Here is a 51827-nt window from a genome sequence, read left to right as displayed (position 1 = left end):
CAGTTTGCGAAAAATGAAAGAAGCCTCCTTTTACAGTTTGGAACGGGACATTTCATACACTGCACCGTCACACATGGCACCCTTGAAATTACAAGACTTAAAATTGATTCATGTTTCCATTTTATTTTGTATACTCTGTATACAAAATGAATTGGGCGTCATAGTGCAAGTGTGCAGATATTCCAGGGGTGTGGTGTCACACTGCACACTTAGCACTGTGACACCGCACCTCTGGGTCTGCATTCTTACACTCTTAGACCACAATTTCATTTTGTATTTTTATACAAAGTAAAACGGGTGTTTCTCATTTTGCATACTCTGAAATTACAAGACTAAACCGAAGTTTTAAAAATAAACTTTATTCTCATTTTGTAACATTATTTTTCTTCCTTTATTGCAATGAACTCAATGTACCAGACATCAACAAGAAGTCCATGAAGCAATTAGTGTAGCCACTTAAGATTTGATTCTTTTATTTTCTTATGCTTCAAGACTAAGATATAATAGTCCGTCAGAAATGCCAAAAATCGATAGTGCATGGAAATCTCAGTAGGGATTACCTACATGGAAATAGAACAAACGATTCCAACAGCAGCTCTACCTGAAAGTATTAAAAAGCAAAACTGGTTCGCAGTCATTTGCCTTTTTTTTAGATCATAAGACATGCATAAAGTTATATTGCATCGAGAAGAGAGGCAACCAATTCAAATCTATGAAGAGCTTTTAAGACGTCACTCCTCAAAAATCTAGAAGCATTACCAAGGATTAAGTCGTCTGCATTGTGTTGACCAATGTGAAGTGCGGGAGGGGAGCCCCCTACAGTGGCGTATCTAGGGGGCAAGGGGGGCACGTGCCCCGGGCGCCACTCCCCGGGGGCGCAAAAAAACGAAGAAGAAGAAAAAAAAAGGAAAAAAAACGAAGAAGAAGAAAAAAAAAAAGAAAAAAAAAGAGAAGAAGAAGAAGAAGAAGAAGAAAAAAAAAAAACTCGCCCGGAAAAGGGGGGGGGGGGGGCAGAAAACCAAATCAAACAAGACCAAAAAAAAAAAATGATGCCGCCGACAAAATGACAATGTTTATTGTGTTCACACAAGAATTCCATGTTCTGTAAGTAAGCTGAAGTACAAAAATTTTCGGCTCGCTCGATGCGCTCGCTCGCCAAAATTTATATAAAAAAGAAGGTAAGAACAAAGCGTGATGATGACATGGACAAAATGACAATGTCTATTGTGTTCACACATGTCACTTTATATTTAGCAGGCAAATGTTTCACGGAGCAGCGGCCGCCATTTCTTTCGTTCTGAAGCGATCGCCAATTGGATCAAAAGAAGGCGCCAACGGTTTCGAACATACGGGGGGGGGGGGGGGGGTTGGGGCGCAAAAAAAACCCCAAACAACCCAAAACAAACAAGATAAGAACAAAACGTAATGATGACGCGGATATATACAAATTTCGGCTCACTCGCTCGTACTAATTTAGAGTATTTTTTAAAGTCTTCAGTTTGGGTCGTCACTATATCTCGTAAGAATTGTAAGATTTAATAAGCAAAAAATGACAAGAATTTCATGTTTTGTAAGCTGAAATACAAAGTTTTTCGGCTCGCTCGCTGCGCTCGCTCGCGCCAAAATTCATCCCCAAAAAAGAGATAAGAACAAAACGTGATGATGACGCAGAAATATACAAATTTCGACTCACTCGCGCGTACTAATTTAGAGTATTTTTTAAAGTCCTCAGTTTGTTGGTATAAATCGTTATCGTCGTCACTATATCTTGATTAGAATAGTAAGATTTGATAAGCAAAAAAATGACAAGAATTCCATGTTTTGTTAGCTGAAATACAAAAATTTTCGGCTCGCTCGCTGCGCTCGCTCGCCAAAATTTATTAAAAAAAGAGATAAGAACAAATCGTGATGATGCCGCGGAAATATACACATTTCGGCTCACTCGCGCGTACTAATTTAGAGTAGTTTTTCTAAGTCCTCAGTTTGTTGGTATTAATCGTTATCTATAAGGCCGTCACTATAACTTTATTAGAATTGTAAAATTTGATAAGCAAAAAATGACAAGAATTCCATGTTTTGTTAGCTGAAATACAAAATTTTCGGCTCGCTCGCTGCGCTCTCTCGCCAAAATGTATAAAAAAAGAGTTAAGAACAAATCGTGATGATGCCGCGGAAATATACAAATTTCAGCTCACTCGCGCTTACTTATTTACAGTATTTTTAAAGTCCTCAGTTTGTTGGTATAAATCGTTATCGTCGTCACTATATCTTGATTAGAATTGTAAGATTTAATAAGCAAAAAGTGACAAGAATTCCATGTTTTGTTAGCTGAAATACAAAAATTTTCGGCTCGCTCGCTGCGCTCGCTCGCCAAAATTTATCAACATTCATTACATTTAAATCACCCTCCCCCTATAACCGTCGAATTCATATGGCTCCATGGTCAGTTCTGTGGGTGTCTGCGGGTGGATTAGTCTCGTTGGTTACATGCCACACAAGACAATTGGGTTCCCCGCATGCTTGGTCATAGACTGGATGATTAAGCTATAGATCTGCAAGAGACATAAAATGAATTTATCAAACAAACTTTCCCGCAATCTACATCTTATCAGAATCAGTTACCTTTTTACTTGTGTTTTTTTTTCCCCCATTTTTGTTCCATTTTCCAAATGAAAAAAATAAAGAAAATTGATGTCGGGGATACAGACGAAATTTTGGCACATGGCATGCAATAGTAAATACCTACATTTGTCCCAAATATCAAGTTTAAAAACCCAAAGGCAACAAGCGGCCAGCCATTAGTTGCCGCTCAAAACCATAGTCTGCTAAATGTTTTCCAGTTTACACAGTAGTTACTTGCAAAATACATATTTTACAAATGGTTACAGATTTTTGAGGTCAGTCTCGGCTGGTTACATGTCCCACTAGACGTTTTCACATCAGCCCGATGTTTCGAAATAGCGCGCTATTTTCTGACTTGGGAAATTAACCCGATCACGAAATAGCGCGCTATTTGATAATGTGAACACAAATTGGCGCCCTAATTGTATCGCTCTGATTAGGCGTTTTCACATCAGCCCGATAAAAATCCAAGCTCGAGATATCTTTTAATGTCCTAAGTCAGAAGAATAGCGCGCTATTTCGAAACATCGGGCTAATGTGAAAACGCCTATAGAGAACATTTCTCGAGTCCAACTCGGGCAATTTCTGAAAAATAGCGGGATAACATAGCGAACTAGCGCGCTATTGATCGCCTCAAGATATTAGCGCGATGCATCCCATCATGCCTAGCGTGTGTGACCCGAAAGCGTGCGCTCTGCTGGTATACCCTACACTGTTTGCGCATGCTCAGCTGTCGAATTACAATAGCTCGAAAAAAGATTTCGGGCGAATTTTCTTCGGGCTGATGTGAATAGGAAATGAAATAGCGCGCTAATGTGCGATCGCCAAAAATATCTCGAGCTTGGATTTTTATCGGGCTGATGTGAAAACGCCTACTGAGGCAATTGGGTGCTCAGCACGCTAGGGTCTGGGACGCGGAGACATAAAAATATCCCGTTATTACACTTTCCGCAATCTACACCTCGTTAACTATAACAAATCCGTGACCATTTTTACTTGCGGGTTTTTTTTTTTTTTTCACTTTATTTCAATGACATTAAAGGGCTTTTGAAGATACAAATGGAATTGGCATACAATAGCGAAATAAATTTCTAATTTTGTCCCAGATATCAACTTCAGAAGACCACTAAATGCGAGGAGTGTATATAGCCAATACAATAGTTACCACTTAAAACCATAGTCTGACAAAATAAATGTTGTCCAAAAAAGTTACTTGCGTAATTACACAAATGATCACAGAACCTGCACAACTTGAATGGGCATTCCAGTGCTGTTGAAAGTTAGGTCTGAAAAGGAGTAAAATCTTCGTGGCACAATAATTTTTTTTTTTTAAATTTTAGCTTACAAAACATGGAATTCTTGTCATTTTTGGTCATTAAACCTTATTCTAATCGAGATATATATAGTGACGGCCCTATATAAATAACGATTTATACCAACTTGTTAGAGTACATTTGCTGCAGCATTCAATTCTTTCTCGGAAAATGCCTCAAGGTGTTCTAATAGTTGACAATAAAGAGGATGGAAGATGTTTCATGAAATTCAGACATAAATTATGATAAGAAGGTAACGGATTTTCAAAATTTTGAATGATTTCTGAAAACAACCGCTATAGGCCAATGTCACTACGACATGTGCAGTAATGACACACACACACACACACACACACACACACACACACACACACACACGAAAGACATAACCTCTGCACTCCCACCACCATTCCATTTTGTGGTGGTCAACAACATTAAAAAAAATCGAGAAAGGGAATCGGGAAAAAAAATACAAACCATGAATATCAAAAGGTTTCATCCTTTTGATTCTCTACTCTACACAAGTACTCTTTGATATGTACTGAAGACTTAGCTCTAGAAGCAGAAAGTTTGACCCAGATGGTAGCTACAACACGCCATGTTAACCACCAACTTTGTGGAATGCTTCAGCAATTATTTAAACTCACGGCAGTCTTTCCTCTGATGACACAAGATAGAACTGGGCGCCCTCCGATCAAGATTATTATACTCACTCTAAACAAAAGAGGGAGTCGTTTATATCATCATCAAACCTGCATCAGCGCCAGAGAACTTATACAGCTGCAGCACATGAGCAGCTGCTACCATAATCTGACGCTCTCAAATCTTCATCGTGCAAAATTATATTTAGTGTTAAAAACAACAACAAACGATTGTAATACTAATTAAATAAAGACACATAAAAAGATGGATTTTCAGGAAATGCACCAAGGACCACTTATAGTACTTAAACATCTGTAACTGTGACTGCAGTAAGAATAAGTACTGACAATGAAAGGAATTCAAGTAATGAGGCTAGTAAAGGAAAAAAAACAACAACAACAACCAACCAGCCAACCAACCAACCGAACAAACAAACAAAAAGCAAACTAACAAAACAAAACATAACAGAACACAAAACAAAGCCCTCAAAACAGTAAAATTGAGCATTTGATTTTTGTTTTGTTTTATAATTGCGAGCTAGTTACTGCAGGGAGGTAAGTCTCACCTCCCTGGTTAGTGTCTTTTGCATGTGTGCATTGGGTTTTTTTTTTTTTGGTGCAGTTTTGATGCATATGAAGAGTTTGAATGCAAAAACTAACAAACACCATTTTTAAAGTTGTTTTTTTTTATTAGTCATTATATCCCCCCCCCCAAAAAAAAATGTATCTCTTCAATGATACTGCACTTGTTGCATAACAAGAAAAAGTTTTAAAAGAAATTATTACAAAGATCACGTTGAATTTGGATTATTTCTTTGTTTTTCAGCAGCTTCAATCTCAAACGCCTCAAGCCATTAAAAGTGGATAAAACACGGAAAGTATAGACTCCCAGGAGCAACTCCAGCTTACATGGTGACGCTGAATCAATCTCCCACCAGAATTGGAGGAAGGAATGGCTCGCAAGACTTGCACTCAAATCTCAGTTCCAGCTCCCCCCCCCCCCCCTGCCCACTGTATCAAAAAAGTTATTGGACAGACAAACAAGGTGCATGAGATGATATCAAAGTGAAGATTTGTTCGCAAAAACCGCAAGTCCATTTTTGAAGATTTTGAAGTACGGTCTCTGTCAAAAAGTACAAAATAATACCTTTTAAATGATATATTGGTCACTACATATAAAGGTACATTTTTGAAGTTATGGTCCAAAGAAGCAAAAAATTTCTTATCATTCTCTTTATTTATCCTGACCTTTAATCGCAAATATCTCCATTTGGCAAATATGGACTTATCGGTTTTTGCGAACAAACTCTTCAAGTGCATTTTGGGTGGTCTAGTGTAGTGCATATCGTTACACAGAGAGTCAATCTCACCTTAGTCGAATTCAAAAGAACCAGAGAAAATATGTAATTCAGAAAGATGATGATGATGATGAGGGTGTCTATTATTATCATTATTATTATTATTATTATTATTATTATTATTGTTATTATTATTATTATTATTATTATTATTATCATCATCATTATCATCTTTATCATTATTATTAGTATTACTACTACCACTACTACTACTACTACTACTTCTATTTAGATTATCATCATCACCATCATCATCAAAATCATCAATTATAATCATGAAATAAACTGATATTGAAATTGAAATAAAAAAATCAACATCATTATCATCATCATCATCATTATCATCAAAGTCATCACCATCGTAAAAATCATCAATCATAATCATGAAATAAACTGATTTTAAAATTGAAAAAAAAATTTTTTATCATCATCATCATCATCAAAATCATTGCCATGGTAATCATCATCACAATTATCATGATTCCAAGCACCCGACTCTGTAGTTAGATGGCACACAGTACAACTGAGAACAAAAAGATGCCAGATTGATGATTTTACATACTTTTATAGACACTGTTTGATACTTTATTTCCATTTCATTCTTCATAACCAAGAGCATAAACATCATAGATTTTGACCAGAATGGAAGTATGGAATAAGAATCAGACAATTTGTTCACCTTACAAATACATTTTTGTACACAAAGTCAACGCACATATCAAAGACACTTTGGGGAAGTTGACATGAGCAACATCAGAAATTTCAGCATCACCTTTAATACCCTCCTTACAGCGATAGAAAACTTAAGCAAGAAAATGAGGCAAGACAGAATAATTGGCACATGGAGAAGAAAACATGTGTTAATACCACCATATATCTGAAACAGATGACAAGAAATGTGTATCTAAATGGCACCCTTCATCGACAAGCTGAGATCAGCAAATCAGAACATACAAAGTGTATGTATTTACTGTCAAAACATTGAATGGAATTCATATATTTCAATTACGCCCATGTTGAATCGCCTGCATTGGCTTATCTGTAGCAAAAGTTACTGTGTATCAATCAATCGTCTTTTATGTCATAGAGTTGTAATCAATAAATCTTCTTATTTCTTTATTCTATGATTGCTCCATACACACCATTAAGAAAACTCTGCTTTACTGATAAGCTTTAACTTACTACAAAGTTGTAATACTATACCAGTTTCATCCACCTCTTCATATGGAGATATTTCCTTTGTTGTTCCAGTGCCTATTTTGTGGGATAGGTCGTCAGACAGACTTAGGGCTCACACAGACACGAAGCAATTTGTAAAATCTTTGAAAACTTGTCTTTTTCCTGATGTATAAGATGGATGTTACATAAAGTGCATACAGAATCTCTCAGATTATTATGTGCAATATGAATGTGAGTTACTAATATTACTATTATTATTATTATTATTATTATTATTATTATTATTATTATTATTATTATCATCATCATCATTATTATTATTATAACTATTAATCAGGGCAACACCCTCACACTGTTGTGTTGACGCTAGGCTGAGTCGTCTATATTAGTAAGTTTTTTTTTAATGTACTTGCATCTTTAACATCCACATGGCCATATCTTTTGCCATTATTAAACAGGAATAACATAATTTATTATCCAAACTGTTTTTTCCACTGAATTGATGTTCAGGAGTTCAGAGAATACAGCTGTGTAGGTAATCTGCATATTCAACGACAATTAGTTTCAATACATCTGTGACAATACGCACACAAAGCATAGAAGATCAGTAACATCAGTGTGAACTGCAACTCCTACTTTGTATACAGGCAATATCTTGGAGCCTAGGCTGAGGAATCTTTAGCACTGCTATTGCTTCTCTACACAGAGATGGCTGGAAATTGCATTTTACAATAGCAGGTAAAACAAAATCCACAAATTTTTTCACATGCTCGAGTTTTAGATCCTAGCAGAATCTTCATCATTTTGCCTCTGATGAAGATTCTGCTGGGATCGAAAGCTCAGGCCCATTTTGACTCCATTTTACTCCATTGGCTTGAAAGCTCAGGCCCCTTTTGACTCCATTGGCTTGCCACTACTGGATAAGCAGTTTTCAGCAACTTTTTTTTTTTTTTTTTTTTTTTTTTTTTTTTTTTTTTTGCTACATGCTAGAGTTTTCATAATTAGGCATCCTTCAAATTTTACCATGTTGGTCTGTTGACCATAGAATAAACATATCATTGATCTTTATGGCCAACAGAGGAAATCTAGGTATATGTATGCTGGGTCACTTGGCTGTTTAGTCCCTGGAACAGATAGCACCAGCTGTTACCTCCACTCTTATTTGGATTTTGTTTCGTAATTACAATCTCCATCAATAACATACAAGAAAGCCTTGATACATCTGCAACTGTTTCATGCAACAACAACAAAAAAAGAGAGCTAAAAACACACGCTTTGGTCACGATATCATTGCTTGCAATGTACAAAGTAGTCATTCCTTGGGAGAATACCAACACACTTATTGCGGCATACTCGTTCTACTACCAGAGTTATGCCTTTGTGTCTCAATTTTGACTTCTCTTGAGAGATCAAATTTAATGTTCTCGCATTACATGCAATGTACAAATAGTCATTCCTTGAGATATAAAGAATACCAACACACTTATTGCGACACACTCGTTCTACTACCGGAGTTATGCCTTTGTGTCTCAATTTTGACTTCTCTTGTTACATCAAATTTAATGTTCATGCATTGGGGAAATGTACCCGTTCTCCGCTCATGGTGCTCCAGATCTAGTGTACGTACATCGAGGCCAGTCGCATGGGCAACCAAGCGAGTACCCATAGCACATCTGCATAGCATCTCTCCATATCGCCCTTCCTATGCCCCCCCCCCCCCCCATACAACATGTCAGGCAATCCATGCAAGGATGAAATCATACACTTTTGCCTGGGATTTTCCCTAGCATTCTTCATAATTATATGCGTATTGTGATAGAAATCCTCATGGCTCTGATTAACATCTTTATGTGCCACGTTTGCACATCCGACTCAGTGGACGGCATGTCAACTTTGCATATTCTGCTCAAATGCACAAACCCGCCTAAACCGATCGATAAATTGCCAAATGCCGCAGTACAATGAAAGCGTTTCTCACAATTCCATTCTTGTCACATGTAGTGTGCGTTTAATGTGGTAAATGACCATAAAAGGGATGTTTCCTACTGGATTTGCCAGTAAATGTCTTCCCAAAGCATGACTACGTTGCAATCTCAAAATAATGTGGCACACAGGGAGTTTACACCATGTCACATATAAATATAAAGAGACCAGAGACTCCAACTCTCCCGTTTTCGACGGGAGATCTCCCGCCGAAAACCCATTTTTGCAGAATCTCCCGGTCTCCCGCTTAATACCTAATTTCTCCCGCCCTGGCTCTGTGTCTCCCGTTGGAAAGGATTTCTTACTTATTGCTATTATATGCTGAAAAAATAAGCTTTAGATAGCACCAGAGAGCATCTAGAACCCTAGGAACTTCGCGCTTCGCACACATCAATTTGGAGTCTCCCGTTTGCTAGGGGTCTCAGGCGGGAGAATCTCCAGATCAGAACGGGCTTCCCCACATGAGACCGACTCTCTGCCATCAACAGCTTATCATCTATAGCTGCATGTTCCATTGTCCCTCATTTTCCATCAATGCAGAGAAAGAGAATAAGTAAACTTGGTGTGCCCTCAAAAGCAAGCCGAAAAGGCAGATACGGATGGCTAAGGATGAGTCAAACTCCATAGATCTCTGCAAAATTGCTGAGTTGTTTGATCATACAAGAATAAATAGTGGATTCTAATAATGCTTTGCCCTCAATGATTCTTCCAATCGCAAAAGGCAGTCTTGATGATACTGCATGATGGCTTAAAGGGTATTTCAGTAACATGAACTGAAATTGATCACACATGCCAGCAGTTTGTTTTTTACCTTATTTGAAGTGAAAATGACACAATCTGATAAAAGCAGAAGAAAAAAAGGAAATTCCAAAGTAGTTGTACACACAACATTGACGTTAGAGATGACCTAACGCATCAAGTCAGGAAATGTGATGGTATTTACAGAATGCATGTATCGCTAAACTGATGATTATGACTAATGTAATCTTGAGTACCTGAACACAATCCAAGCAGAAACCGTCTCTCTCCCTTTTAAAAGTTTTCAAAGGACACAATCCATTAAGATGGAATCAAAGCTTCTTCTTTTTTTTAATATCCTTTATCAATTACGGGGAGAAATATCATGTACAACTGGCCTTTATTCATGTATCAAGCCTTTGGAAACAGCATATCATTGGAATGAATATAATTATAGTCAACAGGCGTTTTCACATCAGCCCGATAAGAATCCATGCTCGAGATATTTTTCGCGATTGCGAATTATCGCGCTATTTCATTTCTTATTCACATCAGCCCGAAGAGAATTAGTCCAAAATTTTTTCCAGCTAATTCGACAGCTGAGTATGTGCAAACAGCATCAGTAATGTGTGTGCCCTCTCAAAAATTCCTCATGATTTGTGTGCAGTTTGCCTTCATCGATCGGGTCACACACGCTAGGCATGATGGGATGCATCGCGCTAATTTCTCGAGTCGTTTTCACATTATCAAATAGCGCGCTACTATCTCACTATTTCAGAAATTTCCCGAGTTGGACTCGAGAAATTTTCTCAAACAGAGCGATACAATTAGCGTGCTAATTTGTGTTCACATTATCAAATACTTGAGTAGCGCGCTATTTCGTGATCGGGTTAATTTCCCAAGTCAGAAAATAGCGCGCTATTTCGAAACATCGGGCTGATGTGAAAATGCCTATTATGTGAATTTTGTTACAAAATTGCCACCTGTCCATGTCACCCCTTTTATGAGGACATGATTTTCTTGTTATTAGTCAACTGGTCCCCTTTCCCACCCCCTCAAATTCCATTCCCCTCCCCCACTCCTCCCTCCCCTCCATCCTTGCAATTTTTCACCTGTTTCTGGGATAAAAGTTCACCGATTTGAATTAGGGCAGCATGGATGTCTCCACGGTCCATGAAATCAATAATGATCATTTGGTACTTATTGCCTTTTGCCTGCTGTATCCTCAGGCCTTAGTTGGCGCTTCGCTAGACACAGCAGGCATAAATCTCACTGTAAAAGAGCTTGTAGTCTACAGCAACGTGTACAGTTGTAGCCTCTCATTTCCTACCCTTCAAATCAATACCACCTGTGTTCTGCAAACAATTGAACCTGCACTGCACAGCGATGGTACGTGTGAAATTTTATGAATGATGTTCGATAAAAGCATGCCACTATCTATATACATTGTATGTGCAAATATTCAAATACCCAAGCTGCATTTAAAACTGTAAATGATAAAAAAATATATAATCCATTTAATCAAAGCATTCAGTTTGCAGGCTGTGCAAGGTGCTATATTAATGGTGTCAGATTTTTCTGGAGACTAAAGACGAGAGGGCAGTAACTGACTCTAAAGTTAAAACGAGACAAAAAATTCTTGTATAACAGCCAAGCAAAGTAAAAGTGGTGTTTTATCATGGATTGAAATCAGTTGTGCGATCAATAGGTAACAATGATTACCGCATGCATATTCATTGCAAAAATAGATGACCATGGAACCCCATTGTGCGCTACTAATGTACATGACTGTGACACTTCTCAACTACTGGAGGTGGAGTAAGTGGTGCAGCCATGGTTCAGTGTTAACCCGTCGAGGACGGGCTGATTTTGCTACAACATGCATTTCCCATCTAGACACGAGCCCGAGTACACTCGGGACTTGTCTTCAGTGGGTTAAAGGAGTCAAGGATTCTGTATGGCAAAATATTTTTTTTGGATAAACTGGTATGGCATGCCATCATTTTAAATTGATTTATTCATTTGCTGTTGCTGTGGCTTTTGGTGAGAGAAAATAATTATCAGAAATTGAAAAATCTGCACAAAATTAATCCTTCCTCATTCATATAATACCAGCTTTTTTTTTTCAACACACTACTCTCCTTTCCTTTACAAGGACTCACTTGATCACAATTACTGACCTTGTAGCAACAAATTCCTTTACAATTCATTACCATACTTTCAGATTAAAAAAAAATTGTTACAAGATGACCAGTTATGTGACAAGATTGGTTGAATTAAAATCATTATGTTCTATTCCTTGACAGTTACAGCATAATAACTAAAACAGCACACACCAGGGGCCATGTCTGTGGGTACACAAATTCCAACAAGGAAAATAAATACCTTACAGCCATTTCTATTTTTTTCCTTATTATGTTATTGGCACTTCAAAGGCATGGTATCACAACAAATATGGTTTACATGTACATTTAGAGACTTACACAATTTGAAAACTGTATCATCAACAACAAAAATTTAGATGCATTCAATTGAAAGTGGTATACACACTGTCTAGACACCATCTGCACTTGATAAAAAAGAAAGAAATTAACCCTTGAACATACAATACATATAAAGTTTTTTTCTTTTTCTTTCAACCCACATGCATTCACTACCTCACTATCCATCTATAATAGATGTACTGAGTATAAAACTATACATTATACATATGTACACTTCAAGAAATCAACAAATTATCAGTATAACTGAAAGAAGTCCATATATTTTCTGGGTGCTGTTCGTTATTCCGAAGGTTCGTTAATCTGAAAATGAAATAGGGTTTGTTATTCCGAAGGTTCGTTGATCCGACAAAGAAATTAGGTCCGTAACTAACCTTCCGAATAATGAGCTTTGTTTCATTTTCGGATTAACGAGCCTTTGGAATAACGAACCTTATTTCATTTTCGGATCAACGAACCTTCGGAATAACGAATCTTCGGAATAACGAACTTTAGGAATAATGAACCTTCGGAATAACGAATCTTCGGAATATCGAACTGTAACCATATTTTCTACAGTGGACTTGTAGCAACTTGGCATAAAGAGTCATACTGTATACTGTATATACCATACATATATTTCCCGAGAAAGTGATTTTGAAATTTGAAATTGCAAGTCGTTTTTCATGAGTAGCTTTGATTCATGATGAAGAAACGTTAGTGATGTACTAAGAAATAAATCTTATTACTTTCAAGAGAAAAGAAAGTTTCTCTCATCATAGTGTTAATAGCATGCATTGCAATTCTGCAAAATTTTTGAGTGTTGTTAATTTTGAAAAATGTAAGTAGGTGTACAAACTTCACGAAAAAATAATAACTCTGCAAAATAATCTGGCGTATGGAGTATCAGCATTGCACACAGGACAATTCAAAAGTGGAAAAGGGTGTTTTTCCCCCACTCTGTCTCTATAACATACACACACAAACCCACAGACACAGAGACAGACAGACACACACACACAAACATTCTCACTTTCTTCTTCGCTCATTCTCTCTTTCATTCCCTGTCTCTTCTAAAAAAATGTTCCAGGAGGAGAAGGAAAAAATATAATTTTCCTGCTTGGAATTATTCAGAGCAGACACACCTCCTCAAAGGGAAACTTAAAGATAATGATTCGATATTAGAGATGGCAACACATGTACATTGTATGTTTTTGTCCCATGGACTCTGTAATGGCGAGTTTCTTTGCAATGATTGTCCTCGTATAGTGGCATTAACAGAGCAAGAACAAGAAACCTCAATGAACCTCAGAGATCATAGCTGCACTTCCAGCATTTTGAAAAGTTTAGTGGAAATGGCATGCATGGAATGTTGATTCTTAAACATTTGAAGATGAGAAGAAAATGATGAGACAATTCAACTAATCCATGTATTACTTTTGAGTGTTAGTAGCTTGACTGTGACTGCGCACTCACACACACACACACACACACACACACACACACACACACACAGACTGAAATAAGAAATCTTTATCACGAATATAAAAATAATATATGCATGCAGTATGCAGGGAGGCAATCTGAACTTTAGGTTGGGGAAATAAAGTTGAGAATGCTTTCTTTTTTACATGGCACTTCATAGTTCACATCCCCTTTTACTCTACTCTTTTGATCTTATTAAGTTATATCATTTCTAAGGCAAGCATTTTTCTAATTTTGAACAGTTTGGAAGGGAAAGGAATGCAGTAAACTACTGTTTCTCTACACTAAAGAAACATGGTCTATTTCTTATTTTGTGTAACGCTACAGTGAAATCCCTTGAAGGATGAGGATTGTCATCATGGCTATAAAAAAACGATTTGGAAAATGGATGTTCAGGCATGATGATTGAGAAAATGGGGATTAAACGAAACATGATTAGATGAAACGCAACCATAGAACCTTCAAGAACTGTACAGAATCGAACATCAGGTCAAGACTTTAATACAGTGGAACCTAGTTCTACTGACATCAGATATAACAAAACCTTCTTATAACAAGGTGAATTTGGAGGTCCCAACTCTTTATCTTATATATATCTTTATCTATTCTATTTCATTTTTTTGTGCCATGAGATTGTGAAGCAACTCGATGTAACAACCTTGGTAATCATCATCATTTTTAGGTCCTCGTCGTAATTTGGTTCCCCTCTACATCAAACAAGTGTGCCACACTGTAATTCCCTTGATTGGCGGAGGTGTGGCTTGCCAGGTCTCCTATACCTTCTGCCCACTGTTCACCTCTACTCTTAACGCAGTGTCAGCCTGCTCGTCTTGGGTATTATCCCCACCTTCCACGCTCACTTTCTCTCCCTCCGCCTGCTGCTCCTTTGGAGGGATGGGGGCGGCGACCTGGTTCCCTACCCCGCCCTCTTGCAGGGCGGGGCACATGTACGTGCCGATGCCAAAGGGGCGCATGTGGTACACCGCGTACTCCATCATGTAGAGACCGTTGGGGCTCACCTTGTGGAATGAGACGGGGTAGTCACGGCAACAGTCCTCCTGTCCCTGTAGGATGATGGCGTGACAAAAAGAGGAAACAACTTTGGGGTGAAGCAGAATATCAAACTCTACAGAAAATACAGTAAACATACAATGCACATCAGTGAGGGCATTTAATAAGAACTACCCACACAAGGTACCTTCAGAACAGTCTGCAGACAAGCCAGAGTTAAACATTGCAGTTAAAAAAAAATGGTATATTGTCCCATCTGTGTTTAAAAACAGATTAGTAAAGTTCTTCACTACTATGTAAGCACAACTTCCCTTCTTATCAAGGATAAAACATTACAATACAAGTAAATTAAAAATGATAATTGGCTGTTGAAACAATCTATTGTGACTCTTTTGAGGGGAATTCTGGAGCAGTTACAATTGAGTCTCCTAAGAAAGAGGAAAATGTTTTATGCACAACAAAGAAAATTTGATCTAAAATCAGATAGAGATTACGGCACTCATGAAATCAGGAAGCTTCCCTTATCCAAAAACAAAAGCAAAAAACACTTCTTGAAAAGTCAATAGGAATATCAAACGAGTGAGTTGATAATGTCATCACCTCACAACTTGCCTTATATAGTTTGTAAACAAAATCTTGAAATTTCTGATTTTTGTTGAATACATCCATTCTCAAACTGAAATACAAATATCTCTCTGATCATAATTTTGAAGTTATTCAGTTTTATTGTTTGTTTCACACTTTTGTGGCAGAAAGAGTGCATTTTCCTCAGTTTTTTTCCCCTACAGAATTCATGGAAAATTGGGAGGTGATAGCATTATCAGCTTATTCATTTGCAATATTCACATTAACTGTATGAGAACTGTTTTGCAGAAATTATCAAAACTTTACAATTTCATAACTGCCCTAAATTTCATCCAATATTGATCCAGTTTTCACTGTTGTGCTAAAAGAATTTTACTCTTTCTCATCAGAAAAACTTTTAACTGGTTTAGAATTCCCCTTCAAGAGTATTAATTTTCTTACTATGTAAGAGTCAGAAATATTTGTAGTCACTGACCAGGACACCACACAAGCAACACACACCATTTTTCCAGTGCTTCACAATATGTTTGTCATATCCTCACACCCAGAAAAATCAGATTAGTTTCTCTGTACACTTGAGATCAATATCAACATGTTTGCTTTTCTCTGCATTGCATGCGTTCAATCGTGCATATCACGAGAATCCAGAGCTCCTGTGTTTGCGAGCTCATTGGATTATAAATATGCAATGTTTGAATAACTGGCTCTGAATGTACAAGTCACTCATTGATTGGAACTACTTCTGTGCCAGGCTGCAAGTTTAGTATCACAGGTGGAACCCTGTAACACTGTAGTGAAGTTGCTTATAGTCACTTTTAATATCTCCAGTCACTTTACAGTGAGAGTCTAACCACTCTATGGTGTTTAATAATTCCTTGGAGCTAAGCTTCTTTTTTTCTCATGTTTTAAAGGCATAATTTACCATTTGCAGATGAAACAAAAACCCAACTTTAGTGCTTCAGAATAGTTTTGAAATGTGAGTTAGGGATAGAAACAACCAATGTTAAAATTTGAATCAGTATAATTAATGTTAAGTACTGTTAACTTTACAAAATGTGAACAATAGTTATAATAAAAATGTTTCTAGACTAGACCGTATGTAGTTATGGTTAATTGAGAAAAACAGTGATATCTCCTTATATTATAGGCTTTAATGTAAAATTTTTACATGGCAGGATGTTTTGTGATACAACTGATCAACACATACATCAAATGTGACATCTAAAACATTTTTAAATCACTGCTCCCACAGGTAAACTGTACCTTTAACCATAGGCAAATGAAGGTATTGAGGTAGCTCTTACGCCCCCCCCCCCCCCCCCCCCGGAAAAAACGTACAGTACAATCTTCATAGTTTGGTGTACACATACTATCGTGATACAGGTCAGACGTTGGATAACACAATGGTGCAGGGTGGTCCACAAGGGGTTTGAGCATGTTGCAAATGTTGCTGCAACATGCTCAAATTCTTGTGCAACATACTCAAAAGCCTGCAACATACTCAAAATCCAGCAACATCAGTCATGTAACATCCTCAAGAATTTAAAACATGCTCAAAATAACAATTCAATCAAACAAGTGAATTCATACTGTGCAAACCCAAAGAGACATCAAACTGTCATTGGTACTTTCAAAATTTGTGCACAAAACATGAGACAGAACATCAAACCATAAAGTGCATACAGCTCCATGATCGAATGCAAGCGTACAAATCAGTGTTGCTGGTGAAAACAAACATGTCCGTATTGTTACATTTTAAAACATGAGCACATAATTGATTGCAACAAATGTACCATACAATTAGTCAGATATTCACATGTTACATTACATTGTTTATTGACATATAATAAAAAATGTTAAAAAGAAACTCCTGAAAAAGTTGCTTCTTTAACAAACAGAGCCTTTGAAAAAAAAAAAGGAATTGGAAATGGAAGTCTTACCACTTTTTCAGGGTTAACTATGGAACGCCAGGACCAATCTACTGTTTTGTGAGCATTAAGGGGTAAATTTGGTTTGGCTTGAACCATCTGGAATTGGTTCACCCCTTGTCCATCGCGGGCATCTGTGCTGGCTTTGATCCCGACTTTCTTCAGACATGCCTCAAGTTCTTTATAATCCTCCTGGCCCCCGAAAAGACCATTGCAGTTTGGGAACACTGTCACTGCCTTCGAGAGCCCCAGCTTGCTCAGCGCGATCACCGACCCATGCGCGTCGTTCGTCTGAATGACATGTCCGGCGAAACCCGGCACTCCGGTGCGGTGCGCCAGGATCATGTAGCGGAAGTTCTCAAGGACCAAAAATGTATCGTGCTCCACTTTCACATACCAGTCATGGTTCGGATGGTGCTCAAGGGCATATGCAAGGACCCTCTTCGTACGTTCCCACGGACTCACATGTTTATCTGCCACCCCAATGTTTTTGACTTTATACAGCTCGTTGTCTACACTACTGAGCATAATGTAGTCGTTACAGTGCTTTGTCCATGACTGCGATGCTGCTTTACCATGCTGAGGTACACTGGATGTTCCAATTGGTATTACGCAAAAGACAGACATTAAAGATTTTAACATATCTGCATCATGTAGAGGGTCAAACGTCTGCCACTCAGAGATGGTTGCCAACTGTGAATCTTTCTGCAAGTCTGCTGCTGATTTGGCGGGCATGCCATCCAGACTATCAAATTTCAGGTAAAAACTTTTGCCCCCCACTGCATACTCCAGCAGCTTGCTGGCTGCAAGATTCTCCTTCTTACCGACTGTGGCATTGTTGCCATGGAAACGCAACAGTCCTCTTATGTTGTCCCTTCTATTTCCTTCCACGTGCTGCTGAGCGACTGATTGAATTCGTACGTCATGGAAGGTGGAATAGTCCTCGTACTTGCTGTAGACAATGCCAAACATCACCCCGGCAACAAGTCCTAGGGCCAGTGACATAATGTTTCTAATCTCCATGGTGATGGTTGATTGTCTGCTCTGTATGTCAAGCCAGAGTTCCTCCTCCTCTCCACTGAGTCATCCTGCATTTTGTGAGGAGAAAAAAAAAATTCAGTGGGACAGGTAACAAATTTGTCAGTTTATATTGTAGTTGCACAGTAAACATGGCATTTTTCATTATAAATGTGGAAATTTTTATGCACATACAGCAAACTGTGATAATGGTGCAAGGAGTTAAATAAATGTGAACATTTGGCTTGCTAGATTTTGTCATCATCAGTAGCTACATACACTACGTGTAAAGTGTAAGCTACCAAATTGAAAACATGTATGTATGTATAAAAGTCGAACTGAATTTCTAACATTTTGGTGTTGGAACAGCTGGATGAGGAGGCTACGAGAGGTTATGACGTATGAGAGGACAACAATACAAAGAAAATATAAAGAAAATTCCACAAAAATTCACTTTTCTAGCATTATGAAAGAGCACTTGACTAATCACTTTCAGAAAGCAATGGGGATAATTGCTACCCTTAACATATGTCAGTATCAAGTTGATGGAATTTGTAATTTTCATGAAAAATGAATTTTTGGGAAATTTTCTCTATTAATGTTTTCTTTATATTGTTGTCCACTCATACGTCATCACCTATAGCAGTCTCCTCATCCAGCGGTTCCAACACCAAAATTTTAAAAATTCATAACTTTTGCATCGATTGTCCGATTTTCCTCAAAACTTTCACTGATATGTTCTACTAGGTTATGTTGCTGCTTTCACTCTATCCACATTGCTCTTGGGGTTTATGTTCCCTTTAAAACCTCATAAATTCAATTCAATAAAACATTTACTATTGATATACTGGCAGAGATTTAGTCACACTAAAGTATATGTACATACTTGGACACAGAGAGAAATTAGGACACATAAATGTTTACTCAGAAACTGTAAAAATGTTCACACATTATCATTTGTTAATATTTGTACCCAATATTATGCTCGTTCATCCATCACAAGTGATATAGAATGTAAGTTAATAAGTCATGAAATGAATGCATGATATTCAAATTGATTTAAAAAAAAAAATCACAGCAGTGTCTCCAGTTGATGGTAAAGGCTCGATTTCCTTGAACAGTCATGGCATCTAGTCATTGTGCAAATCAAAAGTAAGTTTGACGCCACTTCACCTGGCCTGGCCATGACCCAGCTCATTTCAAGAAGGATCAAACCTGGATCTGAATATAGAGGCTCAGCCTGCATTCAGAATCATCCATAGGTGTCCATAGAATAGGTAAAAACACCTCTAACACGCTACAATTTAAAGTGCAGTAAAGTTACATAGCCTAGGGCCCTCTCTCTGCTGTGCAGTGGTCTAATGTGATCTAATCTACCGGTAGATCTAGATCCTACAAACATGACAAATCACACAGTTGTGCATGTGCACAAGAAGAAACCCTAAAAGAAGTGCATCATAGTTCAAAATTAATGTCAATCTCTGCCAAACCTAATTTTAATCAATTGCAATGCAAACAACCAAGTAAAAAATTGCCAATACTAGACTAGAAATCTAAAACTAAAAGACGAGACAGTTATCTATATAAAATGGGTGCACGGACTCCGACATCTAGACGCACGAGTGGGACTGATAAAACAGTACTCAGTAGGTAAACATAGACAACATGAACAGGGCCGGGACTACTATTCATCACTGTAAATGAAAACTATGTAAACAACTCAGTGGGCTCTGTGGAAGCCATCATCACATGTTACTTACAGTTGTACCACATTTCTGACCAGTCCCATGCAATAGCACTGCATTCCTGAAGGAGACACCCGGCCGTATTAAAACAGGCCATCCACGTATGCGTACACAAAGTGGCTGAAATGACGATTGAGTTTACGGTACGATCCTTGATCAATCAGCATATCATGCATACGCGTACGCAGGGAGGAGGTTTCGTCACATCTCACCTCCCTGAGCCACGGGGAACCAACTGTGGTGAAGAACCCGCCCCCTCCTCGCTAACCAGCTCTTCCCGACACCCCCCCCCCCCCCCCGGCCCGCCTCTCCCCACGGGCCGCGCACCTTCCCCCCTCCAAATTACTGTATCAAAGGGCCGAGTAGCTTCTTTTTTTTTTGGGGGGGGGGGTGGCGTGGGGGGGGGGGGTTTGTGGTCCCCTCCCTCACGTTCAGATGAGAAATGTATCTGGACGGAACATTGGGAAAAGTGTGTTGAGATTTTCTTCCCAATTTTTTTTCTCGCCTTTTTTTTTCTTTGCAGACTCCCCAAAGTAGGGGGAGGGGATCTCAGCACACCAATGCAGCACCCCGGTTCCGCTGACTTTCTTTATTTACATTGAGCGAAGGGAAGAGATTAATAACCAAGCATGGGTTTCTCAATTTCTCAACGCTATTGCAGATTGCGGTACATTGTTACCCGAAACAGTATAGGCAGCATGTACTGTGTATAGACCAATAGGAAACGTTAGATACACACTACACAAACAAAGCTTGCCCCTTGTAAGCATGTACAAGCATAGTCAAGATATGTGGCAGATTTCGACCAGCTGGGAAAAGAAAGAAGGAAACGAAAGTCAAGTTGTTCCTTTAGAAGTTAGTTTTGTTTGGCTTTGTTCTTCAATAAGTTCAAACCTAGGAGAAAATGTTTGCCTACAGATCATTGTGTACGCATCATGAACGGGGTTCTTGACTTCCACCAGACAATATTTCATTACTCAGTGACGACTCCGGGGGGGGGGGGGGGGGGGGGGGTGGGGGCTCGGGGTGCACCGGGGGCGCGTCCCCTCTTTATTTTTTATTTTTTGTTAAAACAAAAGAAACAAAAAGAAAAAAATGGAGGGGGGGGGGGCTCGTGCATCCCCCTCTAATTTTGTAAAGGCATGCACCCCCTCTTTACGGAATTCCTGCCATCTGCCCCTATTATTCCTCCTCGCCTTCAATGGTAATGAACCCACTAGATCAATATCAGAGCAGGTCTATAAAGTGACTTCTGCCGAAGCTCGATGGAAAGACTAGTGATCAAATCGAGGAGGTACGTTCTTGTTCACGCATCAAGCTGCTGCAATTCATTTGGAACAGTATGATTGAGTTAAAGGATGATGGCACAGTATATATATGAATAACGCATTTTTTCTTATTTCTTCCCCTTTTCCTCATCTTGTTTTTTTTTTCTGCCCTAGAGCGTTTCCTCTTCAATCACCTAATGTTCGTTTATCATTTATACTCTGTTTTGTTTATTTTTATTAGAAGGCTATAGCTATACAAATACTTCTTTTCTGGAATGAAGCACAACACTTTAGAGCACCCCCCCCCCCCAAAAAAAGACTAAAAAATTAAGATATATTATTATCTATTTGCTTCCCTCCTCATGTAATTAAAGTGCATTGTTATGCATGCTATAGAGAGATTTAAGATTTGTTTTGTTTCTTTTTTTGGGTTTTTTTTTTTTTTGGTTTTTTTAATTTATTCTGTTTTTTGTTTTGTTTTTGTTCATCTTACTTTATTTATTCTTTTTAAAGTGGATCCGGGAAGTGGATCGGCCAACATAACTATGATAGGCGCTTTGTGTCAGAAGTATAGGCCCTAAATGAAACTGTACCTCCCCAAGGAGGAATTAAAAAAAAAAAAGGTTACCGTTGACACACTGATCTGCTGATAAAAAGCCGACACTTGGTGATAATATTTCTGAAACAACCAGCAGCACGCATTCACACCACACATAGTGGCGCGGAAAAATACAGGGCAAATTGCAGGGAGGGTACCGGTGCTACACCCCCTTCCCCCTCCCACAGATGCATAGGCCTACAGCAGAGACTCCAACTCTCCCGTTTTCGACGGGAGATCTCCCGCCGAAGACCCATTTTTGCAAAATCTCCCGTTCTCCCGTTTGAGATTTAATTTCTCCCGCCCTGGCTCTTTGTCTCCCGTTGGAAAGGATTCCTTACTTATTTCTATCGTGTGTTGAAAAAATAAGCCTTAGATAGCACAAGAGAGCATCTAGAACCCTAGGAACTTCGCGCTTCGCACACATCAAGTTGGAGTCTCCCGTTTGCTAGGGGTTTCAGGCGGGAGAATCTCCAGATCTGAAGGTGCTTTGGGTTGGAGTCTCTGCTACAGTACACACTGGTAATCTGGTTCCACCATAAAACAGTAAAAATAAAAAAACTACAAACAGACAGACACATAGACAAAACGAGAAAACGTTCCACCGACCCTGTTACCACATCGTTTCTCAACATATTAATTATGTGCACTGCGCCTCTGATGAATGAATCGGGGTCGCTTTAAGTACTAGTACTCGAAATGCTCGTGGTCTCTACCCCCTCCTCCATGCGTTTTTTTTTTTTTTTTTTTTTTTTTTTTGAGCCGGAACAGCTCTGCCCTCCCCTTCAAAACACCCCACCCACCCCTTCACCCGCACATACAAGAATGTACACTGTAGTAATCGAGTGTGCATGATACAGCAGCAGATACAGTACAGGAGGCAGTGCCGGATACGTGCGTGATATATGCAGTGTGTGTAGACTGAACATCGCAACTACCGACACTGCTGTTCAATTACTGTATGTTACAAGAGAAAAACGGTGTAGATCAGACATGGATACACAGTGAGAAAAATCATGGCGAGTAGTCCTGCGAAACCTCGAGCCTTCATTTGGAATTTTTGCTTCGGTTTATTCTTCGGAGGGTGTATAACATACGTTCTCGTGAAGTTTTCTAGTGTGGATAGCTACATTCCGTCAATAAATCTCCAAAAGGAGAGATTTTCATCGTCTGATGGATTTCAGTTCCAGCAAGGCGAACATATTGTTGTGGATGATACGAACCGTGTGCTCGAGAGCGAGCGAAAACAATTTGAGCAGCACCACGAACACAATTTTCTTGGTATGTATGATGCTTTTGGTAGCATTTTATATAATCTTCTGTTCATAGGTATACGGTTGATTGTTCTAATTCATCAGATTTTGCCAGGGTTGTTGTTAAATCAATATACAACGCGACGGACGGGCTGGCTGATGTTAAAGAAGTCGACATACCGGTCATGTCCCATGCGTGTGATTTTGTGTGGTGTATTACTATTAGCAATAGTAGCATGACTATTACAGTATTACAGTACTATTACAGGCCTCGAAAACGTCGAAGCGAATGGCGAAGGAGAGTTCTTGATCGTATCACCGAACTCTTTTTTTTTTTTTTCGTGGCTCTGAATTTTGTACTTGGAGGATGAAATTTCGGCCAAAAGTATCACCTGTTATTCACAAAGTCCTGAAAATTACGAATTCAGTAAAATTACGAAATTATTCACTCCGATTTTCGTAAAAATAGGCTTCAAATATGGTCTAAAATTACCCCTCTCCAAAAAGTTGTCCTTTTTCGCGGTGAAAAATCGCATCATAATTCCGGACACGGTTTTTGTAATGGACGTCTTTCACATCTTGTCCTAGACAGAAAGATCCGTCTGTCCGGAGGACTCTTTTATATTTTTGTCATTAACGCTGTCCTGAAGCCAGACGCAGCCTCCGCGGAACATTCCCCGACGAACAGATACTGACCGATCTTTCGGTCAAATCTTGTCCTAGCACCACAATCACAATTCATACCCACATTTCCCCGAACACATTCCTACCAAGCGGACGACAAAGAAAAAAACGGCGAATGAGGTTCAAATTCCGTAAAAGAAGAAGAAGGAGAACTGCATCATAATCTGGCAATTTTTCATCTTCGAAGACACATTCTGAATTGTAACGTCAAACTGCTAATCTGAAGATAGTGTAAATGTGTTTACCGACAGTTCAGGGGTATTGCCTATGCCTACATGTATATTAAAATGTATGTTTAAAATAAATCTCTGTCCTGTGCCATTGAATTTTCTATTAAACTTCAGACATGTAGAAATAAAAAGTAACAATTGATGTGACCATCAAACAGCAGGGTTCGAAATTGGCGATGGTCCGCTGGCCATTGGCCACCCAAAATCGTGTCGGACTAGCTGAAAATCATAAAATTCTGAAGTAACTAGTCCGTCTGGCTAGCCAAAATATTGCTTCAGTGTCAAAATTGATTCTAAGTAGTCCGCCTGGCTAGTTAAAAGAAAAGTTAAGTGCGACCCCTGATTCAGTCAGCTAAAATTTCTTGAACCAGGTGCCCTGATAACTTTCTTCCCCCTTTTTCCCCGTATTAGGTCAAGATGCCATCTCCAAAATTCTGTACAACAAGGTGCGTGTGCTGTGCTGGGTAATGACTGGCCCTGCAAACATTGAAAAGAAGGCTGTCCACATCCACGCCACCTGGGGCAAGAGATGCAATAAAATCATCTTCATATCTTCAGAGTCATCTGACCTGGTCCCTGTAGTAAAGGTGAATACCCAAGAGGGAAGGAACTACTTATGGCAGAAAACTCGTTCGGCATTCCAGTACATCTACGACCACATACTGGATGAGTACGACTGGTTCTTGAAGGCCGACGATGACACCTTCGTCATAGTGGAGAATCTGCGGTACTTCTTGTCGGCGTACAGCATAGACACGCCCGTCTATTTCGGGCACAAGTTCAAGCCCTACGTCAAGCAGGGCTACATGAGTGGAGGGGGCGGCTACGTTGCCAGCAGAGCCGCCGTGAAGAAGCTTGTTGAGGTTGCCTTTAAGGATCCAAGGAAGTGCAAGTCCATCGACTACGTGGGTGGGGCAGAGGATGTCGAGATTGGGAAGTGCTTTGAGAATGCCCAGGTGCCTGCAGGAGATTCAAGAGATGCACTGGAGAGGAACCGATTCCATCCTTTCCAACCCGAGGCTCATCTCAACCCAGACGGCCTCCCTAAGAAATTTTGGTACTGGCAGTACTTATTCTACCCACCACATGAGGTAACAGAACCTTGATTTTTTTTTTTTTTCACTTGTATCATGCCTCCACCCTGAAAGATGCTGGAGACATTTTAATGTTTTTAGGTTGGATGATAAATATTACCATCTGTCTGCCTGAATTGTTATCCCAGCACCCCATGCCGGTGTTGGAAAGACCGCCTGCATGTTCCATAAATAGATTGCAAAAAAAAAAAGGAATACTGTTTGCACTATGAAATCCGGCCCGAGAATCATAAAAAGATAAGGTGTAGGTGAGTTTTCATGCAGAGGTTTCTTTTAATATTCTGATGTATTCTTTTAACTCTCCTTCTCCTTTGACTCCTGAGAAAGTTATAAAGGAGATTCAATTTGAAATATTTAAATCTTGAAAGTCATAGAATAATTTATCAAATCCTTTGATCAAATTCCTTACCATTAACAGCATTTAAATCTCATGAGATTTTCATTTTTATTTGTTTTTTTAGTTCTGAGATCCCATTTTGAACACACAAAAAAGTCTCTCCAGAGATATAAATTGTAGTTACAGCTTACTGCATAGGACTTGCCGAAGAGATACTAGATAAAGATTTATGATAGCTCTCATTTCACTATCACAACTTGTCTAGACATTCCATGTAATTTGCAGAGTACCTCCAATCAGTCACTGCTGATAGTGTTTTATGAGATCTCATAAAAAGTCAAAACTTAATCTTCAAGGTTACTGCTTGTTGTATGGCATAAAAACACAAGAAAATCCTTGGGATATATCTGAGAGCATTGAATCAGAAGAAGAAGCTGCAACCGTACTTAGGCTGAGAGAGGCAGACACTTACATTGTATTAAAAGCGTTACTCTAAACTTTAAAGGTGCATGGTCCCGGTGTTTAAGTCAAATGCGTACACGGGCGCACGGCGCAAGTTTCCTATAGAGACCTACACTATCAACTCCTCTTTAGTGCTTACGCTTTGGCCCACTTCCCCGAGTCCGAAGAAGTCCGATTCACTCGTGACACTGTAGTCAGTGGTCCAATCACAGTTCGGCTCATGATTCGGTTGAGGGGGATGACAGCTTTAGCAAACTTCTTTTGTGATGTCATAATAAGAAGCACAAATATGCACGTACCCTGGCGTTACTACAGACTGCACGTTGCGCAGAGAAGACAACGAAGGCAACGTTACTTAGCAACATCTACGCACTTTACTCTTGATGACAGCTCAACTACCGTAATCTTCGTATCAATGCTGACGGTGATCGGCAGTATCATCAACAGTGCCCTCTACACTACCGGGACTATGCACCTTTAAGTCGGATGTAATGAACTATTTAAAAGTTAAATCAAACTTGTTCAAGAAGTGGCTGAACTCACATCTAAACTCGCTCATGGAAAAACAAATTTATGAATTATTGTTAAAAGTTGCAATTAAGTGATATTTGTTGCAGCGACATGCTATCAAAGGCCATGATGTCATAGCCTATAGAAAGTAATGTCATCGCATCTAAAATGATGTCATAGCCCCTTGCAAATCTCTTTGATCACTGCCAAATTAAAAGTGCAACTCATAGAAAAATCTTTTGCAGCATATTTATAATTTTTACAGGACTTATTTAATTGCAATTAGCATTCTAGAAGTGCAGTGATTACTTTTTCTGTCTTGTTTTGTTCCATTTTTCTTCAGAAGAGGGTTGTTAACAACTGCCAAATTGATAAGACAACACATGTGATTGTCAGGATTTTTGTTTGTTTCTGTGTGTGTGTGTGTGTGTGTGTACAAACTAATGAGGCAAGTTGGCTTCTAAAAGTAAAAACAGAACAAATATTTCATACATGTACATAAGTACCTGTATACACACATACAGTACTAGTGTATGGATCATTCGGTAAATTTTATGATATCATAAAATAAACAGGGTTGTGAACTTTGAAAGTCCACATTCCTTTCCTTTGTAGTGAAATTTATGGCAATCTGTACTGTACAGGTGTATTTTTTATGGGGGGGGGGGGGGGGCAAGAAGTCATGAAGTTCAGGAATTTTGAATGTTTTGTGCACATACAATGTATCTTTGTCACATGGGCGGACTTAAATAATACTCAATCACACTCGTGCCATTCACTTTAATGTACAATTTAATAAACCATTTGTAGAATATTTACAAGACTGAAATCAAGGAGTTGTGACCAACATAAAATGCAAAATCAAAATTCTGAGTGAGATAAATTAAATTACAATACTCTTATATTCGACAACCATGTGAACGGGACCCTGTCTTGGTCCGGTTCCACCTGTACTTTTGGCTTGACACTTCTTCAGAATAATTATAACAGCTTCACTATTAATTCGTTATCCTTGACAATACACTATCTGCTATCAAGCGCAACACTATATGGTTCACACCACCGTAGTGCTGATCCTGAGATGACCAGCCTGCACGCACGACGGTTTACCGCGGTTATAACACTTGCCTTCAATTACACTGCTTCCGTTTACATCCGGGTTCTGTGTTAACCCGCAACTATCATGGAGTGTATAAATACCAACATTCGAATTATGTGCACATCATATTCATCCTTTTACCAATTTAACATGACCTTCACCTCTCTACTTCGGCGACACTTCCTCGTCATAACCAATCATATCAACAGGGTGTCATGCACCCGCCAGGTTCATCGCTCACCTGCGTTGTCCACAGAGTCACCTTAATTGTCAAACTATTCGCTTCCAGAACATAACTGATTCGTGGGTGGAGCGTCCTTGTATGCGAGGTTGCTGTTCCAGCTCCAAAGTCTCGCGAGGGACCCGCGTTCCGTATTCATTGGCGTCAAAAGTTCTCCCTAGCGAGGGGCGGGCACAGTCGCTCCGCTGCGAATGCGTCGGCCTGGGAGTAGATTCGACCTCGGCCTCGGCGCCATCTACAAAATTATTTAAATGCAACATATACCAATGGGGTGTGTTCTAACCACACACACAAAAACATTATCAGCTCAAAATCCTGACATCACAGTGAAAATTTGAGAACTGCATTATTATCCAATTAACATACAAAATTCACATAATGAAATGTTTCAAACATTGGAAATATAACAGTGCATAGCTTATCAAACATCACCGCATCGTTTTCAAAAACTGTACACCATTATAATATACTTTATCACTTATTCACGGGGTTCTCCGGGGCTATATGTGGTGCCCTGAAACACATTCACATCCTTTTACACGACAAAGCAGAAATCAAATCGCAATTTAACTTACCAATGACCGGTGTAATATAACCAAAATGCCTCTTCTTCTTGGCTACTGGAAGGCTGCAAAGGCTGTTGGAATACGCCTTCTGGCAGCAAACAAAATCTGAACTCGAATCAGCCAGTATACAGGCTGACGGTAAGGTGGACGGACGGCTCCTGGCCGCAAACGAAATTGGGCTTAGACACAAAATTATCTTGCCAACTGGCGCCTGGGTGTGGCAGGTTGGTTTTCTGCCATCACGGAGCTAAGTCAATGTTCTCTCGGTGAAATCAAAATGGTGTCTGCCACGAAAAGATCCAACTCTACTGTTAAATTGCTACTCGACTACGACACTCCTTTTCGAGGCATTTGGAATATTTGATACAACTAAAAGGACTTGAACGAAAACACCTATACCGCACTCTCCCGGAACTGGAGCTATTTCCTGTCTTTTCTTTCTACATTAATTGACATGCACAAATAAATGAACTCCTCTCGGTCATCGATGGCGCGACTTGTAAAACATTTACACCTGTCCTAGCACTTTCTCTCTCTCACTCTCGCTTTCTCTCTCGCTCACTCACTCGCACTTTTTGTCTCGTTATCCCTACCCGTAAACATGTTTGTCTAGTTGAATGACCGATAGGTGTTGTACATGAAACAACCTGGAAATGCATTTTCAATGTGACAATCTTGTATGATTTCTATGATTGCAACCACCATCACTATCAAACAGTGATAGTGGTTGCAATCATAGAAATCATTCAGTATGTAAATTAGATGATGTAATGATCTCACAAGTCTTTGATGAGCTTACCTTACATCAACAAACCTTCTTTCCCGAATAATGTTAACGTGCTGTGATACAAATCAGGTGAATATCACCTTCATGTACTTGTAAATATCATGCATTATGCACATAATGTATACTTATCAAAATAGTTGCTCAATTTTAATGCTGTACCATCTACTGTACCTGTAGTGCACATTGTGACCATGCAGGTCCTGAATTGTACCTGTACACACAACACATACAGCAGCTGTAAGGCTAAAGTCAGTATAAAAATCATTAGAATAATATTAGCTTACAACAAAGTTTGTATTATTTCAAAGCAAAGGAGACCTTTTTTTCTTTTCTTTTCTTTTCTTTTTTTGTTTCGTGCCAGATGGGACCATACTATTCATTTTTTTTTTCATTTTCTCTTTTGTCTCATAAATGGGACGCTATATGGACTCCCTTGCACCTGGTGTATTGCAGGTTTCTGCTTGCAGTTCTGCTATACAAACATTGATGAGAAATTGCCTCCGGAAAATGAAGGTGTAGCTGGCATGTTGATCAATACCCATTCAGCTGAGTGCCTTCTGTCAATCAATATACTCATGAAGAATGCTGGAATAAGGCCTGACTACATGTAAAAGTTTATAGCCTGAATGCAGAAGGTACAGTGTACCAGTTGTACATGTGCATGTGTATACATGTGAATTGTTCAATTGCTCTGGACAGTGCTCAACCGTTGCATTTTAATTGGTGAGAATCAAGGTTATTGTACTGTAAGTTCAATGAAACTCCACGCAGGGAATCTGGTTTCTTTTCACAGCATAATTTTGACCATGACCCCAGATTTTGCCAGTCTCCAAGTTAGATGGGAGTAAAACCGAAATGAAATAGCTGAGATAGCAATCCAAAAATGTAAAACAAAGTGGTCCTAATAAAAATTTGGACCCACAGTTATTAGGACCACTTTGTTTAGAACTTCTAAACCAATTTTATGAAAATTGGTTTTTCATGACAATTCGTGAGTGGTTAAAATTTGCAAATTACATGTATGTGGAGTACAGTACTGAACGGAGAATAATATGAATGCGTGTACGACGTATTCATGGGATCAGAGTTGATATTTTCATGTGTTGTTAAATTCATGAATAGCACCCCACTCACAAAATTCACAAAAGGAGGTGTCGCGGCTGAGTGGATAAGAACGCTCGTCTGTGAACAATATGAGTATGGTATGGTTTGTGGGTGTGGTTTGTGGGTGTGTAGAGCCCATGCAAAGCCCGACATGTTTGCCCTTCAGCAAGGCACTTTGTTCACATTGCTGCTCTCCACCAGAGGAGTATAAATGGGTACCCGGTAGAATGAGAGAGCTTATGTTGGTTGATAAGCATGTGCGCGCCTGTAAAATGGCTGTGACTTTGCTGGAATGCTCCCCAGGGAGTGGAGAGTGAGCACTGTCAGTGCTAGTTGGAAATAATGTATCCAGTGACCGGGTAATAATAGTCTGTCAAACGCATCAAGATGATTGATATACATGTACTTAACAAGTGTGAAATATGTTATGTAAAAAACCTGCTATTATTCTCATTAATTGTCAGTAAGTAGCTTCCAATTATTATGCATAAAGCTAAAATATAAATCCCCAACTTGACCCAGACTACAGTGTACGTACAGACTATACATACATGTATGGTGTACAAGATGTACATGTTTTCGGTACCATCCCTTTAACACACATGTACATGTAGAGCTCTATCAGTTTAACAGGCTATTTTCCTCAAACTTGGCTGATGTGTTCGACTGACATTGCAGCATTCACTCCAGCCACATGCAGTATGTGGGTTTTGTACCCTAAAAAAAAGGCAGAATACACTGGTGTGCTCCTGAAATTGTTGCTTTTTTGTTTCTTTTTATCATCTTGGTCTGATGTTATTAGCCTGTAGTATGGTTCCCATCGTATCATACTGGACTTCTTGTGCTGTGATTTTCAAAATTCAGAATTGATATGGAATCCTGCATTTAAACAAAAAACTTTCTTTCCCCAAATTCCCCCAGATTAAATTTGGGACACTGTATTTTGACATTTTTGTATGTCACTCTCAGGAAGCCTTGTTTAGAGACCAAACGTATGTCACAATAAAATTAAACAATTTCTAGGAGGATCGTGATAGTGTGGCATGCTAGATGAGATAGAAACATGTTTGCTCTTGCAAGGGTAAAATCACTTTTATAGCTAGGTGCAATCCTGCATACCGTGAAGTGTCTGCTTTCTGTGTCTTCCGTCTTTCCTGCAGGGTTATGAAGGTTGCTGCTCAGACTACTCTGTGACGTTTCATTACGTGCCGCCCGCTGCGCTTTACAACCTGGAGTACCTGGTCTACCATCTGCAGCCCTTCGGCATCGGAACGTTCCCATGTCCCACCGATCTCCCCCAGGACATACTCCGTGAGGCTCAGCAGCAGCAGGCGCAGCAATTGCAACTAGAAGTGCACAGGGGACATGCCGAAGGCACCCTCCACCATGAACTGCAGCAGGAAAGGCAGCAGGAGGGGGACGGAGGGCAGGCGAAGGAGGGCGGTGGAAATGGAGATGGTGATACGAGAGAGGGGAGGAATGCTGCTGATACGAGCAATAGGATCAGACGCAGTGTAGATGTTATGCCTGAGGAAGAGAGCAGGTGATTGGATAGATGTCTGCCACAATGTGGTAGATACATCGTACCTGGACTGCATACATTTTTATTCCCTTTAGAATCAAGTAGTAAAGAAGAGCTATGTCAAAGCTTAGTTTATGATGTATTCCAGAAAGTCTTGTAAGGTGTGGGAAGTGGCTATTCTTAATTAACAGGCAGTGTCACAAATGCAATATTGTAAAAACCCCAGACTTTGTCATCATGTGTTCAAAATTGTCGGGTTCAACTGCTGCAGATTTACAGCTGTTATTGCCAGTGTTAAATACAGAAGTATCCAGTGAAATGCCAAATTAACTGCCGTGCAAGAAACAGTAACTGTTTGTTTGCTTGTTTCATTTTGTCATGTTAATGTGTGCCGTTTTTTTTTTAAATAGTGCGTAAAGATTTTTTTATTTCACAAAGTTTTTTATTCTGGTAAGGTTGGATAATTCTGGTCAAAATGCATCGAAGAAATATAGCTGTACAATAAACTCTGTAATGCTCTATACTCTTGATAAGAAGTGTGAAAAAAAATATTTTTAGTAAAATAATTTTCCCTGGTTTAGTCTCCTTTTATCAATGGGTCTTGTAGCAACATGGGATTCAGTGCAAAAATCTGCTCTGTGTTAGTGCGCAGTGGGCTTAGTATTAAATTTGCATCCTCCAATAAAATTGATTACATACTACATGTGTGTTGGAGTAACAGCTACTCGATTCCTACATTGAAATGACCTCTGTTGTGTGCATGCCGCATGTGCAGCGAACATCTGTGCAGAGTCAATACCAATTTAGACGTTGCATTTGATTATTTATGAATCTAGTGCTGGTCTGTGGGACTTGGATGTGATGAGCAAAGCCACCTGTTGCCAGTGATGTACACATGACCAGCAAATGTTGGTATACACACTTTTGTAGACGTCACAGTCATCTCCAGCACTGGTGTATGCTTCATGAATCTCACTAGCAGTACATATTGTACTGTGGAAACTTGATAAAGATCTGATTTAACAAAATACATGTACCTGATATAATTATAACAAACTAATTTCTCAGGTCCTAGTGACTTTATGACTTTGTTTTGCATTGTTTATTGACTACCGATGTAACAAAATATATGATATAAAGTACAAATTGTCTTGGTCCCAAGGATTTCGTTATACTGAGTTTCCACTGTATCATTCAATAAAAATGCAAATTACCAGTCAGGGCTTGACATTAACTCTTTTCTTTGGTGGCCCATTTGGGCCTCTAAAATCTTTGAATTATGAAATTTGGTGGCCCCAAAAAGAAATGTGGTGGCCTGAAGTGAAAGGATATTAAAGACATCATCTTGAATACGGTAGTAGCTGCCCAATCGTGCCACCAAAAGATAACCTCTTTGGTGGTCCAACATAAAGTTTTGGTGGCCCTGCTAATGGCAAGCCCTGCCAATTTGATGCTTGCAGTGCAGTATTGTATGATATTGCTATTACAGTTTCACATATTGAGCGACACTGACTACAATAAGATTATCAATCTTTATGGTACATGTACATTGTATGTTGTACTGCACAGTCTGCATACTAAATGTTATAGTATGCCATATTGATGTATAGGGGTTAATGGTGTGCAAAGTTTATAGATATATGCATTCATATACCCCAATTCATGATATTTCAAGGCAATTTGCAGCAAACATTGTGTGAAAAATGTTGTCTTCTTTCTTCCTTCAAATGTGAGTTATTCCATGGAAGTGCAGATTTTTAAAAACAAAATGTTCTTCATTGCAATTTTGATAATATTATGCTTGTGTTACGCTGTTAATTGGTAAAGGGTGTGATGTTTGCCATCACAAATTATTATGATGCATTTGACTTTAGTGAAGTTTACAATCCATATTTTACAAATTTGTTTCATCTCAGAGCAAAAAAAAAAAAAAAAAGATCAGTGATTGTGTTGAATATGCCAGCATACATAATCTGGAGGTTGCTTGTATGAGTGTAGTCAGAACTCTACCTTGTATGTAACAGTATGCCATCAAATTAGCTTTTGTATCCAGCCAGCACATCCAATTTACGCCCCATAAGAACACTTCCCAAATGACAGGAAGTTTAACTTCTCCCTTTCAACGAGGAGTTCTGTGTCAGAAATTGATCCATACATAGCTAACAGAGCTGTATAGCATCAGAAGTCAAGATTTTTTTTTTTCTATTTCACACAACCCCCCTCCCCTCTCACCCTCCCCCCACCCAATCCTGGCAGGCAACCAGAGAAGGGGTGGGGTGGGGTGGGGGTATAGCCCGGTGAGGAAATTGTATTAGAGCTCATAGTTACTGGTTGTTGCATTGAAAATTAGTCTGTGCTGGCATTGTGAATAATGGTTGTTTGAGTGCCAGACACATAAGTGCCAGAAATCCCAAGTTCAAGCTACTGACTGTACTTGCCGTGCAAGCCTAAAAAATGCCCGCATGTATCATTTTTCGCAGACAACGTGGCATGTGTACGACTGTAAATTGATGTGGTCTATAGAAAAAGAGGCTGTTGTGATATCTTGCTTAATGAATGGCAATGACAATTCACATCATTTGTCTGGCACTATTTACCCTGTTAAAAAAAAAATAAAAACTTTAAAATAAAAAAAGTCAAAAACTAAAAAGTGGTTTTGTCAACAACGGTTGACATACATGTATGGTCACTGATAGAGATGTAAAAGACAATGAAAGAAAGAAAGGAGATATCTTCTTTATAAGAGTGCAACTTCTTGCATTTATTTTTAATCTCTGTGAAAGTTTAATCAATGTTTGCGTACTGAGCAACTTGTGCCAAGTCTTCATCTTTAATGCCATGTAAAGTTGGTGTATTGTTTTGACCAAGCAATTATATAATTAGAAGAAAGCATTGAGTTCCAGTTTGTATCTGTAGGCCTACTGATTTCCAGGGTATTAGCACACTGTTAAAATGAGCATTTACACTGTGTTTCATCATCTTTTCCATGAGGTCAAACACACATTTAATCATTGTGTATCATTGTTTTGCCATTTTGCAGCAAAGATTCATTCAAGTTTTGTTAATTATATTATTTTGAGAAATTCACTGACCCTTGTCTATGCATGTTGAAATTATTATCTGCATGGCTGAACTATCCAGGCTTTTATAGGCATAGATTTGCCACGACACTACACTTATATTACTGCTAACAAGAGTGTAACATGTTACATGAACATTTAATCTGTACACCCACCTCCCCCAATAAAGGTGACCCTTGAACTCTAGAAATGGATGATGGGTGGGGGGGGGGGGGGTCAAACACAGAGTAAAGGAAAAAAATCTTTAGGAGATATCATTGGTCTTCTTGAGCTGGTAGTGGAGGAAAATGGACAAGTGTGTGTATGCATGCTTCTCATTACTGTAGTTTTGTATCTCTGTGAATTTTTGATAACATTTTTAGTGTGGCATTTTGTGCTGTTATATGCACCTATTCTGAAGATATCAGGGGCTGTGTAGAATCGGGTAGTTCGTTGGTATTTCCTCTCAAAAGTTTGAATGGCAGTTAGTCATGTATACATATCATTGTTTTGTATTATACAAGGCCTAAAAAGAGTCTGGCTACTGTATGCGATTGGTTGATTCCTCATCACTTGACATACAAGCATGTAATTTCTGTTGATCAATTTTTTTTATTTATTATGCTTATGTGACCCATTTACATAATTTGTTCCACACATCGCCTAGCACAAGATATGTACTGGTTCTTTTGATTTGTGCTGTCAATCAGTAACAAGCATGCACTCACACTTGATATGCTGACAACTTCAAATGACTGGTTTACTCGTATAACTGTGCCATAGTACAATGAACAACCATTTGCCAGGGCCATTTTCCTTCCATGAAATATGGTTGTTATCCCTTTACTATAATATTGTGAATCAGTGTGGACCACATTCGTTAACATCTGAGGTGTATGTAAACAAATAATGTGTAGTCTGGAATTGTGCAATGGAACAAGATTTTTGCACACATGACCATTCACCTTTTGTAAACAAGACATGTGCTTTTTGCAAGGTTTGCATATGTGAATCTGAGGGAAAATGTTATTTGTGCATCAATGAACCTTGCAGTAAGCAATTATGAAGCTGTTCTCTTTTCTTTCTTTCTTTCCTTGATGGTATTGCCAAGAATACTGAATGCAAAGTAGCCGAATTGGTTACCTGCATGTTAAGAGAATACAATATTAGTATGCATGTCTGTTTATATAGATGTCTTCATGCTTTGTTTTATAATGTGTAAAGATATATACATTATGCTGTTTTACATATTTATATTTCATTCCTTGTGTGAGAGGAGTAGAAAGCATGTGTATACATCAGCCATCTATAAATGATATAAGGTTATTCCAGTAGTTCTTAGTGAAACAGAAATAACCCAGGTGTGCTGATTTTTTCCATGTATGCTGGTCAGAAGCTGTTAAAAGGGGCGGATCCAGGAATTCCCTAAAGAGGGGGCGGTTTTACAAAATTCAAGGGGGGGGGGCACGCACCCCTCCCCAATTTGTTTATTTTTATTTCTTTTGTTTTAACAAAAAAAATATAAAAAATAAAGGGGGTGCACCTGGTGTGCTCCCCCCTGGATCTGCCATCAAGTTGGTTAACAAGTTTTGTTGCTCGTACAAATGTACATTCTTAATGATATTATTACAGTGTGTCACAAGTGTTGATAGCTTGAATAAGCCACAAATGCAGCCCGTGAATACAACTCGTGCCTTTTGTCACTGTGAGAGTAAATATTTTTCTATTTATCGTGATATGAATTGTACATGTACGCAAATGTTTTGTCTTTTCGCCCTTTCCGATCATCTACTGTATAATTAAAGGCAGGCTGGAATAAGTGAGGAAAGAATTACTCACATTGTAAAGAATATGATTTGTTTTGGTTTTGTCTGTGATATACCTGTCGATGAGTTATACACTGTACTTATCCTTACCTTTATACCAATTTTTATACCTTTATACCATTTTCTGTCATAGGGGCTTCATGGGCATGAAGTACAACTGTTTGTTTGTTTGTTTGTTTGTTTCATTTTTCATCTGAGAAGATGGTTGGATAGCCCATATTCAGGTGCAATAGCTGGTCTTCCGTGGGGTCCAGTTGGATGTGAGGCCAGACAACTTCAACGGGTCATTTGAGATGAGTAAATGAAGTGGGATCTTTTCCGTGCGTGAGTTGTGACTCTCTCACACACAGAACCTCCATTTTATGTCCTATCCGAGGGACAGAGTGTTTTGCCTCTTACTAGAGGGGACGGTATGATTACACAGTATTGGTCAGTGAGACCAGGCTATCGCAGCGGGGACCTTAGGATCGTGAGGCAGACGCGCTACCGACTGAGCTAACTCACCGCCCTGTATTCTGCATTCCCCATGAAGTTTCATGTTTGAGTAATCATGCCAAGTTTAGTCACTTGGCAGCACAAAGGTTGCAACTTCACTTTTCTTGGCCCAAGCATACAGAAATAAGCACATGCAGCCTGGCACAAGCAAACATGTGAACACATTCTCACACATGTACCCAACTACACACACACACACACACACACACACACTTCTTTATGATATTCTTTATTTGAATTTCACTCTACATCAGGCTCATTTTCACAGTGAAATTAATCTGAACAAAGATAAGCAGCTGTATTCTTACTGGTGCTGCTGAATCATTCTTTTGTTTTAAACATACATTACAATGTATATACTATGCATATATACACAATTCTTACCATGTATACAAACTTGATATAAAATTCTGCATAAATCTCAGATAAAGCTGTCTGTATCAAACAAACACACACACACACACACACACACACAGATACCTAAAAGGTCATATGATGCTTTACAGACTTTAAAGTAATCAGTAATGTAGTAACAGCCGCCAGTGCTTGCTGCAGTATAAACACTGAGTGTTTGCCAAAGTATGTTTACAGTGTACTGCAACCTTGTTTTACACTGCCCTACGATAGTCAATATGTGAGATTGTTGCTATTGTAGCTCTCTTCTACATGATTTAAGACTGATAGAACCAACACCTGTGTGTGGGGCCCAGTAATGGTAATTAAGGCCGTATGGCTCTAACTTTTCGAGAGTCACTTTAGCCGTAATCATTGTGTAATTTCATTAGGTAATTGCATCTATGTCGACAGATACAGTCAAGGAAACCTTCAATGAGACAAAGTTGTGATCATTGTCCTATGATTCTTGAATCTGCATTGACTTCAAAAACGGATACAGAAGATGCTTCTGTGGAAGAATTGTTATTTCCCTCATCTTATGAAGGTACCAAAACAATATTTGAATTTTAGTGAGTTGAAAGATAGGCCTACATAAACCATACACTGAAGTTCTAATGTTTACTGGAGATAGTGAAAATCAGTAGACAAATTAACGTCTGATCATCAGCTTCAACTGCAGATATGTGTGTAGAAATGAAAAATCAAATTACAGTTGGTCATTTATCCGAAATTTGATAAATTGGTGATATCAAAGTCAGTTGTCGAAGAATGCATTGTTACTTAAATAGCATTTATGCATTATTACATATTTCACTTGTCGTTATTCTGTTGTAGGGAATGATATATAGAGCAGACTCTTTGATTGAAACGATATTTGCAGAGCTGCCAGGAATAAGGTTGTGGTTGTAGTGAGTGATTGTTGGCAGTCCTGTAATTGGTAAATTGAAATGATCATGATCAAATTCTGAAAATTCTCGTATGAAAAGAAATTGCCATCTCAAAATGCCTATGGAATTACAAAGATATCGGTCACCAATGAGAATTCTTTGGTGATGGTAATGATTGGGTACTCAGACTTTGAGCAGAAATATTTTCAAGGCTTCATAATCACATCAGCAGGTGACTTGTGCACAAATGAGCCATTAAACCTAGTAAGAAGGAAAAAAAAAAGAATACTCAGAAGGGAAGAGCTAGTGTTGGTCCTGTTCTTGTACAACTACATTGAGTTCCTCTGTTCTTTGGAGAAAGGAAATATAGTAATACCATGCTTCCTCCATTTTCCCTCCTCTGTTATTCTCCTATATTTTTTTTTCCTCCTTGGTGTTCTTTCTTTTCTAAAGGCCGAGCTATAATAGGGGGAACTAAAAACAGAATCAAGTCTTCCACCTGGCTGCAATAATTGAATCTAGTCTGGAGACGAGCTGAGTCCCTTTACCAACCTGCCAAAGGCGCCACATTTGGCATGCATACATAGGCCTACTCCAACTAACATGCTTGCTAAAACCTCAAGTAGGACTTACAGTCTCTGAGCGAAGTGTTTGTTCTCTTACACCTATGTATTACCTATATCTTGGCCAGTTCTATCGTCAATATTATTACACATCAATTATGTGGCACCTGGACCCAGGCCCATCGCATTATAAAGTGAAATTGGGAATTAACTTCTGGCTTGGGACAAAATACCAACCTCAACTTTGTGGGATCCACTGATGTAAAGCACTACCACCCTCCCCCAGCACAAAGGGGGGGGGGGGGGGGGGGGGGGGGGGGACTTGTGCATAATGATAATCTATGGAAGCAGCTTCCTTTCAGGAACATACATGTACATGTACCATTACACTTCCACTCAGCAAACGGGTGAATGAGAAAACAGACAATGATATTAAAGGGGTGATATAGTTTGGTTGAGATGAGAATTCACATTTTAACTCTTTGTGAGATAATAGAAATCACTTATATGAAATATTAGAGCATACAATTCTAACATGAATGAAAAGATTCTTTAGAAAATCGGTTTTGAAATGGCTGAGATATCATAAAAACAAAGAGTGTAAGAGATCCTTAAAAGGCGAGATCCACATCTCATTATAGGATCACTTTGTTTTACTTTGAGGTATCTTGGCCATTTTGAAACCGTTTTTTTATATAATAAACTTTTAATTCCTCTTAGAATTGTATGTTCTCTGATATATTATGTAAGTGGTTTCTGACTATCTCTCAGAGTTAATACCTGAATTCCCCATCTCAACCAAAACTGTAACACCCCTTTAAAGCAAGTCAGAACAGACCAACACAAAACTCACCCCCCCCCCCCCCTCGTTATTCCTTTGTGGATATACGCGAATCGTCAACGTTGCGAGGCACGTTTCAAAATTGATATTTTATGTATCTCGATATTTTCCCCCAGAACCATATAAGTGACAAGTTATATGCCATTAACCTTGTCATACTACAAATACAATGTCAGTAGTAGGAATCCAATGCACATGCTTTAGTTGGATGCTATATTGCGCAAGTCTTAGCCTATAGCTTGCTGGTCATCAGGCAAACTTTTTGTTTCACTGCAGGTCTGCATCTATTTTGAATATGTTTATAGTTATTTGGTCTTTTTGTGGGGGGGGGGGGGGGAATGCCTCGATTATGAGATTAGCAAAGAGATGTGTGAAAATTATCAGCTTATTTTTTCAACACTTCAAGCGTCAACATTTTTAATCTATACCTAACATGACAGGTAATATTGATGTAAAAGTTATGCGCTTTCCAATCTTTTCTTCCATGAATTTAAGGATTGATTAAAAAAAGATACATGACTGAGGCATTCTGCCTTTGATATGTTCATAACATGAGATTTATTACATTGTATTCTATCGGCATTTTAAGAAATTTACGATTTCAACTATTTATTTTGTTCCCGAAGTTATCCATTCAAGTAATACACACACACACACACACACACACAAACACAAGCGAGGTCACCTTAAAAAAAAGAAGGTCGCGCATTATGTGAAATGTATCATTATAGTGACCCTACATCACAAAACCAACAAAAAGTCGCCAGACATGGAGTTTTAGTTTAGGACAGATTATGAAAGGGCAGACTTTCAGCTTTAAAAATAAAATGGTGTATAACTCAATTCAAATGGACTCTCCTAACCTATCTAAATATTGGAAAGAAAGTACACACTCTGGAAAAGCGTACTAAAAAAGAGCCTCCGATGAAAAGGGTATATTCAAGTGCTTAATTTCACCGAGCCGTGCTCTGGTCTCGGCGATGAATGGGATAAAAACAGGATGAAAAACTTCATAGCAACAAGAATTAAGGGCTTATCAGATTAAGCTGAAATTGAGCATGCTCTATCAACACATTCTGTTCATGCGGACTATGATACCAACTTTCAAAGCAGTAGCACCATCATTGCAAAAGTTATAGGGTTGAAAGTGAAGAGTACATATAACGAGTTTTGGAAGGAATGAAAAGGGGACCCCAAGACACATCTAAGCTCACGATTACACACACACACACACACACACACACACACACACACACACAAATATTCTAGAAAAACTGTTATAACACACATTTTTTTGTCCATTCCTTTTATGATTCCAAACTTTAGGATGATATATATATAAAATTTAGAAGAAGAATTGCTTTTTCAGCAATACGAAAAACTCAAGATTGACTATTAGTTACCTGACCCGTTTCACCTATTTTGAATCCTCGCACAAAATCAGTGCGTGTTACTTTTTGTTGATTTTGTGATGCACAGTCCCATGCAGTGCAAGGTCACATACAGAGATAATTGGATATAGTAATCGATAAAAGTAGATGATAACGATAAAAAGGGGGGATTACGTCCCACCCCTATAATAGGCATCCCACTCAATGCTCAATGTATAGCGCACGTCCACATGGAAATACATGTAATTTCAATTGCGGCGTGTGCATACATAACTTATATAAACATTAGATTATGTACGAGCGGTTCCAACAGGTTGCCAGCTACACGGAGAAGTGCTCGGTAAACATGGTTTTTGTTGGCTAGCACATCAATAACGACTGAGGTGACGGGGAAAATGTCATCCAGTTCCAGTGAGTCAACCCACGTGTAAAAAGTAAATATCACTGATGATATTTCTCTTGGAAAATATATCAATTACATACGACTGCTCCCCCTCCCCCCCCCCCCCCCCCGTCTCCTCTTGATATTGGATAGAAATATTATGGACCTGGCGCTCCATGGTTGTCAAGGACTATTAGTATATCTCAAGACTACCACTATCACCACTGATATTACAATTTCAGATGTTGCCATTGATCATTGAAGGTACTGTTTGCCATTGGAAGCAGTGATCTAAAAACAAAAATAAATGTTCGAGATAGCACATATTTTGATGCATGTTTGAAGTCAGTTGTGTCGCAAAACATCCCACCATATAATAAAAAATCGCATTCAAGCCTGAAATATAAGGATATATCCCTCTTTCCCCTCAATAATACATAACTTATAGACGGTTTATTCCAGAAGCAATATTTTATTATAACTGTTATTTACATTTTATAGATTTAACAATATTTATTATACTGATTAACATTTTTGCATTGGTTGTTTCTTTCCCTAACTCACATTTTAGAAGTATTTTGAAGCACTAAAGCTGCCATTATTCATCCGCAAATGGTAAATGATGCCTTTAAGTTCAATCGAAATGTCTGGTCAACAATGTCTGACCGCAAGGACCGTGTACATTTTTTCCTGTCTTTGATATAAGTGTTGTGTATTCATACAGTTCGTGTGTACTATGTTGTATGTTGTATGGTGTGAGTGCATGCGAGTGCATGCATGCATAATGATGCCCATAATGTGTTTGTATAATGTATACATGTGTGTTGTGCTTTTTACGTTGTTAGCTCTCATAAACGGCTTCAGTCGGGGATGTAGTTTCGCTCCATATAATATTTCACATCGGGCATAATAATGCCCAAATCGAAGTATTGAAAGTAAATAAAAAGCGTCCTCTTAAGGCCTTAATAGGGGTACCTTAGGGGTAAAAGCACCTGCCCGTTCTGCATTATTATTTATGACCTATTATGTACTAGAGGTGAATAGTTTTCACACCGTTCAAATGAGGATAATTTTAGCTTATTATTTTTTTTTTTTGTAAACACGTATCGTCGATTGTTGTTCATGCACTTGCGCACGACACGAAGCCTTTTATATCACTTACCAAACTGAAGCTTTTCAATTTCGATTTCAATTGGTCAATTTATGAGGATTTTTTTTAGAGACTTGAATTTGCACGGTCACTTTGATCAAATTTTCATATTCGAAGCATCTTACGAGAATGTGTATGTGTGTGTGTGTGTGTGTGTGTCCGTGATGTGTGCCTATTTCACTGCAAGCGTTTACTCTGTAACCATCTTAAGTAGATTAAAAAAAAAATATGAGAATATGCTGCCAATATTGTAATTTAAGTATAATTGACATGATTGACTTCATCACAAATACCAGCATGCATCAGAAAACATTGCGAGCTACAAATCTTGTCGCATTTATGTTTATCATCATTCATTGTTAATTGGCGTTGTAATGCTATGATTGTATCAATATCATCATGTTACCACTGATTTTAAGATTAGCTACAATGTTTATTGTCTGTAATTCATAATAGATTATCATACCCATCATCAAATTAAAAAAAAAATGTAATAACAATGCCATGCTATCTTAGACAGTGTTAGAACGTTATACGTCAGTGTACGTTGTACATTATTAAATCATTGAAGTTGCTCTAATTCACAATGCATATAGATGATGATGACATAACACGTTGCTCCTTGGACAATGTTGGACGATGAAGGAAACGCATCGCGATCTTTATGTCCAGTCTCTTTGGACCGTCTCAGTCAACCGAGATAAATAATTCATAGCTTGCCGAGAGAGTGCGCCATTTATTCTTCATTCTGACGTTACCCCCCCCCCCCCCCCCCCCCAACCACCTCTCTCTCTCTCTCTCTCTCTCTCTCTTCACCACCTTCCCAAATAATAAAGATCGCGTCGACAGCCTGCTGTTGATATTGTCTTGCCTTTTAAACATTCGCCTTGTACGTGTAGATGGTAAGATTAATCTATAAATTGACACTTTTTTTTCTTTCTTTTTAAGGTTAAGTTGCGTCATAGTATCAAAACAGGGCAAAACATAAAAAGGGGGCTGCGGGTCATTAGTTCATGGCACCCTGGCAACCCCTCCTTAGACAACCCCCCCCCCCCCCCAAAAAAAAAAAAAAAAAAAAAAAAAAAAAAAACCACAACAACAACCCAACAACAACAAAAACAAACAAAAACAACACGTAGGAATGAAGACGGTCTTTGGGCAATTTGATGCCTTGACTTTTTTCTCCGATTTTTTTTTCTTACAGGTGACCCTCCCAAAAGTGTGTTTGTGTGTTTGTGTGCGTATGCGTGTGTGTGTGTGTGGGGGGGGGGGGGGGGGGGGGGGACTGCAGCCCCAGTCACTCCCACCGGTTCCGTGGCCCCTGATCATGATCAGATCCGCCTGAGGATGTAATTAAAGCGCAATTTAATGGCTCGTGCACGATACTCGTTTACAATAACACTCCTTCATCGATTAACGTGTAAACAAATTAATGTGCCGACGACCCATCCATCTTATCGATCGCTATCATGCACATGACTCAGTTTACATTCCTCTTTTCTCCTCAGAATAACATCACTAATCATATAAATGGTTAATGGTAAATCGATGAATGTCTGTGTATACTCGGTACAGATGGCTTGAAGAGTAATCATTGCTCAAAATATACACATTAGCGAGAACACCTGTTATCGATTGGAAAGGATGTACAGAATTTATTTGGTTTTCATGTATCTTTGATTAAACAGAAATATAATCTATGAATAGATATTTGCCAATTTCAAAGGTTGGTACGTACAAGAAGTATTCCAAACTACGTAGTCGTTAGGTGGGGGTCATCCCATGAGCCCGACACCCACGAGACATTTAAAAAAAGGTCCATGAGTCATACAGCCCACAATTCACACAGCCCATGGTCTCGACACTGCGCAAACAGGGCCCGCGAGCTTAGACACAAGGCAAATAAGACCTACTCTGGAGCTAGACACTGGGCAAATAAGGCTCATGAATTCGACACTAGGAAATAGGCCTAAGGCCCATGAATTCGACACTAGGAAATAGGCCTAAGGCCCATGAATTCGACACTAGGAAATAGGCCTAAGGCCCATGAATTCGACACTAGGAAATAGGCCTAAGGCCCATGAATTCGACACTAGGAAATAGGCCTAAGGCCCATGAATTCGACACTAGGAAATAGGCCTAAGGCCCATGAATTCGACACTAGGAAATAGGCCTAAGGCCCATGAATTCGACACTAGGAAATAGGCCTAAGGCCCATGAATTCGACACTAGGAAATAGGCCTAAGGCCCATGAATACGACACTAGGACATAGGCCTAAGCCCATGAGTCCGACACTAGGCAAAAAAAAAAAAAAAAAAAAAAAAGGTCCACGAGATCGACACTGCGTACATGAAGTGATGTAATGTCGGCTTGCCCAGAAAGGTATGACAGGCCCTTCAGCATGATCACAACCTATTCCGGGTGAGTCGCTGGGATTTCCCGCAGAGGTTCACGCAGAACACCAGGAGGAGGCTCGTAGCGGCCGCACCTCGCAAGCAACTCCCACGCAGGTAACACGAAGTTGTAACGCTGACCAGTGTACTTCGCAGCGTCCGTATTTCAGTTATATATAGTTCACCTGTGATTAAAACGTAAAGTAGAACGTAAGTAGCATGTGCCCAGCAGAAATAACCTAGACGCACTTGATACTCCCCCAAATCCTTGACCGCCCGCAATAGATAATGTTATAGGCCTATCATCCCTGCTGGAAAATCCCGACACACAAAAAGCCCGCTTAACTTGCCCGTAAAGGTGTGACTGGGCCTTTACCGAAATTGAAATAATTATGATCTGACATAGTCAGCAACCAAAGTTTAGGGAATTCATTTTTTTCTTTTTCTTTTTTATTGTTACCTTATCAGTTGGTTATTGAGCGTTTACAATTGGTTATTCCTAAGGTTCAATACGTGGGAATACATGGGTTAAAACCATTTGCCTCCGCAATACTTTAGAAAAAACAAACAAACAAAAAACAAACAAACAAACAAAAAACAACCCTGAAATGGCACCAGAAAATGTGGTTAAGCTTTTTTTGTTTCTTTGCTTTTATTTTTTGTTTTGTTTTAATTTGTTTTGTTTATCTTTGCTTGTCAGCTAATGAAACCCGGAAGTGGCACCAGAAATATAAACTGCCCCCCCCCCCCACACACACACAGACACACTTTAAACAAACGCAGCTCATCATTATCAATACGTCTATTCGAGATTATGCCGACAGGCCATGTAAGAATAAGAATCCACACATAAGCCTTACATCAAAATTAAATCCATACATACATAGGGCTGCTGGACTAACAATCAAGAATGCGATTATATATCATTTTCACAAATTAATCAATCTAACTGAAAGACGACTGAATGACTACAGTATAACGAAACTGGAAAGGCGTAGAATCCTTGAAGGAATAAGATCAACCACTGTCACAAACAAAACATGTCTAGCGCCCGCTGGTGATCGTAAGCAGTGACAATCCGGCCCGAACGCAAGCTGCGGAAATTCTTCGATTGTCATGGTTGAATGTAAACAATAATGGCTGCTTCAGGAACACGAAATCCAAAAGAATTAAAAGAGATGATTTCGGCCAGCAAGCAGGTAAGTAGGGAAATAATTGTGATGTACGCATTACACAGTGCAAAATCTTGCTCCTTTTTTAATTTTTTTTAAATAACTAGTTCTACATGATTCTATTCGTTCTTGTAGTTGCATATTTGCCCCTAGCTAGTCCCATATATGCTATTCTGCGCTGGACTGTCATTGTCGGTGAGGCCATGCGGCGCGGTGTTAACATTGCATTTCTCTTCTTCTTCCCAGTAAGTGCAGTCCACCATCTTATGTATTTTCGCACTGTTTGGCGGGTCTGGTGTGGTCTGGATCTGGATCTGGATGAATACGCTGAAAAACTCTGGATAGAGTATCACTCAGCACTGTGGTGTGTGATGTGCAGCTAATCACAACGGAGGTGACGCTGGAGCGCTTCTTTGAATGTGTCAAATTTATGAATCTGCTTTATGTTACTCGGCAGATTATTCCAATCCTTCGCTGTTCTATGGAAGAAGGAGTTGGCGAGAGCAGTTGAGGAACCGTGTAAAGTAGAGTAATTGTCCGGATGATAACTTCGGGTTGTCATACCTCTCGGAGCTTGAGCAGGACTGATATAATCCTCGAGATTTAGATCAATATTGCTGTGCTTTATTTTATGAAATGTTGATAGCCTTAAAAGCTTGCGTCGTTCTGGGAGTGGATGAAGTTTGAGATCCTTTATCATTCCGGAGACGGAAGATTGCCACTTGTAATCATTACAGATGAATCTGGCTGCTCTATTTCAGTTCGGGAAACCCACTCACAAGGGGGGCCCCTCCTTATAAGTAACCCGTCCCCCTTATAAGTAACCCCGTCCCCCTTATAAGTAACCCCCGGGGCACCCCTTATAAGGAGTCTCCACGCTTTTTTGCAATGCAACGCGAAAATGAAAGGACTGCGGCGACTGAGTACCGTACTCAGTCGCCACGTCTGCACTCAAGCATTGCCGCGCCGCCGCGCCTGGCGACACTCACGCCAGTAATCGCTCGCATTTCAGCATTCGCATGGGTCGTTTGACATCGCATATAAATCCATGATTTTAGATATGATGCCTCAAACCGATTTTGCTCAAATTTCGTGAGTAACTAGGAAACTTGTGAAGCTTTATGGACATAATCAAGCGAATTGCCGCAGTCCTTTCATTTTCGCGTTGCATTGCAAAAAAGCGTGGAGACTCCTTATAAGGGGTGCCCCGGGGGTTACTTATAAGGGGGATGGGGTTACTTATAAGGGGGACGGGTTACTTATAAGGAGGGGCCCCCCTTGTGAGTGGGTTTCCCGAACTGATTTTGTACTGCTTGAATCTTGGAGATGTTACGTTGAGTGAAGGGGTCCCATACTGTACAGCAATACTCCAAGTGGGGACGCACTAGGCTCTTGTATGCTTGTAATTTAACATTTCTCGGTGCATTATGTAGATTACGACGGAGAAAGCCAATCATGCTGCTTGCTCTGGCTGTAGTTATATCAATATGTCTATTCCATTTTAAATTGTCTGATAAGACAACTCCTAGGTATTTGTGACTGGACACTGTTTCTATCTGGTGACCGGCTAAGGTGTACGTGTGATGAATGGGACGAGACTTCCATGTGAAGCGCATAACGTTGCATTTGTCCAGCTTGTATTTCATTTGCCATTTTTTTCCCCAAGCCTCTAAGGTACGTAGATCTTGTTGAAGTATGACACAATCTTTATGTGTCTTAATGGGACGGTAAACTACACAATCGTCTGCGAATAGGCAGACGTTGGATGAAACTTGATCAGGGAGATTATTAATATATGATAAGAAAAGCAATGGGCCCAGAACAGTGCCTTGGGGCACTCCTGAAGAAACATGAACGGGTCTTGAGGATGACCCTTGGACTACGACTGTTTGTTCCCTTTCTGTGAGAAATTGTGAAATCCATGAAAGTAATGAGCCCTGGATTCCAAGATACTTGAGGCGATGAAGGAGCCTCTGATGTGGTACAGTATCAAACGCTTTTGCAAAGTCTAACACAACAGCGTCAACTTGCTTAATGGTTTCGACAGAGGAGAAAATATGATGAATTGTTGTAATCAGTTGGGACTCACACGACCGTCTGGATCTGAATCCATGTTGTGTGTTACTGAGGATATTGTTATCCTCCAGATGGCTCATAATGTGACGATAAATGATATGTTCTAAGACTTTGCAGCAGGTGGATGTGAGGGATACCGGCCTGTAGTTGGCTGGGTCGGATCTACTACCATTCTTATACAGAGCATTTATATTAGCTTGTCTCCAATCTCGGGGTAGCGTGCCAGTCCGAAGACTTTGCGTAAATATGACTTGCAATATAGGTGCTACTTGTGCAGCACATAACTTGAGAAATTTGGGAGAAATGCCGTCTGGGCCAGAAGCTTTATTCACATCTAAGTTCTTAAGAAGTTTCATAATACCTTCTGTAGAAATAATCAAATCTGATATTGTTGGGATTTGTCTCTGTCCCATATGAGGAATATTAATCAAATCTTCTTTAGTGAAAACTGATTGATATTGATCACTTAAGACTTCAGCTTTTTCACGAGCTGTATCGGCTAGTTTTCCCTTCGAGTATAAAGCCGATATACCATTTGTGTCACGCCTCTTTTGCTTAATAAAAGACCAAAATTTCTTGGGGTTAGAAGTGAGTGAGTCAAAAACTGTTGTTCCTAAAAAATGTTGTTCAGCTTTTCGAAGTTCTTTTTGGACTTGCTTACGAAGCTGCCTATAACGGCACCAGTTCCGATGGGATCCATCTGTTTTGGCACTATAAAACGCCCTATTTTTCTTTCTAATCAATCGCTTGAGGGTTCCGTTTATCCAAGGAAGATTAAATCGAGTACTCTTATACCTTGAAGGAACATTTGAATCAACACTGCTATAAATAGCTTCCTTAAATGCGTTCCAGTTCTCCTCCACTGTCTTATGTGCATAGTTGGCCTGGAAAACTTGAAAGAAATTTTCCATATCCTTTCTGAGATTAAATGTATCTGCTTTATCCCATAAATAAATCTTTCTACGTTTTGCTTTATGGAGAACTGGGCGTAAAGAAATTTCTGCTATCATATTGAAATGATCAGATATTCCTGCTTTTGTTACAATTGGTGCAAAACAGCCAGGGTTTGTTACGAGAAGTAGGTCCAGGATATTTCTAACATTGCCTGATCTCGTCTTCTGGTTGTGATTGGGTTCGTAAGCCAATTGAGTGAGTGAGAAATCGTGGATTAAATCGAGAAGCTCTGTGGTCAGTTCCTGGGGGTACACGCAGTGGTGTTCAGGCTTTCTACACAGATTGGACCAATCAATGTCTGGGACATTATGTACAGTGCCATATAAAATAACTACATCCATGATAACTACAGTAAGTGCAGCTAAAATTTAGTAAAAAACAGCATTCCCCTTCTATCGGAGCTGGAGTTTCTGCGTCTGTACCTCCTGCCTGAAAAGAGTGAAACTGTCAGCAGAGGTACATTTGATGAGGGCTTCTGGCAGAGAGTTCCAAAGCCTTGTAGTTATGGAGTCGGGAAAGAATGATTTCTGGTAGAGTAGGGTTCTTGCAAAGGGTACTTGAAGCTGTTGAGAGTGTCCACTGTTTGATGTTGTTACCGGAAGTAGATTGTGGAATCGAAGCCTCGAAGTCTAACGTTAGAATTAAGTCAAATAGAAACTTAACTATAAATGATATTCAGCCTTACGCATTGTAAGTCTCCGCAGTCCATGATCAGATATTTCACAATGTAGATGCTCATGAAAATTTCTCGTGTGGTAAAAGAAAGTGAGCAAATTTTACTTCTCTCTCATGCATTGTGCCATTGTTGTCTAGAGTTCTACTTGTAGTTTTGTACTTGTGAGTTGTAATGTTCAATATTGCATGTTCTTCTTCCTTACTCAGTACTACATAATTAATACAGTAGTCTCACTCACTGTAATATTGTGCTTGGGTCTAGAAAGTCATTGTCATGATTCCACATGCTGCATGAAACGGGATGCCCATAATTTTCTTTTCCGGAATATCTGGGTGTTGTTCAGTCTGCATGATATAGTACAAGAAGGTACCTAGACTTGCATCTATAGGTAGGTCTACCTCTTGTTGACTTAAATAGTCAGTCACTGGTGCATAATGTCCATGCGTCTTGATCCCTGAGTTGCTAAATGCTAGTTTCGGGATGCAGACAATATGTTTTCGCAATCATCTTGCTTCTACCAATACATTTCTTATTTTGGAATTAATGTATGCTTGTCAGGATGTGGAGACCATGCACGCCAATCTCGACAAGTTGAAGCGGCTATCCAACGATGACAAGACGGAGGCGGCGATGCTCCGGGCCCGCATCGACGAGCAGGCGCAGCTCATCTGCATCCTGAAGCAGCGCTCGGACGAAGCTCTCCTCCGATCACAGACGCTGGAGCGCGTCAACAAGGAGCTGGAGAAGTTCCGAGACGAGGCGCAGGGAGTGATCGAGGAGGAGATTCACAAATTCAACCTTCTGGACAGACGGTTTCACGAACTTGCTGAAAATCACGAGGAAATGATAAGGTGAAATGTACCTTCATATAGATGTATTAAACTGTTCATTTGAAGGAGGGATCTAGCTCTTGATTATTTAGTTGCTCTGTTATTTGCTCTGGAAATACCTGCTGTTCATATTTGGACAACGTTCATTGCTTTGGTTATCTAATCATGTGTGGTAAAGAATCATGAAATGTGGTAATGTTGATTAGCTTCTCCAAGACTTCCAAGAGTCGCGACTATCACATATATTCTCCCTGGCTATGGTTCTGGATTATTAATGATTGAACATTTTTATGCACAGAATGGATGAACGGATGTTTTTGTTTCCGTATCTATGAGATTTTCAACTCTGGTCACGAGAGAGGAAAGCAGTTTTTATAAAAAGATGTCAAGAGATAATACTGATAGATAATCTTGTCACTGTTGATGCTTTTCATGTGAAAGCTCATGGCTGTTCATAAGAATACTTTGTTACTAGTATTTGTCTGTTTTTATCTAACAGTACATCTTGGAGTGTCGAGGGGGTTCCGGGGTTGGTCATCATGTTCCAAAGTTTACAGACTTTAATGGGTTGATATCTGTTTGTAGTAAGGCATAGAAAATGTAACATTATTTTTGCCTTGACATTGCAATAATGCAGTCAAGCATAGCGCAAAAATGTGTGTTGAAACCATTGAGAGAAATTGCTTAAATTGGATAATCCCAAGATATATCTGTACCTTTCATGTTTTGTGTCAATAGTGGTATTTCAAAATCAGTAAGTCATCAATGACTGTTTGTTCATGCTGACAGGGGCAATAGTATCCTTTTCCTGCTAATCATCAGTTAGTAATCCAAATGAATACCAGCTTTTGGTTTCAGAAACCATTGCTTAAATGTCAAGTTGTAAAAAAAAAAA

At 39.2% G+C, this 51827-nt stretch overlaps 2 protein-coding genes across 2 annotated transcripts in view; both read left to right on the top strand.

Annotated features, from left to right (window-relative positions):
• Positions 1 to 22943: 22943 nt before the first annotated feature.
• LOC139740209 (glycoprotein-N-acetylgalactosamine 3-beta-galactosyltransferase 1-like) lies at positions 22944 to 31865 on the top strand. The gene is made up of 3 exons (XM_071650794.1): positions 22944 to 23232; positions 24530 to 25209; positions 31479 to 31865. The coding sequence occupies exons 1-3, from the start codon at positions 22968 to 22970 to the stop codon at positions 31863 to 31865; spliced, it is 1332 nt and encodes a 443-aa protein (XP_071506895.1). The 5' UTR covers positions 22944 to 22967.
• A 14490-nt stretch (positions 31866 to 46355) lies between these two features.
• Positions 46356 to 51827, top strand: part of LOC139740210 (coiled-coil domain-containing protein 89-like) — a 13220-nt gene continuing 7748 nt past the window's right edge. The window contains exons 1-2 of the mRNA XM_071650795.1: positions 46356 to 46423; positions 50661 to 50953. Coding sequence (XP_071506896.1) covers positions 46361 to 46423; positions 50661 to 50953 — 356 coding nt within the window. The 5' untranslated portion in view covers positions 46356 to 46360. The remainder of the gene's footprint in view (positions 46424 to 50660; positions 50954 to 51827) is intronic.

Source organism: Diadema antillarum, unplaced genomic scaffold (genome assembly GCF_040938485.1).
Source record: "Diadema antillarum isolate AM-2024a unplaced genomic scaffold, OU_Dant_1.0 seq00000840_RagTag, whole genome shotgun sequence".
NCBI lineage: Eukaryota > Metazoa > Echinodermata > Echinoidea > Diadematoida > Diadematidae > Diadema > Diadema antillarum.
This window is presented reverse-complemented; position numbering and strand designations above follow the sequence as displayed.

Bases quoted from the DNA above. Each gene is read 5' to 3' on its own strand.
- LOC139740209 (XM_071650794.1), top strand. From the start codon at position 22,968: ATGGCGAGTAGTCCTGCGAAACCTCGAGCCTTCATTTGGAATTTTTGC. The intron at 23,233-24,529 runs GTATGTATGATG...TCCCCGTATTAG, and splicing joins CCACGAACACAATTTTCTTG to GTCAAGATGCCATCTCCAAA. The intron at 25,210-31,478 runs GTAACAGAACCT...TCTTTCCTGCAG, and splicing joins TATTCTACCCACCACATGAG to GGTTATGAAGGTTGCTGCTC.